The following is a 64,784-nucleotide window of genomic DNA, read 5'->3' as shown; positions in this document are numbered from 1 at the left end:
TTTGATTCACTGAGAAAATTAACCCCTCGATTTTAAATACCAGTCCCTGTGGAAGACCACTGGTGTTAGATAATGACTCACCACTTTTAGAAACCCTCTCAGACAGTTTTATAAACCCTCAGAATGATCCTGCATGGTAGTTTCAATGTATGAGACTGTTTGGCACTACAGCCACGCCATCGCTTAGAAGCAGCATTGCAATTCAGTGTCTCGGCCCGAGCATCGTGCTAGGAGCTGTCGTTACTCCTGCAAACTGAAACATGGGGCAGCAATGAGCCATCTGTGTAGGTATGGAGTATATAAGTGCGAATGTCAGGTACATTTTGCATTAAATGTAAGTTGCAGCCTATAAAGAGGCTTTATGTACATATGTAGGATGCTCAGCACCCCCACAAGAGCACAGTAAGTTCTTAAATACCTGATGGGGTTGAGTTTCAGTAACATGGGTGAGTCATTTAAAAGGCAAAGACAATAAAATATTCAGACTTGCAGTGCATAACTGGAAGGTGGGGTGTTTTTTCCCCTTTCCTTTTCTGTAACCTCCTATGTAACTGCCTCATCTGTGTTTGGATTTTTAAAAATTAATTTTTTTTAGTTTATATTTCCATTGACGTGCCTTACGTGAAACCTCTTCTCTAGGTACTGGAAAAGCTGCAGCTTTCCATGCCTCAACCCTGTTTTGCAAGCATCGCAGAAACAGAGCCACTGAGTTGTGCAAGACATCTTGGAAGCTGGTAACAGAAAATTCTGTCTTGAAGATGTAGCTTTGAGTGACCAGAGCTGCCAGGTATGATATGGCTATATAATCAGCATGCAGGTAAGTTTTGTAAAAGCTTCTTAAAACTCACAAGTTATCTCTACCTAATTGTCCAGTAATCTGTTAACACTGAGATCAACTGTTCTATTGTTGAAATTTATTTGAGCTATTCCTATCATTGATTTCTTGATCGAAATCCTTACCAGCTTTTACCTGGTCTCTGAGGACATACATGGTCTAGAGCTGTTTTTTGTGAATAGCTGTTCTGCGTTAATACCCTAATCAGTCTTTCTGAATTTTCCAAGCCTTGAAAATGTGATATAACTGGATATTAGGCCAAAAATAGCCCTTGTTAGAGAGGCCCTTAAAGACCACCTAGTGATTTGGTTTTGCTGATCTGAACACACTTCTGCCTTGCACATTATGTTCAGCTTATTTGTATATTAGAAAACACTGTCTTCTTTATGCAGTGTAGTGCATGCTCACACTTCTTTCCAAACATAAACCAGAGAAGTTTACTGAGTATTTCCATTGCACAATTATTAACAGTACTTTGTTATTAATAATGTAAGTAGTTTAAACATAATTTAAATATCTGACCTCCAAAATAGAGTGTTTTGAGGTTTCTGTTGTTGCTAATGTACTTCTATGGTTTCTAATAGGCATTTTGGGGTTTGGCTTTTTTTTTAATTTTTGGGTTATAAAAGAAAATAGCTGCCTCAGCCTGCTTGCCACACACAAAAGTGCAGAGTTACTCAAGTCTTGTAAGCAGAACTCTGAGTGTGAGGGTTTGGTTGGTATAGAATCATAGAATCATGGAATAGTTAGGGTTGGAAAGGACCTTAAAATCACCCAGTTCCAACCCCCCTGTCATGAGCAGGGACACCTCACACTAAACCATGTCACCCAGGGCCTCATCCAACCTGGCCTTGAACACCGCCAAGGATGGAGCATTCACAACTTCCTTGGGCAACCCATTCCAGTGCCTCACCACCCTCTCAGTAAAGAATTTCTTCCTTTTATCCAATCTAAACTTCCCCTGTTTAAGTTTGAACCCGTTACCCCTTGTCCTGTCACTACAGTCTCTGATGAAGAGTCCATCCCCAGCAATCTTGTAGGCCCCCTTCAGATACTGGAAGGCTGCTATGAGGTCTCCACGCAGCCTTCTCTTCTCCAGGCTGAACAGCCCCAACTTTCTCAGCCTGTCTCCATACGGGAGGTGCTCCAGTCCCCTGATCATCCTCGTGGCCCTCCTCTAGACTTGCTCCAGCAGCTCTATGTCCTTCTTATGTTGAGGACACCAGAACTGTACACAGTACTGCAAGTGGGGTCTCAAGAGAGAAGAGGGGCAGGATCACCTCCTTCGACCTGCTGGTCACGCTCCTTTTGATGCAGCCCAGGATACGGTTGGCTTTCTGGACTGCGAGCGCACACTGCCGGCTCATGTTCATTTTCTCATCAACCAACACCCCCAAGTCCTTCTCTGCAGGGCTGCTCTGAATCTCTTCTCTGCCCAACCGGTAGCTGTGCCTGGGATTGCTTTGACCCAGGTGTAGGACCTTGCACTTGGCATGGTTGAACTTCATCAGGTTGGCATCAGCCCACCTCACAAGCGTGTCGAGGTCCCTCTGGATGGCATCCCTTCCCTCCGGCGTATCAACCGAACCACACAGCTTGATGTCATCGGCAAACTTGCTGAGGGCGCGCTCAGTCCCACTGTCCATGTCACCCACAAAGGTGTTGAACAAGACAGGTCCCAACACCGATCCCTGAGGGACACCACTCGTTACCGGTCTCCAGCCGGACATCGAGCCATTGACCACAACTCTTTGCTTGTGGCCATCCAGCCAGTTCTTTATCCACCGAGTGATCCACCCATCAAATTGATGTCTCTCCAATTTAGAGACAAGGATGTCGTGTGGGACAGTGTTGAACGCTTTGCACAAGTCCAGGTAGATGACGTCAACTGCTCTGCCCCTGTCCATCAGTTTCATAGCCCCATCATAGAAGGCCATCAAATTGGTCAGGCAGGATTTCCCCTTAGTGAAGCCATGCTGGCTGTCACCAAGCACCTTGTTGTTTTTCATGTGCCTTAGCATGCCTTCCAGGAGAATCTGCTCCAAGAGTTTGCCAGGCACAGAGGTGAGACTGACTGATCTGTAATTCCCCGGGTTTTTTTCTCAAGATTTATTTATATACTTGCTGATGAATCATGGTTTGCTGAAAAAGACAAATTCAGGCAAGTCAAAAGTATGTGAACGTTTGAATCACATTCAGCAAGTTGTTTTGGCCAAAAGAATTGAGTGATATGTAATTATGTATGAATGTTATATATAGTTTGTATATATTTTTATATGTATTTGTCTATAAAAAAGTATTTTTTGGAAACGTCAATGAAATTTTCTTCAACATTACAGAATTATTTAGGCTGTTTGTGAACAAAATATAATCTATTATTCTGTGTCATATACAGACATAAGAAAGAGATAATCCAGTTTTGAAATCTGCTGACCAGGACATTATTTGGACAGGGAGCACTTGGGCTCTACTCCGTACTCTAATTAGTATTATTAGCTTACAAGGCCATACCTAGGAGCATGGTTATGCATATAGGCTGAGGATGCACTTGGGGTTAGGGTATTCTTCTGAGACTAAAGCAAATGCAAAACCTTTTTCCATGTTACAAGGAAATTTGGGCTTTGCATGTGATGATAGTCATCATCACTAACTATGGGAAAGTGGAGGAGGGATCGGATACAAAGGAAGTCATCGGTTTATTCCTCCTGCTCAGTTCTGCGAATGTGCCTAAAGTCTCTGAGAATCTAAGCAGTCTTTTGCAATCCCTTATTAAAAAGAAATTAGTGCATGCGAACTAAAAATGAAATATTAGATAGTATATGAAGTGCTTTGTTTTACACAAGATATATATATGCATGTGTTTTTACAAGTACTCATTCTCTTGATTTTTTAGGAGTGGGGAGTTAATAAGGAAATGTGATGCCATTCAGATCTAGTTGTGAGACTAATTTTGTATAGTGAATAATGATTTACTGCTTGCAGAGACTGAAAAAATAGATGATTTCTGAGCCTACTTGTATCTTTCAGTGATGTATTTTGGGAAAAATAATCTGAAGGGAAGCCAATGAGAATTGCTGCACTGCACAAAGGTTGTTTTTTTTTTGTCTGATCAGAAAGTTCTCCCAGAAAATGACAGTGTAAGTCTAAAATCACAGCATTAGCAGATTTGTTTACTTTGTGTATAAGGTGCAAGGGAAAGTGATGGAGAAAACAAGGAATATTTAGCCTGTGATGAATGTAGCCAACAAAAGTGATAAATCATGTGAATCTTTTGAATGCTAGGTCAGCTGCCTTTAGTTGCAGTTCATCTTGGAGCTCTGAGAGTGCTGCACATATTGCACATAATTCTAAAGTGGTGTGAAGTTGTAAACAAATTTATGATACCATTCCTGTCATTAGGAGGAGAGAAGCCAGAGGGATGGCACATCTGTGATCTTAAGTCTGAGCAGTGATCTTGGAGAGAGAAAACAACATACCATGAAGTCTCTGTACATCCAAATCTTGCAAAATCCTTAGAGTGAATTTGCATTTGTATTGAGATAACCCCAGAGCTAATGTGACATAATATGATAGGCATCTCCCAATGTTTTCTAGCAGTAAGAGAGTTGAAGGCTCCGGGAAGTGCTCTGAAGGTACCTTTGCACATGGTTGCATTCTTGTAACCCTGGAATTAAACTAGACAGAGAAGCGTCTGAACCCCATTGGCATTGAAAGATGTGAGAACTGGGTGAACTGACCTTTGATTATTGCTTCAAATAATGCAGTAAGTATTTATATATAGTAGTTGCATTTTCAGGTGTGAGTTGCATATGCTGGATGGGTTTCCAAGCTAGCTGGTATATCATGAAGTATCAATGAAGATGTTCTCTTATAAGACATTATTTTCATTATCTTATTGGTTGGAACCAGATAGCCCAGAATTTAGGAAAATATCCATATGATCACAAGGGATTATTAACAAATCTTCCTGAAAACTGATTCAGTATAAATTGTTGATGGACGGGGATATTATTATACAGGCTCACTCTTTTCAATTAGAAGAGTAGGGTAAAACTTGTATTAAATTATTGAGGACAAGAATCTATTTGTAGAATTATGACTTGAATGCGTGATTTCTAACTTTTCAAAATGTTGAACCTCTCAAAATTTTGCAGCAAGGCTTTGTGTTCTTTCAAAATAATGAAAACTACTGATCTGGAAGTTGCTTTTTAGCATTTAGCCTTGTTCTTTTATCAGGTGTCCTCTGTGGGCTGTTTCAACATAGTCTAAACACCTATGCCTATAAAAACAGGTTGAAAAAACAGATGGCTTCAGAAGTTCTCTGGTATCTGCGGTCTAGAAGAGACTGTGATTTATTAATGTATTGCAAATGGTTCCTTACATGAGCATTCATTCCCATCGAACATAGTGGGATGTGCTAAGTCAGTATTCTCAGTAACACTTAAGTCTTGCTTTATCCTTTGCTTTCTGTGATGCAGCAAAGCTACCTCACAGATGATGAGCAAAGCAACCTTATAGACGATTGTTTATAGTGTTCCCTGTGAGGCCAGATACATTGTGTTATTCTGCAGTGGTGCTGTTTGAGTCTTTCACGGAGCACTCAGGTTTGTGACAGTGGGTTAACTAGGTGAGACTGCCTGCATGCCCCGCATGACAGAAAAATAAAACGATGAGACGCGCTCCCGAATTCTTGCAATGCATTATTATGATGAGGACGGCTTCAGAGGCTTCTGTCCGCATCGTGCGGCTCCGGTACCGCGGGGCCGCGTCCACATCACCGCCCTCCGCGGGGAGCTGTCGCTATTCCCGCCGCGGAGAGGGGCGGAGCTGCCGGTCACTCCCTGTCCCTCCCCATCGCCTCCCCCCGCCCTCCGCTCCCTCCCTTTTTCCTTCCCTCCCTCCCGCCGGGACGGGCGGCAGCTGCGCGGCCGCGGGCAGCAGTGCGGGATGGCGGTGCGGGTGCAGGCACTGCTGCTGGCGCTCTGCGGGCTGCTGGCTGCCTGCCGGGCAGCAGAGCCATCGGACGGGGCGGGGGGCAGCAGCCGGCGGCGGCGGCTGAGCTCCGAGGAGGGCATCTCCTTCGAGTACCACCGGTACGCCGAGCTGCGGGAGGCGCTGGTGGCTGTGTGGCTGCAGTGCCCGGCCATCACCAGGATCTACACGGTGGGGCGCAGCGCCGAGGGCCGAGAGCTCCTGGTCATCGAGGTGTCCGACCGCCCAGGCGAGCATGAGCCCGGTAAGGAGGGGGGGGGAAGGACAGCGGCGGGCGGTCCGGCGATGCCCGCACCTGGCGGCGGGTAGCGGCGGGGCGGAGATGCGGGAGGCTGCCGCTTTGGTAACAGGTCCGGCGGCAGCGGGCAGGCGCTGTCCCTTAAACACGCGCTCCGGTAACGGTACCTGCCGTCAGCGACAGCCTGCGCTCAACGCAAAGCATCTCTGTGTCACTGCCGTTGGACTCAACGCCCTGTTAAAGAGAGAAACACGCTGAATTCCCTACGAAAGATGAGGAGATGCAGCAGTGCGGAACGAACGTGCTCCCGAGGTCACTTTGCAGGCGCGCACCTGGTGCAGCGGTGCTGGGAGGCCGCGGCCACGGCTTCCCGCTGTCCCGGCACGAACCAAGCCGCCGGGATTACGGCGGTATGCGTGAGTGTACCTGGGGGAGCCCTGTGGCATGGGCAGACCGCAGGCATTCGCACAGCCTCCTCGGGACGTGCAGTCATGTGTACCTGGGGTTCGGGGCGTTTTTGGTAAAAGGGGATGTGATTTGTGCTGTGCATTTGTTTCACACCTCTACGTGCACGTTCGTCATCTTTTCCAATCTCTTCAGTTGTTAGTATCACTTACATCTATATGTGAAAAGGCTTAATCTTGCAAGCTGCTCAGTACCAGAGGCCCAGCCGTAGGCCACATAGAGTTATGTTTTCACATTTCCCTTTATAGATTACATATCCGGACTGGAACACCGAGATTTTTAGGTGGAGATGTGGCTTCTGTGAGTCCTGGGTGTTTGGTCTATACGATTAGGGCTTAACATTCTGCTTCATGACCTGACTATAACCTTGCTTGCATTCTTAAGGGACTTACATTTTTTTACTCACTACATTAGGGCTACCAATAAAACATAGAGGTTATAGGATACTGGACATTAGGCAGAAGTGGAAGGCAGGGTAGCAAAGCATTGTCTGAAATAAAAAATGTAGGAATTACAGTGGAATTTGAAAAATTTCTTTGTGGTATGTTGCCATCTTGGTATGAGGGGTGATCCTGATGCTAAGAATTAACCTATTGCCACTATGTAATTTGCATGCTAGAATGATACACAATTATTAATGGAACTTTGCATTACTGTCAGGGGACAGTAGCTACAGCTCATTTATTTGGTACTTGTGTCAAGCCAGCTGAAACAAGGATAAAAGAACACCCTGTGCAGTATGAGATGGAGCCGTAGCTCTTCCTAGAGATGCGCTGCTTCTCCTAATTGTGTCAATGATTGTGAGAAAGTGTTTGTCATTGAGCCCAAGCAAAAGAGAATCCAACCATGTATTGATGAGTAATAACAAACTGCAGGAAAAAAATTCGTATGGATTGCATCCACATATAAGCCACAGTGAATGTCAGGCATTTCCTAGAACGTGCTTGGTCCCTCACAAAGGGAGCCCTATACATGAAAAGGCCACACGCTGTAACATCCAAATCACACGTCAGGGAATGTGATGTGTCCTGGTAATCTTTAGTGTTGGATGCTGAAAATGCTTTTTTTTTTTTTTTTTCCCTCCAAAGGATTAACCAGGGTTTGAACCAGAGAAAATTCATTGGTTTATTTCAGTCCTCAGTTTCATTCTGTGAGGTACTGAGTGTTTCTCACAAAGTGCAGAGCTACTGCAGCTTTTGCCATCTGCAGTGGCACATGAGAGAAACTCAGGATCTTTTTAGGAAGGGCAGGGAGCCAGATCCCACGCCTAGTTAACGTTTTGCTCCTTTGGAAGAATTGTAAGATAACATCCCTACTGCTTTGTTACAGAGCCTAAGCACATACATGTTTATCCTAACCATTGCATTAGAGGTGTTTTCTTCTTAGTAGCGTGCCCTTTATTCTATGGTGTAGTAAAAGGTAGCACTGTTTATTTTTCTATGTGAGCTCTTTGAGCTGCGCAGTAAAAGAAGTGGAGCCTTGTACCAGCACTGGCAGGAACTACAAGGCTGACTCTGCAGCTGAGGGGGGATCCTTGTTCACACTGAGCATCCAGAGCAACAATAAGAATCGTGACATTTTGTGTGATTAAAGCTTGCAGGATCAGGACCTGATTTACTATCACCTATTATTAAAAAGTGATAGAGATTCACAAACAAACACACACATATGCTTATTTTTTCTTTTTTTTTTTTCATGACTGGCTAAGGAGTTGTTATTCCTGAGCATAATCTGCCTACAAGCCACCCTGAGTGTCACAAAGTTTAAGCTTAAATATATATATATAAAAGTATAACCAAAATATATGCTGTGGCTAGTAGGTTTATGGTCTATAGCTAGCTCATGCTTCTAGAAGCCTGGTGAGTATGCAGGGATGATGACTGAATTATCTAGTGAGCCGCTGCGAAAGCAAAAAGAAGTTTCTGTTCACTTAGTGAGCAAGTTGATGACAAAATAAATCAGGAAAGTGTCAGCAGAGCATCAATAAAGACTCTTTGTGCTGAATAAAGAGGCTTTGTACTGAGTAAATCAAATACTGCACGTACATGCATACGTTGCATAATCATGCATATTGCATGGCTGTGCAGTGTTGTGTGAATGCATTTAGTCGTATGCAAGCATATGAACTTTAATTCTAGAGTATCAGCTATTTCTTTATTGAATTTGTAATATATGTGCAATATTTGGAAAAAAAACATGCATGAAAAATAGGAAAATTTGAGAAACGTGCTTTAGACTTCCAAAGCAACTGGAATAAATCCTTGGCAAGTGAAGCAATTGGAATGAATCATTAAGGCCTCATCTTTGGCTGCGGTAAATATACATTATGAGGATTTTTCTTTTTAAAGTCCTGATACCGTATTGGAAACCATAATGACTCTGTATGAGCCAGTCTGGTTTCTTGTATAAACATACAAAGACTCTTGGTAAATCTTGGAAACCTGGATCAGTAACTTGAAAGATGTGAACTGAGCCCTCACTGAGCATGTCCTTCCCAGGGACATGCTATAAGTGTGACTGCCTGAAGTTTCTGATCTTGCATGAAATATTCAGAGAATGTGCTGCCTTCTCTGCAAACTTAAACGCCATGCTACCTGTGCTTCCCTTGTGCTTCATCTCAAACAGTTTGGTCTAATATTTTGCAGTTTTGTTTTTTTTGTGGCAGCAATTTCTTTAGGCCAGTACTGCACCCAAATGGGAGATTAGAGCCTGCAACCACTGGTGGAAAAGAAGCCCTTTAATAAGGGGAAGCAAAACCCAGAGATGAAGACATTTGAACTTTGACAGTTTTATACTGAGGCAGCTGTTCCCTGCAGAAAAATCTCACTTTGACTCAGTGAGGACTAGATGATTAAGGCAGAGGAAGACTTGAATATCAGTGGCCAGGTGTAGAAGGTGTTGCATGAACCTAGACTGGAAGTGATCAAAATGTTTTGGAGTAGGTTTGACTACCTGAGAAAATACAGTTTTGTCCGTGTGCTTGGCAAAAATTAGCAAAGACGGTGGGTGGAAAGGTGAGATAAAGTGAGGAATTTGTGGGAAGTTGAAGATGAACCAAGGGAAAGCAGAGGACAGTTGATAGTGAAGCACAAATTATTTCTGGGACAAACTAAACAATATTTTGCCTTAAATCAGATGAGGAATACTGACTACTGAGAGAAGAAATAGCTCTTGCTTTGGATATGTCATGTTCTACTGAACAAACACCCAATGGATGCTGATCTCTAGAGGCTTCTTTCTTATTACCATAACTCAGCTCATTTTGAGCATAAGTTTGTATTCTTTAATAGTAATGATATATATTTAGAATTGATTAATGCCAAAAGCAGTTCCTCCACCGTTAGTGTTCAGCCATTTGTCTAGGCATGCTGCCACTTCTGACTCATTTGTACCATTGCTTTTGGTGGTGCAAGATTGGTAGCCTGTTACCGCTTCACTTTGAATGTGACAATGAAACATTCTGACACTTTCAAGATTCCTAGGTTGATTTTTTTTTCCTGTTTATGTGGAAAAAATGCAGATAGAAAATGTCTTTTAATTCCTACTTTTTTTTTTTTTTTTTTTTTTTTAACTTGCTGAGATTTTTATGGTGACTATTTTACATCTTTGGGTTTGTGAAGAAGTCCTCAGAGCAAGGCTTATTAATTGACTGGTTACGTATGTTACAGATATACGCCCTGAAAATTACTTTGGCATCAGATGAAGGGGAGAGAGGCTGGATGAAAATACAGATTTTGTGACAACAAAATGATCTGCAAATCTGTGAGATTTTCATCAGATTGTTCATGCTAGACAAAAGGAAACAGAAATGCTAAAAATATCAGAATAACGGCATTTTGGAACCAAAACATTTAATGTTTTTTTCAAAGCAGCATTGAATTTAGAAGTTCTTTTCAATGTTAATGATTTTATTGTTCATCCTTTTCCCCAAAAGCATCTTTAAAAATCCTTCAAACAGAAGAAGAAGCTTTATTTGCAGTTGAGTGAGACATCTGGTTGTCTAGGAAATGACATACTTTGGACTTTAGAGAATCAACCAAAAAAACAAGGCGTTGTGAGCCAGTGAAGCAGGAGCACGGTGCACATGGGGCAGGCAGCACAGCTGAGACTCAGAGTATTTAAAAGACCTCACGGGTGTGACTACAGTTGATTTTTACGAGGTGCAGCTCAGCTACATTAATCCTCGGACCCCTCACTTTATCAAAGACCCCACTTGGCACAGTGAGGAAATGGGCTGGGTGGGTCAGTGCTGGCACTGAGCCTAAATAAGCTGCTTGATTTCCCAAATTTCAGCTGCTGTACTGCCCCCCCCCCCCCCCCCCCCCCCCCAAGTCACCCAATGTTAGGCTCAGTTTCTCACACTCCAGCCCTGCAGTGCTGGAGCTGTTTCCTCCTGCAAAAGCATAATTAAAGGGTGACTGAAACAGAAGTGAAAATCATGCCCCTACTGTATATAAATGAATGGGGAAATCCAAGACCTGTCCACTAATACAGAAACCATACCTATTTTTTTTCCCTGTCGTTGAAGTGCTCCCTCACTCAGCAGTGACACCAGCCATGTGAGCCCATACTTTCTGTGATAAGAAATTCTGATGAGTAAAGCTGACAAAATCACAGGGGGAAAAGATTGTTGTTTGTAATGTTTGAATTTCACCATTGCACAAAACTGCAACAGCACTTGTCAGGCCACACCTGGAATACTGTGCTCAGTTTTGGCCCCTGCTGTACAGAAAAGATGTGGACAGGCTGGAAAGGGTGCAGAGAAAGCCACAAAGATGGTCAAAGGACTGGGAATCCTGCTGTATGAGCAAAGGCTGAGAGAGCTGGGATTGTTCAGCTTTGAGAAAAGAAAGCTCAGGGGAGACTTTATGACCATGTTCCAGTATTTAAAGGGTGGCTACAAAGAAGATGGAGACTCTCTTTTTACAAGGAGTCGCATGGAAAAGACAAGGGGTGATGAACACCACTTACTCTGTGAGAAATTCCAACTGGACACAAGAGGAAAATTTTTCACAGTGAGAGCAATCAGCCATTGGAATCATCTCCCCAGGGAAGTGGTGGATTCCCCAACACTGGGCACTTTTAAGATCTGTCTGGACAGGGTGCTGGGATATCTAGTCTAGGTCATGTTTTTTGCCAAGAAAGGTTGGACCAGATGATCCTTGAGGACCCTTCCCACCTGGCATTCTATGATTCTATGAAACATTTTTTAAGTCATTGTCATTTAAATGACTCTGCAGCCATTCCAGAGAGCTGTGAGCCAGTGCTGCTCTTTGAAAAAGAAACGACTGCAGCAAGAAGAGACAAACGTGTAGGAGGCTGCTGTGATTTCAGCTTGGCATGGGCAGGAATCTGCTGTGCTGCCTTAGTGTGGTAGTCCGGGATTGGAGGGACCACTCCGTATAACCTGTGGGTCATGTGGGCTGCCCTGCTTCAGAGGGGTGAATGCACCACTTGGGTCGGTGGCAGTGTGTTTCAGCAGGGGTGATGTCAGAAAGCACTAAGCTTGTCTCTTGATTAAGGTGATGTCAGCAGGTGCTGCTGTTCTAATTTTATCACAGTTAACTGCACTGGATTTTCTAGAGCTTCTTTTCCTTACACTTGGAATTCAGAAGTAGAAATCTTCTGAGCTCCTTAGGCCCTAATAATATTTCCCAGTTTTGCAGAGCATTGATGCAACTTGTATACATCAAAAGCTTGTTAATAAATCTGGATATTAGAGAGCAAACCTGATTTTGGTATGCTTGAGGTTTAAGCAAACACCAGTTTTTATCAATGGCTGCTTGTTTAGCATTCCCTTTCTGAAGGGAGGTGTTGAAGCATATGGGGCTGATCGCTGGTAAACGTGAGTGCACCAAGTTCGTATTTATCCAACTGCACTGCTTAAAGGTAGGGGCTATAAATGGATGGGTGTAAGCAAAACACGTTGTACCAGGAGATGCTGTGCTGATCACACTATGTCATTTTTCGGTCAGCTGTGGCTTAGCTTCTCTGCTCTCGTGGCTTACATTTGCAATCTTCTTTAGAGGTGAGCTGCTCTTTAGGTAGCAGAGTAACAAAAGCACCCACCACACCAAACTAAGAGAATGAGCAGGGCAGCAAAGGCATATATAAAATAAAAGGCAGAATAAACCGTGGTTGAACCTCTTATTGATGTAGCAGCCTGCATTTGCATTTTTTCTTTCCTTTGTGCATCAGGGACCAGATTTTCTTTCAGAGCTTGTGAGGACGTTCTGGCTTTCCCATCAAACACTGCAGGTGATACGCTACTGACTTGCCTTCTGGGAGGGCAAATCCGGGGCTGGTTATACCTCACTCATTCTGTAGAAGACTGAGAGGCTGTAATTAACTTTCCAGCCATATCCCTTGTGGGCTGTAGTGCCACTTAGGGTAGTCCCCCAGGAGTCCCCCAGCCAGGATTTGGCCTGGGGTAGCCTCTGGCAGGACGATTTTAATGCTGCCTGTGTATGGAGTGCATGTCCTCTGTCCTTCACAGATTGTGCAGGTCTCAGGAGGGCTGTAGGATCTGCTGGCAATAAGATGGCTGTCTTTATGTGCTGAGTGAGTTTTTTAAATGCATTTGTTTTTCGTTAAGAGCCTTGAATAACTTCATATTTTTTTAGAATGTAGCTCACAGGTTTTTGAAAAAAGATTTCTTTCTTAAATAAATATTTCCTTAATATTTCTGATTTCATCCTGTCTCAGTTTTAATGTTCAGCTAAAAATAGAGGTGTAGAATACCAAGAGAAAATGTGCTTGCAAAACTGGTGAAAATCAAGGAGAGGTAGACATGTTTATAGATCTCATTTGCAGCTAGTTGTTAATGCCATTCACGTTCCCATTGAAGTCAATGGAAATTCACAATCGGTGTGACTAGGCAGCTGTGCTAGGCAGTCTCTGCAGTGCTTCCCACCGATGTAATACCCTTACTCCAAATTGCTTCACTGGCTGAGGTATTTAAAGGCTTCCCTTTTTGTTTTTTAAGAGAGGGTGTGTGCTACCTGTGAAAACACTGTAGATCCCAGCTACTTTGTCTCAGAAGCGTCTCTTTTATTTGCTGGAGCGACACAAATTGTAAATAAGCTGTGGTGAAAAAGGTTGTAATCGTTAAGAATAAACGTGACTCCAGGAGGCAGTTGTTTTATTTTTCAGGCTTAAAATTAGTCTTGAGTATGCAGAACTCTCAGAGTTTGTTGATCTGACCCAGGCTGGCTTTGACAATCCCACTCTTTTTGAAAGAGTTGATTAATTTCTTTTCAAGAGAGGGGTTGTCATCACCTCCCACATCTGTAGAATGCCTTAACAGTTCCTAGTGAAAGCAGGAGGTGAGCCTGTTTTGTTGTTGGTTTGGATTAAAGGGATGTTTTATTATGGTGACATCTGTGTGAACTCCAGAGAATTAGTGAGAAGTCTGTAAAGCACAGGGATTTCCTAAGATTTTGTGAGACATTTTGTTAAAGGCACTAAATTGTGATTGCGATTTATCAAAAAGTGACCTCGTTATTATATTAATTCTTAATTTACTTTATTTATTTTCTTTTTCGGTAATTTAGTGATCAATATCTCAAGCGTTTAAATTGCACAGAGGGTGAAATGTGCAAGACAGGTCTTCGTATTTCAGAAGAAATGTGAGTTTTTGTAACAATGGAGGTGCTACTAGGCTCAGCCAATAATTTATTATTAAAACTAATTTAGAGTTAGTTCTGTTCTATTCCACCTAATTTTTGTTTTCAAAGGTGGTACATGATTTCGAAGCCTACGTGCCATGCATGCGTATTCATGATATAATCTTCCTTTGCTGGGTAGCAGGCAGATCTTCTGGTTGGGCTACAGTGCATTATGAATATGTCTGTTTTCTCTGCTCTCTAAAAGGAGCTGACATTGAGCAGGTTTCTGACTTAGAAACATGTGCAATAGCTTATGGTTAAGGCCTGATGAATCCCAGGCTTTGTATGTCATCATCTGAAGTACCTTGTTGCGCTTTTTGTGCTTACTTTGTGAAACGTACTACAAACATGCTTACAAACACTACCTGATCTTTTCTCAGCAAGTTAATTTATACTGTAAAGTTTTCATAATTATTTTAATTCATGTTCCTTCTAAAAAAACAAAGTCATGTGTCATTTCATTTTTTTGTCTATATTTTCTTTTTAAACAAAAGTCTCATGCATGTATTAACACTGACTCTTGCTTTTTTTTTTTTCCCATTGAGTTGGGAATTAAACTGAAAAGAAGGTTTATAGCTGAGCTCTCTTAACATTGTGTGAAATCAAGGAAAAGTGCAAACTGCAGTGTGTACCTTAAGGCTTCTGGGTCAGTTAATTGAAATGATAGGTAGAGTTACGAGCAGTAAAAGGGTCTTTATTTCATACACTTCGTTTTGGAGTAAGTTGCACATCAAAAGCCAGGGGTCAGTGAATTCAGTGGGATCAGGATTTGAAGCTTACTTTCTAGTATGCTGAGGCTAAATGAAGACACCAAAGGTCTTTGTAGTTAAAAGGCTGAAAAAAAAATATCCTTATCAGTAAAATGGTAGCAGAGTGGACAGGTTTGATTTGCCATGTGACATGAATCTGAGCTCTTTTGGCTGCCATAGATGTGCATGTATTATCTCAGGTTTAAGGCTGAAAGCTGGTGCTGCATTAGAGTGGCTTAGGAGTTCTGCAGAACAACAGTGCTGGAAAAAGCAGCTTGGCTTGCTATGATTTGGGATTTTGGAATTGGAGTTCTGCCATATATATGAAGAAACTACTGCATGTGCCGTGATGTGATAGCAACCCTGTGGCACTGAAGTTGTCACCTCACTTGCTGCTTTCAGGGGCACTGTTGGGGATGAGGACACTAGACTAAAAGCGTGGTCTTGGTCCATAGTGACGTTCCCTTTGCAGTGAAGGTTTCTTGCAGTGTGCTAACATTGTGCTGGTTAAATCAGCACCAGCCACATCTTCCCATGACACTACCAGGTAACAGTAGGGTTTGGGTCAATACAGAGGCACACATTAGAAGTGTGTCTGTGTAGTTACAATGGCCAGGTAAAGAGAAAACCTTGAATCATAAACCTGTGGTTGGCAGTTTGAAGGCAGTAAACATTTGTTTTTAATTCTTTGTCAGAAGTGAGACATTTATAACTGTATAAACTAGTAGCTGCTTCCTGATAATTGTTCATATTGAATTATGAGCAAAACCTGACATCCTCGTTCACTCACAAATTAAGTCCCGTGGAGCAACCTGAGATAGTCAGTCTTTGTATGGAGTTGTTTATGACTGTGGAGTGTGAACTGCTTGATTTACAACCAAAGAAAGGTACTGCCCTGGCTGCAGATCCTGCCTATGGCGAGAACAGACATCGTATACCATTTTGAATACTTATTCTTAGGTGTGGATCTGTCTTAAAGCTGAGTGGAAAGAATTGTTTAATCAGGTGGGACATCTGTCTGAATGAGCTGTTTTCTTAACAAAGACATCCTTGCTAGTATACCAGACTAATGATCTGGTACATTTTTTTGCTATCTAGAAAGTATGACCCTGACCTTTGCCATATGAGTTCTCCAAAGAAAAGAGAAATCATGCAGTACTGTCCTATGAGAAATACAAGTAATAGTGGAAAGATACAAAGAAAGTGGAAGTACAGTGAGACATTTTAAAGATCAAAACTTTTTGTGTAGTTGTGTTTCCTGTACCATTGCATTAGAGAAAACTAGATGACGTGTGTGAATTACTGCATGTTTTACCCCTGAGATTTCTAGCTATGAGACATGTCATTTGAATGTCCTTTATTTTTGTGTCCCTCAAAAGTAAAGGGAGCTCACAGTATGACTGTCCTTCAGTTGCACATTACTGTCCTTCAGTGTTACTGATGATGCGTTGCTTGCACAATTTTCAGTCAAAATTAACCTTTTTCCATATGTTAAACTAAAAGTTTTGTGGTTTTGGCTGGCTCTGAATTTTGCCTTATTGCACAAAAGCACAGTTCTAGAAATACAAGCAAAATTGGGATGAGTCTAAGACCTAAATATACGTTTTACACATGTAAAAAATCGTTACTTCAAAGGGAGCTTTATGACTATGGTAAGCTGACTCTCCATATCAGATCTTCACCTGATACAGACTAGACAATGCTTTTATTTCTCCTTCCATCGAACTGCTGAGCATCCACAAATCAAACTGAAGTCAGTGGGAGCTGCACATCTGAGTCTTCATTATAAGCAGGAGGTTTATAAATCCTAATGTTCAAGCCAACTTGTGGGTGTTCACTTAAGAAAGAAGGCTAAATGTGGTTTTGATTCTGTAATAGCCTGCACTTTAGGAATGAGGGTGAGGGATCAAAGTTTATGCCTTTCTGAGTGAAATGTCTTCTTTCTTTTTGTGACATCAGTATGCAGTGGAGTGGAGAGAAATAAAAATTCTGGGGTTCAAAGCTGGTCTATGATGTGTTTAAATGTCATTGTAGGAAGTTGTTTCACATAGAAGAAAAGTGGTTTTGTGATAAAGGATGTCTGGTTTCTTTCCTGGCTCTGCCATGTATTTTTTAATTTTTGGACAAGAACATTCTCTTCCCTGTGCCTAGGTTCTCATCTTCCATACTGTGGCTATGCCATGAACCCAGTATGTAAGTACTTAGTAGACAGTATGTAGATCAGCATTTGATATGCCTGTAAGATATGGTTCCTAACTGATTTCTGTCAAATATTTCCCACAGGCGAATATCCCTGGTATTTGTGCTGACTTAGCTATGGTAACAGACATGTGGTGGGGAGGCATCAAGAATTTCTCTCACTGTTTACCTACTGTACATGCAGTTTTTCTTTTTAATCTGCTTTGCTAGCAGAGGAGTGTGAAGACGGTGCCAATTCTTCCTTTCCTTCCAGAGCTGGTAGGTAGAGTCACAACAGACATATCTGTATTTGCAAGGTTTACGTGTGTTACAGTTAGGGGTACAGATCCATAGCGGAAATAAATAGTACAAATCTTTAGTGGAAACCTTGTATTACAAATATTTGTGGAAAAGTCTATAAATAAACAGAAACAGAGGAGCATCTGTTCCTTGGTACTCCATGGAGCAGCTGATAAGAATAAATTCTGTATTGTAACAGCAGCCAATACAAAGTGAAAAAGTACCTGACAAGGGAAGACCCCCTGAATTAGAGAAGTTAAGGGCCAACAAGCTCATCTGACTTGAAAATTGAAGAATTGTCTGAAATAGATGTTGCCATGGAGACAGAGAGGATTAGCAGCCTGAGACAGATTTCATTGGCCTGCTGCTAGCACAAGTTGCTTGTTTGAGTAGCATTAATATGTTGTCTCATGCTGCTTTATATGCTGAGACCATCTGGCATGAGTGGTATTTAAAGGTGCAGTTCTGTTATGGAAAGAGTTGGCCAATGTGGTTTGATTTATGCTTGTAAGATGGGTTATAAGAGTCAAGAAGTCTTTGAAAAGCTGCCTTGTGCTAAAAATATTCTGAGAAGTCACAGCCCATACAGAGATGAAGTGGGGCTTTGGGGAGTGGCACAGAATTTCAGAAGTTTGTTTTATGCTCACTCAGTGCACATTTAAAGCGCTTGCTGCACAAACGTGCACTTTTACACGTTTCTTCAGGTGTGTGTGTGGAGGCAGCCATGTTTCTCTTTTCAAAAATAAGCCTTTTCAGTGTATGCTGTGAAGCTGCTTGGGAGCTACAGCTCTACCTTCAACGAGCACGAGATCATAGGGCTCATCATAATTTGTATTAAGGGCAAGCATTTGCAGAGTTAAGTGAACAAAATAAGGTCTAACCAAACAGAGCCCTCTAGGTTACTTCAGAGTCCATGCTTTCAAGAAGGAACGTTTTATTTTAATTTGACCATATACCGTTGAAAACATATTTTGTAGCACAGTATTGGATAAGAAAAACAGTCTATAGAGACGAAGATAAACTTTATCTTAGATCTATTTATAGCTGTGAGTCCTCATCTGCTTTCCTTAATACCACTCTAGGGTGGGAATTATCTTCCAAAGGAGCTTATATGACAGTGCTGACATTGTTCAGATGTTTGTAAATTTTCACTATATTTTTTCTTTGATAACTATTATCATGATACTTAATTATTGTCAAGAGTTTTTCCCCAGACAGAGATGAATGGTTAAAGGGGGACCAAGTAATATCCATAAAATGTTCCTAAGTATAAGCTCATAATTCATACGAGTTCCAGTGGAGAGGTCTGCCTGTGGACTGAGCATCATAGGAAAAGTGGCTGGAGGGAGAACTAGCTGGAAGTATTGTTCTCCTGGACAGACTTAAAACCAAACTGGATTTGAAGTTAGATCTCGATAATAAACACTTTGAAAGTAAGAATGGAAAATTTTTTACATTATCAAGTTATTGATGTTCTGAAGTTACTGATGGAAAGCATTCATACGGTGTTCTGCAGCTGTGTCCACAGATATTGATGTGATATTCATTGGATATTGAGGTACTGCATAGTACAGTAATAAAATCAAACAAGGATTTGGGATCTATTTCACAAATCTTTAGGTTTTAAGCTTTTATTCTGGAGCCTTGAGTTCGATGCCAAAATAAATTCTTTGTATAATTTAATTTCAAATGCAAGATCCAAGAAATACATAGCTGTGGATGTCCTAGCCCCTTTAAATAGCTTTAGAATGATTACATTTGATGCTGAAAGTTTTTACAGCTTAGCTGTGTTTTAACTCTGTCAGAATGAATATAGGGCATATGAAAAAAGCCAGGTAACTTATCTCCCCAGCCCACTGCCAACCCCAATGCGGGAGTCAGTTTGCTCCCTGTTGGTTTTCTTTTTGTTTGTTTGCTTAAGCTGGTCATCTTGTTCTCTCTAAGACAAAACTTGGTTACAGTTTTGGGGATCAGTTCACCCCAAGACCCACCTCCTGGTGAGATGGACAGGGCTGCAGACTGCTTACTGCTGCTATCCTTGCTCAGTCTTCCAGTACCTTGTCATGTCTTGCAGCACTACATCTACCTACTCTCACAACACAGCCAGGGTATGCCACATGCTTTCACGGGGCTGTGCTATTAAAATCAGCCTGAGAGGCTGTGATGCAGCCCTCACATGATTGCAGACACCTTGAACTAGATAAACCCATAAGTAATTTCTTCTTAAAAACACCCTGTTGGAGCCCATCATAGCTTTGTCCAGCCTTGGGGATGAGCAGAAGGAACTATCTGCTAGAAGCAAGGGTGCAAGCCACCTACACCGGTTGGCATGAGGGGTCTCCTGAATGCCATTAGCAATGCAGGCATGGCCATAATTGTTAGTTTCCAGTTTTATAATCAGAAGTTACAGTTTCTTGAAAATTGTTTGTACTTAAAAGCTGAATTTGCAGCTGCTGATTTTGGCCAGATGCTCCTTCATTCCTTTAGAGTATTTGATTTGTTTCTGTTTCTCCAGATACTGAAATGTGACATACCAATATTTATAGTCTTGGAATTAACTTTTTTTTCTATCCCATTAATTTCCAAGGGTGGAATGCTGCTTCATTCTTGCTGCGTTCCTATAGCCTATTAAATGAGCCTACTGCAGCTGATTAAACTATTCACAGATTATTTCAGTGTAAGGAAAGATGATAAAATTGAGAAGCAGTAACATGCAGAATAGTGGCTGGGCTATGTAATGTTACACTGAGTTGCAAAGTATGGTGACTTGGGCTGTCTGAAGTATTCAACATAGTTCTTTAAATTTACCGTCAATGTAATGAGCATCGATGACTTTCCCATATATTTTGTATTCTATTTTACTAGTAGCCCTGAAACCTAATTACATGGAGATGTGCTTTTGAAACAACCAGCTAATTACAATAGCTAATGACGAATTCTTCTCACAATGCCATTTCAGTAGTTCTGTAGATCAAATAGATCTATTTTAATAGCACATTTTCCGTACTCAGTGGATTATTTTAATACAATTCCATATTATGGGGCAAGTTCAGAATCTTGTAGTTAGGAACAACTAAAGTGTCAGAAGGTAAAATGTCCCCTGTACAAAGAATTAATAAAAGGCTTCAGAAGTACTTTGTTTACATGTAAATAGGACTGTTATTAGATTTATGCTTCCTAAGCTTTGTTCCAGGTAAATTGCACCTTTGGATAGCATTACAGTGCTATTCCTGTAATCCCAGTGGAATTACTATATAAGGTCACTCAGGAGTGCTTACATATTACTCTAAGACTTGGCAAAGATTTAGTGCCCATCTATATCTCTGACTTCCTCTGCAGCTTTGAGAAGGGTATTTGTTCTGCCGGAACCTCAGTTCCCCCTCTGGAACCCTGGCGCAATAGCACTTGTGCAGCTTGCGGGACTGTGTGAGAGGGAATTCTCTGATGTCTGTGTTGCCCAAACACCACAAAACCTGGAGATCTTGGTTAGCACAGTCCAATCTATTTCTTGTTTTCTCTTTTAGAGGAACTGGAAGGATCAGGATAATCTAAACATACAAAGAACAATCCTATTATTTTGACATGCCCAGAGCAGGTGGAGTCTTCTGTTGCAGGTCCTGTTTAAGGGTTCTTTAGTGTTCTCTCAAATGACTAGTGGCATTCTTCTGCTGTTATTCATCTACTGTGTAAGGACTGGCTAACACAGAACATGGTGTTTCTATAAGTTCCCTATTCACTTGGTAGCAACATTTACGTTAAAATTTCTTTAAATACATATATCACAGATTTCATGGCTTTTTCCAGTGTAGATTGTTGTGAGGCAGGACCTTGAGAATCATGCTACTAACCAGAGTTAGGAAAAGAGTTATATTTTGCAAAGGACAGGCGATCATCCATAGCTGAAGAATTTACAATTTGCTTATTGCTGGTGCCTGTTGTCATGGAGCACTTCCCAGATTATTTCTCTTAAAATTAATTGTATGGACATTGAGTTCGATAAACCTTACCCTATTGCTTGTATAAAAACATGCAGGTTGAAACCTTCCTGAGCTCCCAGTTGTAATTTAAATTCATTGCACCCTGGAAAGCTGTGAATAGCTTTTTTGTTTGTTTTTATACAAGGATTCATTTAAAACATTTTTCTCTTTGCTTTTTGTCACCTTTCTTGTCACTATTGCTATTCTTTTTTACTTTTTTTTTTTTTATCACTGCAGTTGTCTGTTAAAAGCAGCCTCTCAAAGTGCAGCAAAGGTGAAATAGAGGAGGAAACAGAAAAGACTGAAGAAAATGTGGGTTTGCTACAGATTCTTTAGACTTCCAGTTTTCTCCAGCCTTAAGGCTGTATTATAGGGTATATGAAGATTGTACTATCTAAAAGAAAGCTGTAGCTGTAATTTGCAACAAGAACATGGCACGTTAGTCAGCAATCTGTTTATAAAGTTGTGGTTTAGAGCAGAACTTGCCCTTTCTGTAGGAGGATCTCCAGCAGAATCTCAGGAAAATTGAAGCAGCTGCAGCTGTAAAAGGAAATGTACATTGAAAATGCCAGGGAGAAACCACAGGCAGGGATCCTCCTCTGCCATTTATAGCTCTGCCATTAAATGTCCCTTTCAAAGCTTTGAACGAAGATAGAAATAATGTTTGCATTTAGGTACATAAAGGGAATAGGCAAATAATGACCTCAGTAGTTCAGCTAATGATGAGATGATTGCTGCAATCTGTAATAAACTAGGATATGTCATTGCAGTTAGTGTCTGAATGGAAACCTCTTGAAAATAAGAGCATGGAGTACAAGAGGCAGTAAGTGTACAGCGTTTTACCTAGTGCGTAGGAGTGGAAGCAAGCAAGCAAAGTGTTGTGGTAATTTCACCATTAGTGTTTTTACAGAAAAATGCAGATTTGATTATTGAGATTTTCATGAGCAGAGTCAACAGGAGTGTAGATCCAACTGTTCGCTCCGATTGCTTTAGGTGAGGGATAGCTTGAGTTCATGGCAGGCATCCTTCTTTTCTGTTACTTTGCCTTTGGTTGCTGTTGTGTTACTCTCTGTTGTTATAAATATATTGAAATTAATGCAGCATAATTTCTCTTTGTGTTTACTTGGCAAATTGGGTAATGCATGTTTAATTTTTGAAACAGTTTATCAGAAGTGCACTACAAGCATTTCAAGAAGTTTATGTTGAGAGTTATTTCTTTCAGCTTGCCCATTAACTGATTTACAGTGATGAATGTATCTTCCAGGAAAGCAGTCAAAATTAAAGAGCATGAAAATCTATATGGGTTTCAGTTCTGCACATAATGAAGTCCACTGAAGCTTTGCCAGCAATATCAAAGGATTCAGAGTTTAATGTATTACCTTCACTGTTAAGTACTATGGAAGTGTGACCGGAGACTATATGTGTCTTCATAAGCCATTACTAATAATATGACGTAACTTATAATAGGTTAAAATCATACGTGATAGCATGTGCATATTCATGTGTATGTGTACATTGTATATCAAAAGCCTTCCAAACGGTCCTTATAGAAAGGGAAAATCAAATGCCTCAAACATTAGCTGCATGGAGGATCCATGTTTTGGAGCTGTAGCAGAAGCTTATCCATGTGGAACTGAAGGTGCACCGATCGGTGGGGTAATTGCTGAGCTGATCTTTAAAGCTCACTGGATACTCAAGAGGAGAAAGTAAATTTAAAAGACTGGAAAAACTTTACACTGGTCATTACCTTAGATGGGAGTCCACATTAAAAACTAGATACTTGGTAAACTTTCTAGCCCTTCATATTCATGCTGCAGTTACCTTCCATAAAATGATTATATGAAAATGCAGAAAGAAGCATGGCAAATGTTCTATTTTAACGTTATTAAAATAACACCGATAGCACGCATTGCCCATGGCAGGGAAATCTCATAAAGTCTTCTGAATTATGGGCAGAGCAAGCCCAGAAGCAACCAGTGGTTTTGAGATTTTGTTAATTCTGTCTGGTAAATGAATGAATCCCAGATCACCTGAAGATAATATACAGATGCAAACCAGCACACAATTACGCCTGATCTTGTGTTGTAAATTGGTTTATATTGTTAACAGTGTGCGCAAAGGTTTAACAATGGATGCAATACATGAAGCTATGTGTTGCCCTCATTTCTACCTGTTCTATAGCTAATCTGTAACATTCTGCCTTTCCCGGTGTTTTTGAGAAAGCTTTCATCGTCATCAGTGTGTACAAAATTGATATTCTGATTGATTTTCTTTCCTGTTTGCTTAGCTATCTGTAGCAGCAATTATAGATCCAGACTACTTCAAGAAACAGTCTTTTTTTGCTAAGCTCTTTGGGGAATTAAAAAACCCAAAAAACAACAAAAGACAAAAAGACAAGCACCAAAACCAAACAAACAAGAACCTCTTTCCAGAACTGCTTTTTACGTTTAAAAGCCTTACAAAACAGAAATGTATTATTATTTTTTTTTATTATTCCTTTGGGTTTTGCTCTGTGAAAAATTGCCAGAAAAGAGGAATAATATTATTCTTATTAAAATCATGACACTCTTGTGGGTTAAAAAAAAAAAAACAACAAAACACACCCCCCCCAAAAAAAGCCCAAAAACATTTTGGACTTCAGAATGTCAAAAGTCACGAATCTTTTGTCTTTGAATTCCTTGATTTCCTGGATCAGTCAAGACTCTGTGGAGTAGTTTTTCCTGCAGTGGTCATAATTCTCCAGTAGCAAGGTTTCATTTTGAAGAAAGTGTTTGTTTGCTTGTTTGTTTGTTTTACCAAAAATGAATACAAATGTATAATTACCCAACTATGAATCAGAGTTTGGAGCATGAAAGTATGGTTGGAATTCAGGTCTTAGTTTGCCATTCTTGAATGGTGCATCAAAATTCTCCATTTGTTTATTAAATCTTTCTACATGTAATTTCCTGGCCTATGTTGACCCATCTTTCAAAACTTCAAGCATTATTGCATGTTATAGAAAAAGATCTTTTGAACTTTGTGGAAACTCCATAAAAGTTACAGTGCATTTGGGGGGGGTTCTAAGGTCATCCTGTTTGTGCAACTTGCAGGAGGCCGTTATCTGTTGCACTGCAGACACAGTGGTCTTGTCTCACCATAGGATGAACGCAAACTGAAATAGCATTTGTAGGTGGCAGAATGAAAGGTACCCCTAGAAAACGGAATTTCAAATGTTCCCGTTGGCCTCAAAAGCCTTTAAGATCCATTATGCCTAAACTGTGTTCAAGTCAAGAGCTTGCTTTGTTTGCAATTCAGTAGCTTCAAAGGGGAAAACCACAAATAACTTTAAAAAGGAAGTGGTCTTAGAGAATGGGAACAAAAATATCAAAGGTAACTTTCTGAAACTTTCTCATGTGTGTGGAAGGGGTAAGAGCAGTAGGTTGGAGGAATATGGCACATCTTGAATTGCTGTTTTATTTATTTCTGTACAAGTAGAGAAAAGAAATGAAAGAATCTACCTAATGTCAAAAGTCTGTGAAAGCTCTTTAGATAAAAGAAACAAAATTCTCTCAAGAGTGTTAGTGTGTTGCTATGTGAACAATTATAATGCAGTGGTAGAAAATGTTTACTGAGTGCCTGCTGTTTTAGGGAGGATTTTCTGTAGGCTGCATGAAAAGGGAAAGAAACGTTTTGATGCCAGTTAAAAAGATCTGTCCATGTCGTGAGATCTGTTCAGTTATGTTTACTCTGAAGAATCATGGCAAGCCTATTTACCAAGACTCAGTCTGTAAAATTCACAGAAGAGTTAATAAAACATTCAAGGATAATTTCATAATTTTTTACTTACGGATATATGGGTAATATATACGTGTAGAGGACAAATTTATTCAGGAGAGAGATGCACAAACCCATCCCTTTATAAGGAGTCTACCAAATAACTAAGAGAGCAGTTGTACCAGAAAGTATACTTATAATTTGTCTAGTCAAGTGGCTGAATCCAATGGTGTGATGAAAATAAGTTAATAGAGGTTTTCCTGTATGTTAATAGAATTTTTCCTGAGGGTGTTTTGAGCTGTCTGGGGTTTCTGAGAGCTTATTAGCTTATTAGCTACTAGCCTGTGCTTAAACTTGCATCTTCATCACTGTTGTCACCGATGTAGGTAGATGAAACTTGTTCATGCTGCTGTCATACCTCCATTTACAAGATTTCCTCATGCACTAGGATTGTTAAAATTGAAATCTGGAGAGAGGACCAGGATAAACAACCCATTCATTAAGAAGTGTCACAGAATTTTTAACAAGGACAGACAGGAATTTATAATGTTTCCTAATAATCTGGAGCTGGACACCCTCAGAAAGTGATGAACTTGAAAAATGCGAGGCATTCATTTCTGATGGGATTGAAGGAACTGTAATATCCAAGTATTATGTGAAAATAGACAAGGAGAGAAATCTTTGTTCAAACATGTTGCTTTGTCAATGCTGATGGTATTACTGTTTTTACATATTCCTTAATATTTTTGTGTGAGATAATGTCCCTAACTGATATCACAAACATGGTGATAAATATTCTCATCATCTTGTTGACTCCACTGTGTTACTTTTTAACATTTTTTTTAAATGGATATTTTTCACGTTTCCCTAATTAAAATAAACACTAAAGTAGTCAAACTGAATATAATTATACTTACTATTATTTAGTTCATGCTTTCTTTCTTCAAGGAAAACTTTAGAAATTAGTATAAAACTTCACTACAATTTTAAAGGTTTTTCTTTCTTCCTTCCTTCATTCGTTACATTGTCATTATGTTATTTTTCTTAATCAGAACTCTCGAAGGAAATCCCTGACCTTTTGGTTTTCCCATGTAAGTGCTGAACTGCATTTGATATGTCAACTCATAAAGTTGTCATGATGTCATGACTATGGTTTCAAACCTGTGTCTCTGTGGGGTTTCCTCAGGAACCTGGAATTATAAGCAGTGTTTGTAGATAGATTAAATGGAATTACATTTCACTGATAAGTGGAATGTAAACAATGAATTAAGAAGTATTTTTAGTTAATTATGGGGGGGTGGAACTAGATGATCTTAAGGTCCTTTCCAACCTTAACTATTCTATAATTCTGTGATTATAATTTTTAGAATGATCAAAAGAGAAAGAACTGGGCAAAAGTCTTCATAATTCTAGTAAGAGTGATATCACGGTTTATTTTTTTTATTAACTTGACTTTTGAGAGTGATCTGTAACTGCAAAATAACTTTAGTCCCTATTATGGACCAAAACATAACTATTTAGAATACTGTTTCCTTAATTCGAGTTTATTCTATTTATAACAAATATGAATGCATTGTTCTTGGGTAGTAAAATCAACACAACAGTGGAAAAATGAGCTGGCTTTTGTACAAACAGTCATTCACTGTACAGATACTTAAGTACAAGTGGTGATTGGTTGCAAGATTCTTTTCAGGGTAAGAATACTGTGATAGTGGACATAATGTGAAAATGAAAGACAGGGAGGTTACGAATGGTTCACAAAAAGCAGTGTGTGATTTTAAAGCACCAAGCTTGTAGAGGTAGCGGCTAGAAGAATTTCACCTTTTGACACATGCACTGGGACACTGCGTGTCCCATCATTGTCCCAATGCATGTGATATTCCATCAGTTCTCAGCACTTGAAAGCAAACCCAGAACAACCGTGGTCCTCTGTGAGGCAAACCACATATTTTACTTTACCACTTTGTCAAACCCATAAATAGAAAAAAATGCAAATACATAAGTTTGGCAGTAATTTGGGAGACAGCTGCTGCTGTCTTGGGTGTCCTACAGGTCTCCAGTGAATAGATGATAATTACTGTGCCAAATGGAATATTTTTCAGGGTGGATGAACAGAAACCAAAGGCTAAAAATCAGGATTAAGCTGTGGTGAGGTCACATACAGAAACTACTTGTCAGTGTGGAATACTTCATCAGAAAGAAAGTAATAAACTGTGTAAACTTAGTGGGGAGATGGTTTATTGGGAAAAAGGTGAAAACATGAAATAATAAAATAGTCTGGTAAAAAAGATGAAAAAAATCTAGTAATATTCATGTTAGGAAATTAAATTATGGGAGCTAACATAAGCAAATTCCCAGAAGTGTTCTCTCCCTGCTTGTTCTTAGGCCAGTGCTGTTGGTCTTGTTAGGTCTATGGCATGAGAAGCCACAATGTCACTGGGCCTGAGTGTGGCACTTGGACAGGCCCAGCCAGCGTCCCATCTCCAGGAACATGCAACACTGAGGCACTGCTTGTTAGAGGTCCATGTGTCTGAGTTGCTCAGCACCTAGCATCTCTGTTTCTCTGGCTCTGGAAGAGAGCCTTGTTTGGGCACTTGCTGCTGGGTTTGCACCTTCTGCCTTTTGTACTAACTCTTTTTTGGGTCCCATGTGGTGTAACTTCCTTCTCTGCCTCCTCTACTTTAGAAGACCTTCAATTTCTTCGAAGCATTTCTTTGCTGTTCCCAACATCAGCTTGAATAATGGAATAGCCTTCTGCATAGGTGACTGAACTTCAAAGTGCTGTTTTCCTGCTGCTGTGATGTTGTGAGACTACCCCCTTTGTTCACTTACACGCCTTGCGGCAGAACTGAACTCATGCCTTTCAGAGGCTGACATGATGTGTTATTTCTTATTTCATTTAATTGTTTGCCTGGGGTAGCTTATCTTGGTCTTGTATTCTTCTCCATAATTGCCTTTATTAATCGACCTCTTATGGCAGCTTAGCTTAACTCTTCCTGAAATCTGCAATAACTTCTGAAATATTTTGACTTAGTGGAAAAAGTCCAATGTGATTATCTTCTGCATTGTATTTTAAACTCAGGAAATCCCAGCCTTCCATTCCCCAAAATGAAAGACATGTAATTACTACAGGAGCACAGCAGCATTTGTATTTCCACAGTGATTTCCAGGGGAAAATCTTAGCATGTATTACTTATTTTCTTCATTTTAAGAACTTTTTAGAAGTGTTTTCTTACTTCTCCTCCAAGTTAGTAGTTTAAATATGCCTCTCTTTGCCTTCCATTTCTAACATTCTGTAAAAGGTAAGATAGAAACTACAAGTGTTTCTGAAGGTAGATAAGTGGTTGGAAGTTCTTGGAAGAAATATACTTTGTCTTAATGGAATTTTCTATATATGTATTTCATATATATCCGAAATGGTTGATGAAAATAATTGTAATACCATAGCCTTACAATTTTTAAAGGAGGAAAAACCATATTTTTCTCTACCTACTTCAAGCCCATTATGATGTGATATTAAATTTGTGTGCACTGTGATGTAAAGTAGGATATATAGCCATAGGTTTAAACCTTGACAGGATGCTCTTGGCTTGCTGAACTGTCTCATACTTGCTTCATTGCTTTGTGGATAGTTTCTGCAATGTACAGATCCTGTGGAGAGAATTGAGGGCAAATTAGACATAGTACATTAAGCATGGTAATAACAAGTCATAGATTCTTTTCCTAGTGTCCAAATCTTTGTTTTCTAGTAGACAACCATATATACCGTATATTCTGTCTTCTAACTGCTGCATTTCAGTGTTCATTAGTCTAAAAAATGAAGGTATAGTACAATTCCTTTTGAAGGCAATTGAAGTGCCCCATGTAACCTGGAATAGAATAGATCCCAAATCCTATACCTAGCAGGGGTACACAGTTGTCAGGATCGTTAAATGCCTGTTGCTAGTATGACAGTGTAACAACTTGAATTGAACAGGCCCTCTTAAAAAGAAATGGAGTTTAGCCTGGTCTGCTACCAAGTATTCTGTTTCTAGAATAATTCTGTGAAATTACCTACACAGCGTTTGTGTAAGGAAAAAGTAGCATTAGCAATTTGTGCCAGCAAAATGTGGCAGGTTCAGTATCCACTATTCTCAGGCATAGAATATTGATGCCAAAGTAAAATCTGAATCTCCTGTATTTGATAAAAGAATACATCTAGCATAGAAAATGCACTCTGAGAGGTATCTGTCTTGCCTCTTCAGTGCTGTGAAATGTAGTGTCATTGAAAACAGTGTATCTTCAGAGTGAATTATTTATGGAAGGCACATATGTGTTACATGGGTGCTCATTAGACCAGTAGGGTACTGCTTCTGGGGCTTGCTGCCACTCACACTCAGCTGTGTCCATCATTTTTACACCTATTATTCCTTTATAGCTAATAACAAATTGCAGCCAGATCTTGGAGTAATAGAGCAATCCTATATCACAAAACAGAAAGTGAAAACACCAAACTAAACCATAACAAAAACTGCAGCTTGGCAAACTTCTGAAGAGCAAAATCCTCTTTCTATAGGAAATAATACAGCTAGCACCACATGTAATGAGGAAAAAAAAAAAAAGTAAGTGAAAGGTTTTGGTTGGAAAGGACCTTAAAGATCATCTAGGTCCAACCCCCTGCCATGGGCAGGGACACCTTCCGCTAGATCAGGTTGATCAAAGCCTCATCCAGCCTGGCCTTGAACACTTCCAGTGATGGGGCAGCCACAGCTTCTCTGGGCAACCTGTTCTGGTGTTCCATCACCCTCACAGTGAAGAACTTCTTCCTTACATCAAACCTAAACCTGCCCTCTTTCAGCTTAAATCCAGTCCCCCTTGTCCTATTGCTACTTGCTCTTACAAAAAAATCAGTTATGTATGTCAAGTTATGGAATATTCATGGGATTTAAGTGAAACTTCACATGAAGCGCATGATGAAAACACAATCTCTTCTCTAGTTTTGTCTAATTTACCTGAAAAAATGTTATATTCACTAGGCATGGCATTATTTTTCACAAAACTTGTGTTTTTCTTAGTAGATGGATTTGTGTGGGCGTAATCCTGATTCAGCAATCCTAAAATAAAGCAATAAAATAGCAGTTTTTCTTCCTTCATTTAACTAGAAGCATATAGCTATAAAGCCCAATGATAACCAAATAGCAGTTGAACATCACATGTCATCCTGCTTTCTTTCATGAGCATCGATGTGATATGGAAATGACAGTTTTGCAGTGAAAATCCATGAGAAAAGAGCTCTTCAGTACAGCTGCCCAGTCTTGCAAAAAATGTTATAACACCACTCTCAAATTTTTATTTAGTGGAAACATATTAACAATTGCAGTGTAATGGCAAGTGAGTGCTATGTATTTTTTCCTTCTGTCAATATTCACTTGCTTTTATACTAGTTGTGCAGCGAGCTGACTTTCATTTTGTACAGTCTCGCTTTTCTTACACAAACCTGTCAGTTTCTTCATTTTTTTATTACATAGGGAAATGAACTTTTCTGTAAGAAAAAATGTACTCATATTTAGTTTTCTATTTGAGCTAAATGTTGCTTATTCTGCCTATTTTGTAGGTTTCTTTGAGTCCAGACCCTTGGAGCATCATTTAGGACTGGTACTCTATTTTGCTGGTGTTAAGACATTGACTGCTAAAATATTAGTAAATGTTAAAATATTAATTTGTACTTCTGAGTCATTAACGGTCACTTCTACTGCCCCCTTAGCAAACCTTCAAACTACCTTCTTTGCATTTGCTCCTATGGTGACATCCGCTGTAGCAAAAAAATTTCCCGCAACAGTGTCAGAGGCCATGATTTGATGACCTTTTTCAGATCTCTCCATAATATTTACTTTTGTCACCACAGTTTCTAATGGTAAAGGAGGAAAAGGGGTTAATGAGGTCTATGGTAAGCTCATCACCTTCCATATGCTTCTATTCTCTTTCCTTTTGCTTAGCTTGCAGCTTCTTGTGGAGCATTTGCTATCTTTGCTTGTTCAGTGACAGCACAGTTGTGTTTGTTCTGTCATGGAGACTGTTCAGGATTAGTGATGATAGCATTAATCCTCATATGGAAAGTCTCGCACTGCTGGAGTGGCAGCTTTGAGTAACCCTTGCTTGAGATCCCTTGCATAGCTTCCTGCATTGTGATTATCCCTTGTAATTGTGCTTGTGTGTATGGTGGGAAAGAGGGCTGATGGCTCTGACAGTTTTATAAAAATACTTGTTGTTTAGTGATCAGTTCAGTAAACTGTACAGATTTATTCATATTTCTGTATAAGACTCAAGCCACTCAACATTGACAAGCAATATAAAGTAGGAATCTGTCTTTTTCTGGGGAAAAAAGGGTCAGACTATTTTTTCCTGATTGAAAAGAGCTGTAAGCTAAAGCATGAACTGCTCATAACTGGTGTGAATAATGCGTAACTCAGAAAGCCTGATAAATTGTGATACGCAGTGTTATGTTTTAGCTTGATAGTGCATAAGTTATGACAGAACATCATCTTGATGGAAGTCTAGAAGCTGTTCCTAATAAAGAAACTTACGGTTCCTGAAATTACAGTTTTTTTCTTTTGGTTTGGGTGTTTGTTGGTTTGTTTCTTTTCTTCTTGTCATAAAAGACTTGGGTTTGCCCTCATATCCTGCTTTGCTTGACATGCTGAGTTGATTATTTGGATCTATCAGGGGGCTTCTGAATAGTGTGGGACGTGATAACAGCATTGTTCCCAGTGTGAAATATTTTACGAACAAACCTCAGTTTTGAGTTTGTTGCAGCAGTAAGCTACTGTGTCTAGTGGGGGAAATCAAGATTACCCAGACAGCCTAGCACGCATTTCTTCCCAGCATAGCCTTATTGCCAAGGGCTGTTTTGTTTTCCCTCTGTAAAAAAAATGTCATTCTCTTACACCAAAGAATTTTGAAATAGTTGTCTTAGCATAACAGAAATATAATATAGATACAATTTTACTTTCTATCTGCCTTTTTAAGCAAAATAAGAGAAAAAAGGCTTAATGTTGTACTAACCTCGGTGTGCTTTTCTACAGTCAGTTACCAGATAGAAGTCTGCACAGTAGACAGTTAAGCACCAACACCTTACTACAACGGTACTTTATACGCACCTTTTCTAATAGCTTGTCAGATAGTGTCATGATTCTAAATTTCATACTGCCTGCTGCAAGATGGTATTTTCGAGCTTGTATAAATCTGTTAATACATACCTACTTTGAAGAGAAGGCCTCAGTGAAAACAAGCCACCTGGAGAATTTTGACATGAAAACTTCATTTGTTTTCTAGGTTCCACAACTGCAAAGAAAATATCTTTGCAAAGAAAATATCTTTGCAAAAAAAATGTCTTAAGAGCACCTATATTTTTTTAACCCCCAGATAATTTATTAATAGGTGAAAAGTTTTTGCTTTAAAAAAAAGAAGGAAAGAAAAAAAGCTAAATGTGGACAGAAAACAAATATGGAAAAATTGCATCTACAAAGAAATTTTTCCTTTTTCCTTATTCTGGCAAACTCTTGAGCATGTCCTTTCCAGACTAATGCCTCTGATGCTAATATGCTGTAAGTAGGCACATACTTAATATATAGTTGAAGTACTAAATAAAGGGAAAAGATGATAAAATTGAGCTCTTGATGGTGGTAGGTTTTGCTACTGGTGAAGTTAAAAAGGAAGATTTCTTTATTTTATAAATATAGAAATCCTTATGGTTGGAAGAGCCATATCACATCAAGTATCATTGGGATGTTTTTGGGAGAAAAGTATTGTTCCTACCTGATGGTTTAGTATCATGTCTTGGTGAGTATTATCTGCTGGCTGCTCTCTCTCAGATGTGTTGCCTTTCATTAGGTACAGTCTTAAATAGGCAATATGATTTGCTTTCCTATTTCTGTGTTCCTATAATCTGAACATAGTTTTTAGATTATTTTACATTTTGTAATTAACTTTTCTTTCTTTATAACTTAACAGACCGCTGGAAGAAATATACTGAAACATGCTTTTGACAGTCATCACACTGCAATCACGAAAGTTAAACAGATAAATACATGTAAAATGCATATAAATAAAGAACTAGAAATACATATATAATGAAGAAGTAGAAAATATGGCAAAGACTGGATAGCTAATATTTTATGAAACATTCCAAACAGCTTTAAGTTTGTATTTAAATGTGAAAATATAATAATTTGATAAGAAAGGTTTTTCCTTCAGATTGTTTGATTAAGTAAGAAAACTACTGAATCATAAGGTGGAAGACGGCTAATGTAGACAGGGAATTCCGGGTCACTTTCTAAAGGGTTCAGTTTCTTTCTCCCTTGAAGTCACATGGGTTTGATTTTGTTTGTGAACTGTGCCAAATCTGTCTTCTCATCTGATTTTGAATATCTGCCAGTGCAATTTCTTTAATTAAAGTTAGAAGCGTGCTTTAGATCTAAGAAGATGTCAGCAAACAGAAATGTGAAAAATATTTTCATGCCCTGGGGATGACCTCCTTGGTGTCCGAATCTCTTAATGAGGGATGTTGGTTTGGGTCTGTAGGATGTACATGTCCTCATGCACACATAGTAGTAGAAAAGTACTTATATACATTCAGAAAAGATTTTGCATCTGCACTGCTTAGTACTGTTCCTTTGAATTAAGAGCTCATCAAATGCATATTGGATCAGGCACCACATCATTTCCTATTCAATTGGAATAATTATTTCCTAGATTCCCTTTCATCTTCATTAGAGAATTTTTTCTTTCCAAAAAGCCTCAGATGCCTGAAACTTCAAAGAGAAAATATTGTTGTAGGGCTTCTCAGGAGATGCCTTTTGGCTGCATTATGCTCTCCTCTGTGGGCTGGCTAGTTAGCTACTTCATGGAGTCTCTAGCCATGAAGAATAACAGTATGTATGAAAAAAGTAATTTCAATCATTTGTTAATAAAGGTACAAAATGCATGAAGTAAGCTTTTTTTTAAAGTGCCAGACTTTATTATACCTCTTCATTGTACCTCGTCAGCCTTCTACACCTGCATAAAATGGAGATAAAAGGCAACAAATCTGGAAGATAGGGCACAGTTTTTCTCTCCCTTTCACTGCTTTAATATTGGTCTGAATTACAGAAGTATGGCAAAATACTTCAGCTCCCAGTATTTTATTACACATAATGAAAAATATAAATGACTACACAGGATTCATGGTGAATACACTCAAACTGATGCCAGATACCACTGGTACGAGTAACAAAAGACCTTTGGACTCTTATTGGAGGAATCCAAGGAATTCACTCTTGGATAACATATACATTTTCACTAACATGATGTTTCCTCCTGCACTGATGGGAAGGAGCTTGTCTGATACGCTGCTAGTAGCATGAGAGAGAAATAAGCTTCAAGTGAGATGAAAGGGATCACAAAAGATAGATTTGCTGTAACTTTTTGCATTGCTCAGAGGAAGCGATAATTAGACAGTGCTGGGAAGAGCTACTTGCTTTCTGATCATGCTGGTCATTGCACTTTAATGGGGCATACTAGAAGCATGGTGAGTGTAATTGCAGAAAATGGCTATTTTTCACCCTTTTGTGAGGAACGTGCCTTGTTGCTTTGAACTAACTTTCCTGCTTGCACTTAGAATGAACCCTAGGTAGGTTCATTATATATCAAATAGCGCAAAGCTCTATTGCTATACATAGTGCTCATTATAAAATAAATACTTAGTTGCTCAGCCGTTGGTTCACTGTTTGCTCTTATAGATGATGTTCAAGGACAGGATTGCAATTTCTGTTGTCTTGGACTGTAGACCGCATGGACAACAGGTACCTCTCTCCTTTCTACTAAAGCAGAGATTCCTATTATACTCTTCAGAGAGAAAATGCAGTGGAAGGTCTGAGGAAAGCTGAGAAGATACCAAGCTTTTATATGTGTTCCCTTTTATATGAGGAAATAATCTGTCTGGTTTTAGGACGCTAGGATATGAGGTCCTGAGTAAACCGAAAAGCCATTACAGATTGTTAAACATTTGTTTCTATCTTATAAAGGCTGTTCTGTGTCTCACAGCTATACAGCTATGCTGTGGCTTGCAGGGTTGGGGTCAGTATGCATCTGGGATTTTTTGTGTGGAGCTGCCTCATCTAAAGGCAAAACATCTCTTGAATGCCTTCTGGATCCACTCCCGTCTGCTGTTGAGACAAAGGATTCGTCTGGTTCAGTCATTTCCATCGTTATTCTTGAGTCAACATGCTGTTAAATGATTCAGTTCTTCCTCTTACGCACCAAGCTTGATTTTATTAGCCTCTGCACCAGTTTAGCTTCCTCTCCTTATACTGTGTTGCTAGGAATCATCAACTTATTTATTTTAAATGTTTAAGATGATGTGGGGGGCAATTTTCTAAAGGGTATCTATGTTTCAAACATATGTGAATGTGAAGGGATAGACCCCCTCCAAGCACCCAGGCTTGCATTTCTACCTAACGGACTATAAATAAATCATTGTGGTATAATACCAAATTTAAATAAAATTTTACATATCACTGAAAAATTCTGAAGCTAAGTGTTGCAGTGCTTGAGGGTGTAGTGTTGCACTACCAATCTTGATAGTTCTCTACCCACTTTCACTGTTTTCTTCTGCATCATGCTTACCTGATTTAACCATTGCTGTCTCAAGAACAAGTACAATCAAGATGTACTGCTGGTTATCACATAGCATTTATATCTTAAATGCAGAAACTTGAGAGAGTATTAACTGCTAAAATCAGGCTGGAGGTGTGAAGCACAACAGAAGAACAAATCTCAATAAGCTATTTTTTCATCAGGGTTTCACAAAGTTTTCCAGGCTTTTAAGCCTGCAATGCAGCTGCAGTTTTTTCTGCAACCCCCTAACTTCTAAATGATGAAATTCTGTTTTTTGGTTGATTTTTTTTTTTTTTTTTTTTTTTTTTTTTTTTTTTTTTTTTTTTTAAATTATATATACCAAAAGGCTGATGCTGGTATAGTATTGGGGCTAAAAGAAGCTATTTGGGTATTTGTCAGTTTCTGAGGATATTGACATAAACCAGGTCATTTATGTTCTGACGTAAATGGTGTCCTTTGTTAGTCATCATAAGTCAATATTCGTTTTGGGGGTTTTTTTACACAAAGGAGCAAGATAACAGCTTAATTGCTTAATTAGCTTTTGCACTTTGTCTATGTTTTTCTTATGTAATTTATTTTAAAAGGGCATTTTATAACACTTCGAAATCCATGGCAAATAATCGTAGACACTAAGATCAATAAATATTACGGCTCATCTAAGTAAAAGAGCCTAAATAAATATGCGAGTGCAAAAGAAATTCTGTAACATGCTGTCTACACAAGGGACTTGTTACAGATGTACATTTATAGGGAGATTTTATCCATCTCCATCTGTTAGCAATGACCAATATACTTCAGCGTCATGTCTGAATCACAGATCTGCAGCCCACAGTGTTTTTTCATACAGTGTGAGATTGTGACTAAACAGCGGTGGAATAAAACAATGCTCCAGTTACCAATAAAGAAGGAGCATGCAGTATGTGTAGCTTTGGTGGAGTAACAAGTGCCATTGCAATGCCTCAGAAAGACTCCTGGAAATTGAGGGAGGAAGTCTGGGGGCTTATTACTAGTTATTCCCAGACCCTTAAGTACAGGAAGTGTATTTCCCAAGAAGCCAGAACATCCTTGTTGATGGGAATTGTAATCCCTTTCATTCAAGTAGCTCTCCTCTATGGAGGCAAAAATGCAGAGTTTTGCTAGGCGAAGATGAGCTCTGTGAGTGCGCTTCCCTTGCACACACTGGTGCAGCCTAGGGCCCAAGGTGGTGCAGCCCCAAAAGCTACCCTAGCTTGCTTTCCTCTTGAAACATGGCCTCGCAGTGAGTACTGGTGCATGATGCTACAGAGTAGAAACTGTAGCCTGACTTCACTCCCTCAGCCTTTTTCATATCTGCTTTGTGCTCTGGGCACTGCTGGGAAAATCACAGCACACATCATTTCCAGCCTGGAAATAGTCCCTGAGCAAGCTCATGTCTGTGCTCTTGTGCTCTTGGCCACCCATTTAGCAGAGGGAAGCCACATGACAGTGTCAAATTCGGTATGTATAACTTTTTGGAAAAGAATTAGCTTTTCATTGGCTTTTTGTTTGTTTCCAGTGAAAAGAAAGAGCTTACTTCTCTTTTTTCACCTTATTTGGCCAGCATTTCTGCCTACCCTGTTTGACTTTAGAGTCTTGGATCTGGATGTAAATGGGTTACTTCTGACTTTTATTTCTTCTCTTCAAGAAATTAGTATGAGGAAAAGCAGAACACAAATGTGTCTCCTGCTGGCAGCAGGCATTTGAACTAGTTTAGTTTGAAATTTTCCATATAATTGTTGCATGCAAAAGGAATAAGATAGATGAGCTTAGTCCTTTTGAAGTGCTCTGATGGTTGGCAAGAACTTCCATAGTTGAAGTGAAAAAGCTGATTCTAGAGTTTGCTGAAAAGAGAAAGCTTGTTAAGTGAACTTGATGACGAACCATCATAAATACGTATCTAAATTATGTATCAGCTTTCCTTTCATTAGAAGGTCTATTTGATATATTGAAGGATTAAAGAAGAAATAGCTTTGCTCTATGTGCCAATGAAAACTTGAGTGATACAGTGATTGCCTTTGAAATGAAAATTCACTTGGTTGCACAGAGTTATAAATGGAAAATCTCCCCCTCTTACTGAGCATAGTAGAAAAAATGAATTAAATTACAGCGGACATAGAGTTACTCATGACATCTCTGTACTGTCAGTGTCATTCACAAAGAACCCCAGGGTATGTTTTAGTCTGGTTTTCTTTTCCTAGCAGTGAGAGCAAAAATTGGGAGGTGAAAAAACTGTACCTGTCTTGTACTCTGCCACAGGCTGGTAAGGGTGGTTGTGGTGTGTTGACCCTGGCTGGACACAAAGTGCCCACCAAAGCCACTGTCACTCCCCTGCTCAGTAGGACAAGGGAGAGAAAATATAATGAAAGGCTCGTGAGTGGAGGTAAGGACAGGGAGAGATCACTCACCAGTTACTATCACAGGCAAAACAGGCTCGATTTGGGGTAATTATTTTATTACTAATAATGAGAAATAAAACCAAATCTTAAAAACACCTTCACCCCCACCCCTCCCTTCTTCCCAGGATCAACTTCACTTCTGATTTTCTCTACCTCCTACTCGCCAACAGTGCAGTGAAACAGGGAATGGTGGTTGTGGTCAGTTCATCACACATTGTCTCTGCTAATCCTTCTTCCACAGGGGGAGGACTCCTCACACTCTTCCACTGCTCCAGCATGGGTCCCTTCCACAGAGTGCAGTCCTTCAGGAACAGACCCTGTGGGGTCACAAGTCCTGCAGTAAACCTGCGTCAGTGTGTGCCCCTCTCTCCATGGGGTCATTGGTCCTACCAGGGCCCTGCTCCACTGTGGAATTCCCACAGGGTCACAGCCTCCTTTGGGGCTCTTTTTCCTGCTCTGGCTTTGGATCCCCCATGGGCTGCAGGTGGATATCTGCTCCACAGTGGACCTCCGTGGGCTGCAGAGGCACAGCCTGCCCCACCATGGCCTTCATCACAGGAGAATTTCTGCTCTGGCACCTGAAGCACCTCGTCCCCTCCTTCTGCACTGATCTTGCTGTCTGCAGAGCTGTTTCTCTCACATATTCTCACTCCTCTCTCCAGCTGCAATTGCTCTTGCTGAGTAACTTCTCCCCCCTTCTTAAATATGTTAGTCTTACTGCCATTGCTGATGGGCTTGACCAAAACCTTGCCATGCAAACCCAATACATTGGTTCAGGACAGTTCATTTTATGTTTGGTTTCTTAGTATAGCTGAGCTATACTTGTTGCTGTAATTCTGTAATGAATTCTGTCAATGCAAAGTCTTATTTGGTTTTCCTAGAACCTGAAAAATGCAACTGATAGTAAAACTAATCTAGTTAATCCAGTTGTATATACAGATGGTTATTTGTTACTTTGAAAATTCTAATGATTTTTTAAATCTGCCTTGACCTTCAGAGAGGTTTTTTTAACACATTTACACAAAATGAGAGTTTTGTGCATATTACATTTCAGTGATTCTTAATAAGTTAAAGGTTTTGATTAAATAACTAAACTTGTTTTGCTTTACAAATGATGTGTTATGATTTAAAGCATCATCATCAATTCGACTGGATAACACCATCAGTTTATGTGCAGTAACACAAATCCAGAGGCAAAACCTGTTCTACTCTCTGGTTGAGCAAGTGGGCTTTAGCTGAAATACTGATCTCTGTGCCACATTGTGCCACACTTCAGTGCGATCACAGGGTATTGTGGAAAGATCAACATAGAGATGTGCCAACAAAGTGTTGTAGGTGGGAATGCAGGAGATGAGCAGATGCTTTGCCCACTTCTCGTAGGAGGCTGTGCCAAGATCTGTCAGTGCAGGGGTGAGAGTGGGCTGTTGGAAACATGAAGAAAGCATCGAGTCACGCAGAACTTTTTGGTGGAAATAACTGTCTTGAGCATGAGCTTATCTGTCTGGAGAATTGAATTTCCAACATAAAGACATGTAAGTTCCTAGTTTGAAGCCCAGCTGACAGACTTTGTACTCAGTAGCATGGAGATCGCATCTTTGTACGTGTCAAGCCCAGAAGAAACGTAGCTGTTCTTTGTGAGCCTTCACTACAAGTTTAATATGCTGTACAGACTTTGTTGTTAACTTTATTTTTAAGCAGTACTGCATAAATAATTATGAAAATTTCCAGAAAGAGCTTGAGACCACTCTTGAATCATGGCTGTTCAAAAATGCATGCATTTTTTTTGAAGCAGGAGATTGCTGAAAGATCCTTGATTTTCTTCTCTTCGTTTTCTTCTTAGTGTATTTTCTACCAGTTGATAGCAAGAAAGATTGGATTTTTCAAAGGCCTTCAGTGTTGACCTGTTTCTGCTTTTACGTAAGCCACCTGTGAAACTTCCAGTAGTTTTTCTTTCAGCTAGGTTAGACCAGTGATACATCTTGGTAATGTCACCCCAAAATTATATAAGGCCTATACAGTGATTTGGAAACTAACACTGTACATTGTGGTTCTATGCTTCAATGCCATTTTCACACAAGTTATAGAGATCAAAGTTTCTGTTGAAATGCTGTTGAGGCAGATTGCAGACGTTTAGTTTACAGGGTGTTAAAATGTGTTTTCATTTCTTCACTTTCCCAGCTCACCTCCTCATGTATTTTATTCTTTTCCTCTTTCTTCTTGTGTATTCAAAGGAGAAACTCATTTTCTTTGGTTTTCCACGTAGTTGATCTCCAGAGAATTTCTTTCTTTTTAAACTACTAACAAAAATGTGAAGCATTAGAAAGCCTTCAGTCACATTTAATGAATGAATTTCTTGCCAGCAGGGGTTCTGTTCTGAGATTTTCCATGCCATTTATCTACAAGAAAAATTTACTGATTGCCATGAAAAATAGCAAGCAACTGTAAGTAGTCAAAACCACTTAGTCTATTCCTTCAGGAACATTGTTGGCTTTTCCTTAAAGAAACACAGGAAAGCAGAAGATGGACTCTAGTTTTTAAGGGTATTTGATCCTGATTTGCAGAACAGTCCATTAAGCACTTAAACTTCCCAGTAGTTAATTTTTTTTCTTTCATACAACTTGCACTTTCATGAATGAAATACCGTGCATTTTAAGGTTAACTGCTTGACATTGGACCATGAAAAGTAGCATGACATTACCTTGACTCCTAGTATATATGATTAGTAGGTGCTAAAGTTTCGGCCCTATGTTTTAGGAAATTACTGTCTTTACCGCATAAACACAGCCTGACCTGAAAATGGCAGTGGTTTGTCATCTTTAATTGGATGATCTGTCTAGTATTAGTGGTGTACATACTGTTCCTAAGAAACTGCAGAAGACCTTAGCTGACAGTAACTACAGAAGCAAATGGTGACATTTCACAGTGTTTGTCAGGAACCAGAAAGGCATGACATTTTAAAGTACTTTTTCCTCAGTCGTTCATCAAGTTGTAATGAACCACACAGTCCATCTAAGGGCAATGTAAAAGCCTTCTAAAAGACATAATGATGCGATGGGTTAGGTTTCACCAGAGTTACTCCAGTATTTATAAACTTGGTTGCTGCGTTTCATTTCTTATGTCTTGCCCTGAAAGGTGGCAGTTTCCACTATTCGTTTGTTATCACAAGCCTCTGTATCTGAACTGAAATTACGTGTAAGCATTTATAAATATCATACATTATTACACTAGACATACTTTTGCTGTTGTGAATGAGATTATCATTTGTCAGGATATATTGTCAGAAAATTAATAAAACTCATTAAATAAGAATTTTAAATATTCAACCAACAGAAATGTTCCTTTGTGTTTATCATGTCTTGGACCATGGGAATCCATTGAAACAATTTTCCTTTTTTGTGTGTAGGTCAATTAAATGAGAAAAGCCAGTTACATTTCTTCAGTTCTGCAGTGGTACAGAAGTGTTTCTACTGGTTTGAAGAAACTGTTTAAAAGTTCTTCATCAAATTGACATTTACAGAGTCTTTTTAATAATAAAAAAAATAAATGTGAGGCAATTACAGTGTCAAAATCCTATGAAGGGTGATTAATGTCTGCATTAAATGGCTCATGTAGGATTAATGGGAAGAGCTGCTCTTCCTCTTGCTAAGTAGTGTGCTAGCAACAGGTGGCCAAAGGCTGTTTTTCCAATGAAGTGGGCCATTTGCCAGAGAAGCTGGAAGCTTGTAGAAACAGTGTGGCAGGATGTATTTAGTGAATAGACCAGGGAACCCAGGAAGTGTTAAGACTTAAGGACCAGGTGGCTGACATCCTCTGTGTTTGAAGTACCTTTGCTAGCGATGCAGTGGAGTAGGAGTCAGTTCCATCAGGAGCCAGAGTTGGCCTGTGATGCAAGGCTGCACTGCAGTTATTCACTGAAGCTCAAGCAGCTGGGCTGGCTTAACTTGGCCAGCAGAGCAATGGGCGTTTTTTTAGTGGCTTCAGCTAGCAGTCTGCCCTCCAGTTTTGGACATTGTCCTGCAGAAAGAGATGATTAGGAAAGAAGTTAGGTAAAAGTGACTCAGAAAAAAAAAAGGTTTCCAGAAGGTATACCCTGAGTTGCAGCCTTTACAAGAAAGGCAGAAATAAGGCTTCATTAAGTGCAAAGTCATACCAGCAGATAGTAGCCTGTGGAATATTCCTCAGCTTTTTGGGCACAGTGTTGATAACTAATGACTCTGGCAGAATTATCCCTTTTTCCAGAATGGATTCTCTAACTTTGCCCATGATGAGCAAGAGCATCTAATGAGCGAACTGCTAGCTCCTTCACAGCCAGCTTGTAACTGCTGAAATAAACTGTAAAAGTGGAGTTGTTTCTCTTGAAGAAGCTGCAAAGCTTAGATATAAGAAAGACCCATTTTTCCATTGTTCCTTTAGATGTAAATCACACTGATGAAACGATGAAGAGTTTTCTTAAAATTGTCAGATACAGTCTGAAATTCAATATCTTCTGATACTGAGCGGAAATGCAGTATTTCTTTGATTACTGTGCCCACAAGTAAGAAAATGGGCAGGGCTGGGTGAGGGCTGGCAGAGAATAGTTCTCACGTGTATGGACTGCACAGCCTTGTTCTTTGCAGCCTTAGTATTATTAGGAGATGCAGTTCTTTGCTTCAGAGAAAAGTGTAAGAAAATGCGTAGGGGAGCTAAAACATGAATACAGAGTCAAGTTTTGAAGCAGGGCTGTTACTTGGCTCTCCCTTTCCCTTTTCATTGGTCTGCATTTGCATTTAGACCAGTATTTTAGCTTTTGGCTTGCTAGCAGAACTTGGAGTTCTGCTGACACCTTGCTGCCAACTGGATTCTTTGAATACTGGTTTCACATTTTGTGTTATAAGTAACGTTATTTTTCTTTATCAGTCTAAAAATTGTCATTGCTCCCTTTCACTGAAAATCACTATCTCTTTTTTTGTGGTGTAAGGAAATGCTGCTTTCCAGTCCAATTCCTTTGTGCCATAATGGTTGATGTATTTGACTGTCATTTATTATTCTTCCTAAGGAAAATGGGGCTGATATCTTCAATCACTTTTCATAGGAAAGACTTTCTATATTTCCAGTGACTCTTTTTTTTGCATCTTCCTAAACCCCTTTTATCTTTTAATGCTCATTTGAGATGCATCATTAACACTGAAGATATGCTGTAGATGAAGCTGTACTCTTGGTTCACTGTAGAAACCTTCCGTAATTGTTTCCATGAACCCTTCTAAACACTCTTAACGATTCTTTGGTGAGGGGTCTAAGCAATACCCTGTGTCAAACATATGTTTCTATTTCTTCATTTGAACCAGGCCCCAAAAATTAAAGTGGGAGAGAAAAATAGGTGATTAATGCTGGGAATTAGGAGAAATTATTTCTCTTTCAGGCTTCCTTAGTGATGTCCTAGGGAAAACCACAAATACAAAATGCAACCGTGTTCATATTTGCCACAATAGCAAATTTACCTGTTAGCTTGTGAGCACTTTTCCCATAAGTAACATGCCAATATACATATGCATGAGTATTCTAATTATGAATATATGTGATGCATGGTGCTGCATATTTTATTAAGTAAGATCTATCTATTTTAATGGGATCAGGTTGATTGCATGGTCTGATCACTCTTGATGATTAGACATCTTGCATTGCATGGTATTAACAGACAAGAAGCAGCAGTAAATAGGAACTCAATGCCAAAAGAGGAAATGGAGGTTTTCAGTCACAGTGATGGCATTGTGTCTATCAGATAAAATGAAGCTATTTCACTGAAGCCAGAAAACTTCTCAACCTATCTGGCAAAAAATTTCAAGGATGAATCTATATGTACAAAACCATCTGAGCTGGAAGGAAAGAAGTTACAGTATTAATAGCACTCTGCTAGCATCTTACCAGTGGATTAAGGTTAACAAGCACAGATTGAAGAGTTGTAAGTAGATATGACTCTGTGCTTGATTAGCAGTTATTTAGGTCTCATTTGTGTAACACTCTTCCTGGCTTCAATTTGTCCCTGCGATAGTGCTAAAGGCTATCATAAAGTGTGTTTAAAACCTAGTCAGAGAATATTATCAGCAGAATGTTTGATTAAAGCTGTAACCACAGAACAACTGCATTTAAGAAGGAAAAGGATAAAGAACAACTCAGAAAACAACATATTCTTTATTGTAGTTCCAGGACACTCTTTTTAATCTTATTCAAGTATTTACATGTATCCTAAAACTTCTCTGGAATCAGGGCTCAAAATGTAATCTTCTGAAAGGTAAATCCTTCACAGCTCTAGAAGACATATTTTATGTAGTTTTTATGTCCATGGTCATGAGAATGAGACTAATGAGCAATTGGGAAAATTGGTTAGCATATTTATATATGTTCTCTCAATATAGAATGTATATTATACATTGAATATTATATATTACTAATACAATAGAAGAGTATAGAATAGTAGAAGAGTATAGAATAGTAGAGTCCTGCATCTGGGCAGGAACAACCCCAGGTTCCAGTATAGGTTGGGGAACGACCTGTTAGAGAGTAGTGTAGGGGAGAGGGACCTGGGGGTCCTAGTGGACAGCAGGATGACCATGAGCCAACACTGTGCCCTTGTGGCCAAGAAGGCCAATGGCATCCTGGGGTGTATTAGAAGGGGGGTGGTCAGTAGGTCGAGAGAGGTCCTCCTTCCCCTCTACTCTGCCCTGGTGAGACCGCATCTGGAATATTGTGTCCAGTTCTGGGCCCCTCAGTTCAAGAAGGACAGGGAACTGCTGGAGAGAGTCCAGCGCAGGGCGACAAAGATGATTAAGGGAGTGGAGCATCTCCCTTATCAGGAAAGGCTGAGGGAGCTGGGTCTCTATAGTTTGGAGAAGAGGAGACTGCGGGGGGACCTTATTAGTGTATATAAATATATAAAGGGGGAGTGTCACGAGGATGGAGCCAGGCTCTTCTCAATGGCAAACAATGATAAGACAAGGGGTAATGGGTATAAACTGGAACACAAGAGGTTCCACTTAAACTTGAGAAGAAACTTCTTCTCAGTGAGGGTGACAGAACACTGGAACAGGCTGCCCAGGGAGGTTGTGGAGTCTCCTTCTCTGGAGACATTCAAAACCCACCTGGACACATTCCTGTGTAACCTTATTCAGGTGTTCCTGCTCTGGCAGGGGGATTGGACTAGATGATCTTTTGAGGTCCCTTCCAATCTCTAACATACTGTGATACTGTGATACTGTGATACAATATATATTAAATCAACATTAAATATATGCATAAATATTCAATATATGCCATTAATATACTGGGATATTTACGCATATATTTAATACTGGACTGTTTATTGGAGTATTAAATGGGAATCATTAATTGTATGAGTTAAGTTATTGCACTTGCTTCGCAAATTCTGAGCTGTATCTGCAAAGTATTTGCTGAATAAGATTGTTCAGATCACTAGGATCAACAGCTGTTTACTGACAGTTTCAGAATTGCAGTTTAATGTAAGTGTAGTGCAATAAGCTTAACCTTATATTGAAGGCAACATTAAAGATAAGAAGTTCTGTTAGCTTATATATTTGAAACCTACCTAATGGAGACACACTTTTGCAGTGTTGAGACATCAATTGCATAAGATCTCAACTACTCAATAGTAGTGTTAATAGCAGTGTTAAGCATTTTTTTCGGCATTCTGGTATACTTTCTCTGCCTTTGCCAAACAGATGAATATAAATTACTATTTGTTTAGCCAGAGTTTATTAAAGGACTAAATTTGCTTTTCTGAAGGAGGTTTGTATCTTCCTGGGGATCCTGTGGCCAGTTGTAGTAATAGTGATACTCACATCTTGGGTGTGCTGTGTGATCCAGTCGATGGGTGATTTTTATATGTTCTTCTAAGACATATTCTTCCTTCTTCTTGCAGGAGAACCAGAATTTAAATATGTTGGGAATATGCACGGAAATGAAGCTGTCGGGAGGGAGTTGCTCATCTTCCTGGCTCAGTACTTGTGCAATGAATACCAGAAAGGAAATGAAACTATTATCAACTTGATCCATAGTACTCGTATCCATATCATGCCATCTTTGAACCCAGATGGCTTTGAGAAGGCAGCATCCCAGGTTTGTAAGGCTACATATATAAGAATAGTTATAAACATTTGCACCAACCTTAGAACATATTAATGACAACTTAGATTAGCAGTTTTACAGGTACATGAAGTCTTGGTGATGTTGAATGGAACAACATAACTGAAGTATTTGCTAATAGTAGAGTAGGCTTGTTCTGTTTAACAAGGAGGATTTTATGCTTGGGTTTTCAACAAATACCTGACTCTCTTGTGAGTTTAGTGTATTTTGAAATATATGATGTTTATGTTTCATGCATATTCTTTCATTGACTGAATTTCTATTCAGTTCATTAACTGAACTGCTTCCTAAACAACTAACTTCTAGTAATACATGATGCTTCAAAAGTGGTAAAAAAGGGAAAGTTGATCTTTCCTTTAAAAAATTCCTCATGTAAATGCATATGCATGGATTATTCACACTCATCAGAGCTTGATCGCAAACCAAGTAAACTTTGAGAACCATCTTTTCAACATGAATAGCTTTGATTCTAAATTTCAGGCAGGAGGTACTTTAATTAAGATATTTGTCAAGAAAATTAGCATGTATTTTAGGATGATGACTCAGTCAGGAAACATGCAGTGTGTTTAGTGTATACTTAGCAAATAGAGGGCAAATAGGACCCTGTTATATACAGCTTTTAGTGTGTATTATGTTCTAAACAAAAATAAGATGTTTCTTGTTTTACAAGGTGTATTTATTTTTTAAAATAATATAGAAATGTTGGATCTTTTTATATGACTACTTATTTATGATTAAATAAGTAAAATCTTATTAAGAACTTTATCAAACTGATTCTTGTGAAGTCTTAAAAAAACCCACAAAACCACAGACCTCTTTTAAGCCATATTTGGTCGTATGTCTCCCTCTCGTGGCAACGAAGCAGAAGCTGTCATGAAGTTGGTTCATTATTTTACTTCGAAATCTGTCTCTGTAGAGATTCTGGTTTGAAACTTTTGCTCCTTAGTCAAAGTACACTTGTTTTTACATGGTTGCTTTACAAGTTGCATATTGTTTATAATACAATTTAGTTTAGTGCCACTGTTATTCTAACTTATAACTATCTTGATCCTGTACCCAGTGTGTGGCAGTAGACTCAGTATACCCCAAGATTAAAACCAGTAACCAAACTAAACCTACTTTAAAGTGTACTGAAAGCTTACAGAGACAAGCTAGGGAAAGCTATGTTCTCTGAAGGCATTTCCTTAATGCAACCCGAAGCCATTTTAGAAAATCAACTTAAAGAAAATACTTTGCAAAAATCATCATTGCATCTTTATTCAGTGCTACAATTTCAGTGAACATAGCTGATATTCACCATAAGAATAAAAATCTCTAGTAAATAAAGATTAAAGTACTTCTTTACCCTGAAGCCATTTAGAGAAACTTTGAAATGAGTGAAAATGGTCCTTGTGGCTGCCTGATAAATCTGCAGCTGTTCTGAGGCTCACTAAAATGAAGTCTCTAATTCACGACCATAGGCATGATGCAATGGGGAAAAACCAGCTCTCGGGAAAAACTCAGCAGACACTGAAAAATCTGATGTTGCTGGTAATTTTGCCCATCTTTAGTCCAGATCTGTCACTACGTGAATGATCCTCTCCTCCAAGACCCTCAGTGAAACAAAGGTTTGTTTTGTTCCCACAGAGCTCTAGGAAGGAATAGGGGTGACTCAGCTCTTGGTGCTTCAGAAGTTTTTACTGTCACACGATCCCTTCTAATTCTTGAGAACATGGGAAGTAAACCCATGATTCAAATTTATATGGAAAATACACCCATACAAGGCTTGATATGTAATCTCCTGAATGTACTCATCTCCCTTCTCTTTTCTTCCTTTTCCTTATTCAGCCTGGTGAGCTTAAAGACTGGTTTGTTGGTCGAAGCAATGCCCAAGGGATAGATCTAAACCGAAATTTCCCTGATCTTGATAGAATAGTCTATGTTAATGAGAAAGAAGGAGGCCCAAACAACCATCTACTGAAAAACATGAAAAAAGCTGTGGACCAGAATCCTAAAGTAAGTAGGAGCTAAATAGTGGATCACTTACATGTCCATCTCTTATGCAAGTAGACATGTAGCCACCTCTAAGAGTTGTGTCTTTATGATTCAAGCTCTAAATACTTTGTTCATTTTGTTAAATTTATCCGTCTGATGCTTCTGAAAGGTTTTGTCAAAATGAATTACTGTAGTAAAATCTTTTGGTCCATATTGCTTAATCCTTAGAAAATTCCTCACTTAAACCATGTTTTATTTTAAGGCCAGAGATTGTGCAGCCTTCTCCCTTGATTTGGAGCAACTCTTTCAGATATTCTGCATTTTTACCATTCCCAGAAACTCTTGTGTATTGTGCTTAATTACATTGCTGGCTATGTGGCTCACATACAGCACATGCATTTTTGTTAAGCTTAAGCCTTAAATATGCAAGTGTGTTTCTGGAGGGATTTTTGTCTTAATGTATTTACCCTCAGAGGGGGTCCTAGAAAATACAGTGTTGTGACTGCAGTACCATAGGTTTGTGGCCTTAATAGCCATATTCTTTCTTCAAATTATTAAGTGAAAGTAATTTTACTTTCTGTGCAGAGAACACACTGCATCCTACCAACATTTGTTTTGAATTAGTTTATTTTCCTTGGTTCAAAATTTGGTAGGGTTTTTTTTTTTTTTTTTTTTTTAGTAGAAGATTGAGATTGCTTTATTTGTGCTCTCATTCTAAACTGATTTGCACCAATTTTAGACTTATATTAATCTACTTAAATAATTATAAACCTGATGTAAAAGACTGTCAGTTCTCTCTGAAGCCAAAATAAAACTGCTGTTCATTTAAATGTCTTCAAAATATATGTGATAATAATTAAGGCCACAGTACATAATTGAGTAAATTTCTGTGTTGAATTGCCAATTTATAACTGCTGGCAATGCTATATCGTTGTAGCTTGCTCCTGAAACAAAAGGTGTCATTCACTGGATTATGGATATTCCCTTCGTGCTCTCTGCCAATCTTCATGGAGGAGATCTCGTTGCAAACTATCCTTATGATGAGACTCGGAGTGGTATGTAATAGAAGTTAACATGAAATAGTACAAGATAGAAATGACATTTTACGCTTATTTCACTGCTACCTAAGGTCTCCTTCATAAATATCGTGTCATTGCATTGTAATGACTTATTTTAACATAGTAATCACGTTTGCAGCTAGTCACTGTATGAGCGTGTTTTCTAGTTGTGAAGATTATAGTTTGCTTTGGTAGAGCTACACCACAAAAATGATGTAATACCTGAGGGAATCATAGTCCCTCAGATATTTTAATCAAGGCAACTTACCTCTTAAATTAGCTGGGGCTGTTCATACCCGGCTAACTGAAGTGAGAGAGCTGTGGCTAGGCTGCCTGTATGACCTAAGGTTTCTCTACTTGCACCTTTAAGAGGTGGTTTTCTGGAAGCAGTAGTGTGTTAATAGAAACAACTACTGTTGTCTCAGCTTTCTCAGTATTGATCCCATATTAGAAGGATGACATTGTGGATGAGATGTTCTCATTTAGCACACAGCAATATTAATTTGCTTTTTCTTCTACTAGAGAATGTGCACATGATTGAAATGGTCATGATATGATGGTATTGTTTGTGATTGTCTTCCTTCAATCTACTTTCTCACAGTTTAATTGCAAATGTTTTTAATATCAGACTGTAAAACTCTTTAGGGAGAGACCTTTGTCTACATACTGTGTTTTTCTTATTAAGAAAATATCTAAAGCCTAAAATAGCTTAGATTTTTTGGTGCATTTTTAAATTAATATTTTCAGAAATATTGACCGATACTAATGGTCACCTTAGTAATGGGGCAGCCTGCTACAGGCAGTTGATGAAATATTGGGGAAATGTTAACATTATTAAGATAATGTTATATTAGTTTGTGATGCTGTAGGACAATTACCCCTGTACGGAGAATTTCCAGGAACAGTCATGCTGTGCAGAATTGGTAATCTAGGTTGTGAGACCAGTTGGTATGACTGCCCTTTTAATAATCCCCATTCCTAAACTTTCTTTCTTCCCTAGGCAGTGCTCATGAATACAGCTCCTGCCCTGATGATGCTATTTTCCAAAGCCTGGCTCGCAGTTATTCTTCTTTTAATCCCGCTATGTCTGATCCAAACAGACCACCGTGTCGTAAAAATGACGATGATAGCAGCTTTGTGGATGGAACAACTAATGGTGGTGCATGGTACAGCGTCCCAGGAGGTGAGTCCCACTTCGTGGGGGCTCTGTGTCACTGGTGGTTATTTTAAGCTTGAATTTTCACTGGTTTAATTGTAGTTTAGAATACCACCACCTTATCTGAAACTTTTTGTCTCGTTAATGCTAAATATAAGGCAGATCACTCACCACACTACATCTGTAAAATCCCATAAAGCTCATTGTGATGTCTGTTTTGTGATGTCTGTTAAAATATTCCTCTTTCATTGCTTTTTCTACAGTGTTTTGTGCAGTTAGGGTTCAGGTTATTGCAAATTTAATAGTTCTACAGTGGGCAAGTGATTGCTATGCTATCACACAAGCTTAAGGTTTGTGTGTGGGGTTTTATTGCCTTTTTAAAAAAAAAAAAAAAAAAAGATTAAAAACTCCCCTAACAAACCCTTATCAGAGAGAGCAGGCTACTGAATATTCATTTTAACCTCAATAATGAAAGCATCCAACACTGGAGGAAGTGGTGAGGGCTGGTTTTGCAGCATTATTGACAGCGGCTTTTGATTTCCATGAGAACAAAACCAGATGTGAAGATATTTGCATCTCCATACTTTGTGGCTTAATTAGTGCCTGACTCCTGCCCAGATTGTTTTCTGCTAGACTTTGGTAGAGCCTTCTGTGCTAAGAGGAACAACAAAGCTACTATGGCCATTTCAAGATTAATTTTCTGGGAGAAGTATAGAAGGCCAGCCTGAAATGAGACATTTAATTCATAGAATCATAGAATAGTTAGGGTTGGAAAGGACCTTAAGATCATCTAGTTCCAACCCCCCTGCCATGGGCGGGGACACCTTCCTTTTTACTAAGCATTTTTATATGCCACTTTCTTTGTAAACCGAGGCAAAAAGGTGTTGGGCTCTCTAAATCTTTGAGTCCTCTGTGTCTGCTAAACTCAGATAAAACTTTTGGGGATTTCTGAGCTAGAAACAAAGTTTGTATTGGAATGATTTGCCTGTGCATTGGCTTCATTGATTTGTACCAGATAACTCTCAACATACATACCAGTCTTACTGTTTGCATTCCTCCTAATATTCAATTACAGTCTCTGAATGAATTTTAAGTTTTTAGCTGGAATGAACAGAAATCTCCCAAAGTATTACACAGCCTGGGTGGTAGCCTAATTCTGCTCCTGTTGCACTAAAGAGGGTACTAGACCAGGAAAATAATTAAGCTCATGTAAAGAAATTAAAAATCAAACAACAACTGGTAGGGCTCACACAGCCAAAGATCACCTGCTTTTTCTTAAAGCTGTCATTCCCAATCTTCATGGCGGCAGCATGTTTCCTCTGCTGTGGTACCACAATTATAGGGACTGCATGTAAGGTAAAATGTTGACATTTCTCAATATACTGAAAAGCAAAAATTTCCCTTTGTGTGAAACTTTCCACAGACTTTGAATTGGAAGCATTAAAATGCCTTTGATAAAACAGAGTTTGCATAAGTAAAAAAAAGAATACTGAGAGGTTTAATACTTAAAATTTGTTTCAATTCAGTTAAAAGTCACCTTAATGAAATATTGGGTATTAACTATAAAAGCATGGACATATTTAACTTCAGCTTCTTTTTCTGTAGGAAAATGCATTGAAAAAACAGTATTTCCATTGTTTTGATGAAATGCTTTGATTTTGCTAAACTGCACATGCCAAAGGCACATTTTTCCATTGGAAAAACTTTTTTGGAAAGTTGGAATTATTTCCTCCTTTCGGATCTTATTTTAAGTTAGACTGTAAATTCCCTGGAACCTTTCTTTTTCTAGTTCTAACCAGGATCTATGATCCTAATATGGTGCAGCTAATAAAAAATAGAGAGATGGCATATAGTTTGAACCATAAGGCATGAATCTGTTTGTTGGGGTTTTTATTTTTTTTCCCAAGTGTAGAAATCAGCTGTCAAGCTGTGACTTTGAATGAAACCTCCATGGTGATGTTTGCCACAGGCTGACTTAAGAAAACAAAACTAATTCAACAAAACCAGTTCTGTTATATCCATGTCTAGTGCTAAGGAAAATAACTAAACATTGCTTAGTTCAAGTGAAAATTTTTCTTGGAAGCTTTAGTCTGAAAACTTTTCAGAAGCAACATATATGAACTGTGGACCAGACCAGGAGGTGGAAAAGAAACTATAAGATGTAGATATTGTGCACAAAACTAGGAAATATATTGCTTCTGTATTCTGTTCTTGAGAAACTAGGGCATCCCTCTCTTTGGGAAAGGGAAGGGGGGAACTTGCTGAGAATTGGGGCAATATGGTCAAGAGTTGCTAACACCACAGTAGAGTTACATTGTGCCCTTCGGCTCCCAGTTCTCCTCTTCACAGAGTCTTCCTTTCTTGTAGAAGAGAGGCAAAAATCAAGAAAAACAATATTTTCAAATGCCTAGAACAGATGCCTGGCAGTCAGCACTCCTGTCAGGATTTTACTTACAACTCTGCTGCTCTATCGGTGTGTACTGCTGAATGGTCCATTTTGCATTCTGCCTGTTGGAATGTCAAAGCTGTCCCTCTCAGGAGCAGCTTTGCCCTCTATATCTTCATTTTTTAGCCATCTAAGAAAGGTTTAGAAACAAAAAGGTTCTTTTAGGAATCTGAAAAATCCCTGTTCTTACCAGTCTGGTTGGCAGAAAATAGATTCTTCACCCTAGTGTGCTGGCAAAATCCCACCTGACTCAACCTGTTTGTTGCCCTCACGCTTCTCTTTTGGATATGACATCAGCTCTCTGGATGTTTCTGGACTGGTAAATAACACTGGTGCTTCAGTAAAAATTAGGTCTTTTGTGTAGCTCTCATGGGGGAATATAGGGCTGAATGAATTAGCTGTGGTTGAATCACTTTTAAATCCCCCATTGACCTCCATGGGGATGCTCAAAATGCTTGATAGCCTTTTTCTTTTCAGTCCTGCGTTTGAGAATCCAATTACTCTGCTAGCCAGATAGGCTGGGAAGGCAAGAGCTAATTCTACACCAGCTTCTGCAAGAAATATATTTATAACTCTTCTGGGGACAGCTACAGTCCCTCCCTAGCTGGTTTATCCAGTTACAATGGTAGAAACTCCTTTGGTTACCAGTTCACTGATTTGAGAAAATAGCAATATTTCCATGTAGTAAGAGAAGGGACACAGAAATGTAAAAGAGTGTATCTTTCCCATCAATTTTTATTTCTAGTGATGATGCTATCATATATATATATTTAAATTCCTATGATTAAAGTTGCATTAACAGTAATGCTTCTTTTTTCTTCTTGATTGAAGGCTATCCAGTACTGATTTTGTAGCAGCATTGAATGGGTGGGAAATACTCCTACCAATGATAAAAAATCCATGTAAATAAAGTTTATAGGAAGTTTGCTTTTAGGTTTTTGTTTGTTCGTTTGTTTTTTGTTTGTGTTTTTTTTTTTTTTTTTTTGAAAATGTGTGGAATCTATGCAGAAAAGCTAGAAAAAGAATATTACTTAACAAGTGGATGTTTTTAGTGTAAAATGTAACTAAGTTGGAACTTGATATTTTCAGAAAAAAAACCCCAAACCAACATGTTTTTATCCCATCTTTATAAATCCCTTTTTCAAAGTCACTTTATCATGTTTCATTTGCTTTATAATTCATTGACATTCTTCTTGGCTTACAAAGGTGATCATCTTTTACTGTCATATGGAAATATTTTAGGCAAAATTGGAAATAATTTTCTATTCCTGAAGAGATTAAAAATAATTTGTCAGCAATCCAAAACCATGTGTCAGGCAGAAGTATACTGGCCAGGTGCAGCATCAGGTAGAAGTATACAGACAAGGTGTCAAGTCTTTTCCAAACTTTACCTGGGAAGAAAATTTTTGGGGACTTAATTGTCTGTCTGATTTCTCCAGTTTAAAGCTTCTGAATTGAGAACTGCACCAACTGTATTTATACCTATTCTTTTCTTAATAGGTGTATTAAGCATCTCATGTGTTCCCCTTTATATATTCCAGAAGAACACAAAATGCATCACTAATTCTCTTTTTTTTTTTTTTTTTTTGGCGTTGCAGGGATGCAGGATTTCAACTACCTCAGCAGCAACTGCTTTGAAATCACAGTAGAGCTTAGCTGTGAAAAGTTCCCACCTGAAGAAACTCTGAAGGGCTACTGGGAGGACAACAAGAACTCTCTTATCAATTACATTGAACAGGTAACAGAAAAGAGGATGGCGAAACTCTAGTTATTGTGCATAAAATTTATAAACTTTGTGTTGTGTGAACATCTAATTCAAAATTTCATATTAATCCAACTGGTGCTCCATAGTTCTTGTATGTCTCTAGGGTGGTAAATCCTATGTTAATCTTTCTAATTATGTGGAAGAAGAGGGGAAAGGAGAGAAGATGTTATGGTACATCTTAACACCTTATTTAAGCTCCTGCAGACATTTAATTTAAATGATTTGTATTAGCTTCCTCAAAAAAAAGAAATACACATCACCAGAGAGTATAATTCATTCTGCCAGCACTAGTGTGTATACTAAGAGAGATGGATTGCCCTCTACAGATATGAAAACGTGTGTACAGACGTGGGATGGATCACTGTGGGTGCATAGGGAGCCTAGACAGCTGGATTAGACTTCAGCTGCCTGGCAATTCAGTGTAATGTCAGGGGACGCCTCTAATCCTGGTTTTCTGGATATTCTGCTGCTCTCTGATTTAGATAATATTGCGCTAATGGGTTGTTAGGTGTTAAGACTCTAAAATAAACTTGGGGGGATTTGTGTATGTTGTTGTTTTTTTCTGTTGGTTTGTTTCTGTTTTTAATCATTTCATGCCAATGTAAGAGGCTGCACGGAAATGATGCTTTCAAGCAGTGTGGGAGTATCGAATTCCTGAAACCTGGATATTGTAGTTAAAGAACACAAATATATCTGATATCATTAATGGCTGCACATGTGGGATTGTGAAATCAGAAGCATACTTTTTTAGTAGTGCCAGACACTTCATACGTTAATTTCTTTTAGAACTTATTTGTGCAAAAATGCTTTAGCTAGCCAGAAATCTGAAGTATTTGAGTATTTTGAAGTATTTGAGTCATATCATTCTGCTAGTGATTCGTATGTGGGCTGAGGAAAAGGCTCTACCCACCCTGCAGGTTTTTACCCATTTGTTATGGGGTACATCTCAAATTGTTCAGTTCCTTTTCATGTGGATTAATTTTCTGACTCATGGAAAACTATGGTGTCACTGCATTTTAAAAATTACAAATGTGTAAGAGATTATTCTGCCAACTTCCTTTGCTCCTGTGGAGCTGCTGGCTTTATCCTTGAAGTTCAGATGGTCTATCTGGCATTGCTTTTTATCCTCTTACAGGGTAAGAAGTGCATCTCTGTGCTTCAGCTCCCCTGTGATTGTTGAGGATGGTGCTTTTCTAAGCTGATCTGTATCAGGCTTCTGATGGGGTAAATTAGAGGATTCTGGTGAATTAAATTATGGCAGCTGAATACACTATATAGGTTCATAAAGGGGAATATCAAAATCTCAAAATAAACTTTGTTATCCACAAATTTTTTCAAATATCACAGAATCAGAGAAGCCTAACTCCACAGTACTTCTGCATTTAGTTTCCAGGCTCCCAATGAGATGCATCTCTGCACAGGTTCAAATTGTCCCATTCTCTGGGGCAGAGAGCTCCCTACCTCAGGTTGTGAAAAAGTAGTTGAACTCAGCTTCTTGCCTCTGAGGAGCTCTGCTTTCAGATTATCCTTAAAGAATATGAGCAGAACCGGTCACGGCAATTAAATCAGTGCTTTAAATTCATATGTGGTGAGAACAGGAAGGTTAGGTACTGCTGGTGCTGTTACCTCGTGTATGTTGTCTAAGATGCAAGAAGAAACTAGGACATGATGCACCATCACTTTTCTGTCACAGGCCTTGTAGGGAGTGTTGTGACTCTATGAGGCCCCAGCTCAAAGATCTGGATGTTTTGGGTGCACAATAGAGAGCTCAAGCATCTCACACAGGGATTGCCCATCAAAGTCCAAGTGGCCTCATTTAACCTTGTTAATGTTTCCTTTTTAAGAAGTGATGTCCATTATTACCCTAAATTCTTCTTTCTGATGAAACTTAAAAAAAAAAAAAAAAGTTGGTTGTTTTTCTATTAGGCTGTCTTTCAAAGCACAGTGGTTAATCCGCAGTGACAATGACTTTCAAGTCATTGTTCATATATATTATTTGCTGCCTATTTCTGAGAAATGCTTTCATTGCACAGAGGAATTAGTACAATTACCAGCTGAATTATTTTTCCTCTTCACTATTTGTCCTATTATGATGTTTAGTAATTATCCTTGGTAGGTGTCAGCATGTAGACCATGGGACTTGTAACATGCATCAGTAGATATCTCGCTGATGAAAAGGCCATCTTTCTGAATGAAATTTCCTGTGATTTTCCATGTATTTCTGACTTTATTTATTCATTTTAGATTCATCGAGGAGTGAAGGGATTTGTTAAAGACCTTCAGGGCAATCCAATAGCAAATGCTACGATTTCTGTGGAGGGGATAAGCCATGACATTACATCAGGTGAGCCTCAGCAAAACAAGAAGTGATAGAATATACTGCTCCTCCCTCTGCTTGGCAACATGGAACCATTTCAGATTCTGCTATCTGAAGCTTTAAGGAAGCAAAATTTTGATGCCAGGCAAGCATGTTGTGCCTCAAGCAGCTTGCTGCCTGCAGGATTTCATTTTTTTTTCTCTTGTATTTTGTTCTCAGACCAGCTGAAACTGGTTGTTGGGATTTCATGGATCTCTGGAGTGAATTGGTTCTGGTGGCTGCTGGTTATTTGTGCTGAGTTTGTTTTCTGATTTGTGGTGCAAGTAGTGTTTCACAGCTCTGTCAGGATCTGAAGTCCTATACGGCAGTGCCATTTTGAGTTTGAAGGCTAAATTGTAGTCCAGAAGTGTTATATTACTTACAATGCAGTCATACACTTTGGTATGCAAATTCTTGTCAGATTTTCAGTTTGCATAACTTACTTCTGCAAAGATAAATTCTCTCTGCTGTTTACAATTATGTGACCTTGTTTTAGAAGGACAGTTCTAAAAGAAGAAATTATTGTGCTGGTGTTTGTAGAAAATTATGTGTCACCTCTTTGGTGGTGGTCCTTTGTTCTAGGAATGAATTCAAAGGTAGCTCACACGGTGTAAACTTGCAGTCTTCCTTGTAGACCTATGTTTTCTTATTCTGAATGACCATTTTGTCTTGTTTGCATAATACTCCTGGGAGTACTGGTAGATGACAAGTTGACTATGAGCCGGTAGTGTGCCTTTGTGGCCAGGAGGGCCAATAGTATCCTGGGGTGTACCAGTAGGAGTGTGGTGAGCAGGTCGAGGGAGGTAATCCTCCCCGTCTACTGGACCCTAGTGAGGCCACATGTGGAGTGCTGTGTCTAGTTCTGGCCTCCTCAGGACAAGAAAGACAAGGAGCTACTGGAAAGGGTCCAGCAGAGGGCCACAAGGATGATCAGGGATTGGGAGCATCTTTTGTATGGGGAGAGACTCTGGGAGCTCTGCCTGTTTAGTCTAGAGAAGAGAAAACTGAGAGGGGATCTCATTAATGCATATAAATATCTCAAAGGCTGGTGCCAGGAGGATGGTGCCAGACTCTTTTCAGTTGTGCCTGTGATAGGACAAGGAGCAATGGCCATAAGCTAAACCACAAGAAGTTTCACCTCAACATGAGGAAGAACTTCTTTACGTTGATGGTGGCAGAACACTGGAATGGGCTGCCCAGGGAGGTTGTGGAATGGAGACGTTAAAAACCCACCTGAACACGTTTGTGTGCAACCTGCCTTGACGGGGGTTTAGACTAGATGATCCACAGAGGTCCCTTCCAACCCTAATGATTCTGTGATTCTATGAAGATGCTAATTAGAGAAACAATAATAAAATTTTACTGCTTTATGTATGAGCTTTCATTATGGTCATTTTCTCAACATTATGTACTGTTAGAGATGCATAATACCATGAAACAGGACTGGTAGACCCTTCAGTTGGCTTCAATTTGTGTTTTTTCTCTTACCGCCTGCAAAGAGGCCAGCATTTCTGCCAACCAGGAGAACAGTCTGTGATAACATTAGCCACCTTCTTTCACTATGTATAAGAAGGCAAAAAGTATAGAGGCTTGAAATCAATTTTCAGGAGTAATAAAAAGAGAATAAGCTGTGCAAGGAGGTATTTTGAGGTATAAGGGAGTAATGGATACAGTACTACAGCTCATGCTGTGGTACAGAAAAGCATCTAACCATGAATCCTCTCACATCACTGTGTGTGTATAAGCCTGGAAGTCATGTATTGTCAAATCACTGAGGAAAACAAGTACTTGAGTTTTAGCATATTCAAAAAGAAGGGCAAATATTCTTTGGCTTTTTTTTTTTTTTCCCCACTCTTTGTTCATGAGTTAAAATTCAGCTTTGTTCCAGTGCCAGGAATCATTAGATCATTATCATAGCTCCACAGCAGTACTTTTTTCCCTTCTGTTTTATGAAAAGTCTGGGAACAATTGGACTGACTACTGACGTTTTTAACTGTGTGAATTGCAGACATTTAAGTAATGTTTCCCTCTGTGAGCTGTGTAGATGTAGTTGTGCTGAAAAAGCATTTAAGCAACTGGCAGTAAGAGCATGGCCAAGTCTTTTAAACGGCGTTTAGAACGGCTTTGCAACATTTTCTGGAGATAGAGAAATTCAGAGTATTAGCCTGTGAGAAATTAGGTAATTGCCCACTGCTGGTACAGGGAGGATCAGAGTCTTTGTGAAAATGGGAGAAGGTCATTTCTAGACAAGAGGAGGATGTGTTTTTAATGACTGAAAAAGATGATCACAGAATGGTTTGGGTTGGAAGGGACTTTAAAGACCATTTAGTTCCAGTCTGCTTCCTGCCACAGGCAGAGATACCTTCCAGTAGACCAGGTTGCTCAAAGCCCCATCCTACTTGGCCTTAAAACACTGCCAGGGATGCGGCACCCACAACTTCTCTGGGCAACCTGTGCCAGCATCTCACCATTCTCACAGTGAAGAATTTCTTCCTAATGTCTAATCTAAATCTCCCCTCTGTCAGTTTAAAACCATTCCCAACTGTCCTGTCACTACACACCCTTGTAAATAGCCTCTCTTCAGATTTCTTGCAGGTCCCCTTTAGGCACTGGAGCTGCTCTAAGCTCTCCCCAAAGACTTCTCTTCTCCAGGCTGAACAAGCCCAGCTCTCTCAGCCTGTCTTCGCAGGAGAGGTGCTCCAGCCCTTTGGTCGTCTTTATGGCCCTGTGGACTTGCTCGAGTATGTCCAAACCCTCTTGTGTTGGGGGCCCTAAAGCTGAATGCAGTACTGCAGGTGGGGTCTCATGAGAGCAGAGGGGCAGAATCACCTCCCTCGACCTGCTGGTCATACTCCTTTCAATTGAGCCCACCATGCAATTGGCTTTCTGGGCTGCAAGCACACACTGCTGGATCATGTTAAGCTTCTTGGCAACCAACACCCCGAAATGTTCCTTAGGGCTGGTTTCAATCCAGTTTAAGCCCAGTGTCCTTCTGTGCTTGGGTTTGCCCTGACCCAAGTGCAGGAACTTGCACTTGACCTTGTTGAACTTCATGAGGTTCTCACTGAGGTTTGTCCCATGTTACTCTTTTCTTCAGTGTGCTGGAGAACTTTCAGACTCAGTGGGCAAAATCTTTCATGTAGGCTACGGCACAGCTTCAGAATTTAAATCTGTGTTTTGTTTACCTGAAAAGAAGAAAATCTGTAATGACATGTTTTTGGAGCTCTTACAGAAGAATACTTTTAGACAGGCAAAAGGAAAGGGCTCTGATAAGATATACAGTCCCTCTCCAGTAATTAATTTTAATAATTTTAATAATTAATTTTATACCTATTTATTTGGATTTTTTTTTTCTTCTTGTTCTTTACAGCCAAGGATGGTGATTACTGGAGATTGCTTGTACCTGGAAATTACAAACTTACAGCTTCAGCACCAGGCTATCTAGCAATAACTAAAAAAGTTGCTGTGCCCTTTAGCCCTGCAGTTGTGGTAAGTGCTCACATGTGTGTTGCTTTATTGTCTATTATATATGAAAAAGTCTCTTTTTGGGGGGGGAAATTTTGCTCACCTACATGCATTTTCACATAAGTTTATTGTACTGATACACTAGTATTGCACATATTAAATCAGCCTTGAGACACTTTGGAATAAACCGAGCCCAAAATGGAAGGTATCTCCCTAAGCCCCATGTCTGTGTTAAACAACTTATAATAAATAACTCTTACAATAAATGCCTTATAATAAATGACTCTTAAAAGCCTACACTCCTTTCTTTCTACAAGTCTTACCAATGTTTTTCATTGTTTCTCTTAGGTTGATTTTGAACTGGAGTCATTGTCTGAAAGAAAAGAAGAGGAGAAAGAAGAGTTGATGGAATGGTGGAAGATGATGTCAGAAACACTAAATTTTTAAATTAAGATTTTGGCTTTACAGCTTTTAACTATTCTATGTTGATTTAGTATAGTGTACTGTGGAAAATCCCTATATTCTAGATTTTGTGCACTTAATTATTAACTTTGAATTTTTCAATTATCTTTTGATTAATATGATTACAAATAACTACTAGCCTCTTAGCTAGTAAATAAGCTATTAATTTTAATTCATATTGTTACAGAAAATTTACTCTTATATACAAATAATAAAAAAAAAAGAGTGAATGTTTCTGCAGCCTATATGGAAGTACAATCTCTTGTGTATTATTTGCAAGTTCAGAATACGTAGGTTAACTCTTGATTTTAAAAAATAAATATGCTGTAGTCAATTCCCAATACTGCCAGAAATATTTGACAGTGCATAGTAGTAGAAAGTGCTCTTTACTGAGTCCTATAATGGGTGTTATTGAAAAGATTTATGGTAAGTGTGTTATGTAATCATGCTTTACAAGGATTAAAATTCAGTATAACATTTCATATGTGTCTGGTGTTGGGGCTATTTAAATATGTAAGAAACATATACTGGTTTAATTTTAGTAAGGAGAAGAAATCTGCATAAGCTCTTTTATTAAAAATGGCATGGAGTGAATTCAGGAAATAACAGAGCTTTATTCCTTAAACTGTTAATGATATTTCAGGGTCCGGTTTTAGTTATTTCTCATTACTTACTTATTAACCAAATAAAAACTTCTGAATGGGTGAAGAAGAAGAGCTTGTGCATCTTGTCAATATACTGCTTGTGGCTGTTTTACAGCAAGAAAAAAATTTGTTTCAGGTGATGTCCATTTTAGATAGATAATTGTCTTTTCCAGTGATCTTTCCATGTGTCAATGGTGTCTAGATGATCAGCTGAAAGTTTGTAACTTCACTGAAAGCTACCAAAACATTACAGTTTAGACAATGGACTGGAAGTCTTCTGAGGACATGCATTTAGCCAAGAATTGTTTTGATTCCAACTTTGTTTCTTCTGCTGATTAGTCTTATCTAAAACTAGAAGCATGATGGATAAGTAAATTTTTTTTCAGTGTAGTGGATTTTTTCTAAAATGCTTGAAGAGGATACAAAAAAGTAACTTTGATTTAAAAAGGTCCCCTTCCCCCCATTTTCTTTAGTATGTTTGAATTAACTTGCTTCAGTATTTTTGCCTAAAATGAGTGAATTTTGTGGAATCAGAGAATACATGTGAACCGTAGTGGGTGCAAGTTTGATATAATTCTCCCGAAACCACTGCTGGTATGCTACTTGATAACAGCTAAACATCTCATCTGTTTGAAAGATTACACATTATTGCTGGTCTATTTTAATTCAAGATCAGATATTTGATATAATTTTCCTTCCTCTGTTTCTTTAGTATCACTGTCTGTGTTTTAATTAACATATTATTTTAGTTGATGCTGTAGGAGTTCAGTACCATTCAGAACCAACCAACAATGCACTGTCATGCTCCTACCATAAGTGAAAAATCACATGTTTAGGAGTAGGATCCAAATTTACCTCCTTTGGGTATTTAAAAATCTACTGAAATTAATGTTTTCTGAGAATTTGAAATAAAAATTGCATTTGATCCTTCAAAGTAACAGACTTAAGGTTTTACATACAGAGATAAACTGAACAACAATAGAGCAAAGTTTCTGTCTCTGATCAGGAGTTTGCTATGTGACCTGTAGCTCATTTGGGTAGTAGATATTTAACTCCAGACTTCGGGGAACTTCACTTGCAGTAAGTTGTTATGCAGTGATGAAATTCAAATTTCCATTGCAATGAGGAACCCCTTTGCAGATGAAAAATCTTATCTGAACATGTCTTGATAACAACTTGTGGCTAGCTGTGCTAACTTGTAGCTAGGAACGTGCACAGGGGATACTCAGTTACACCAACACAGGTGTTTATGACAATTTGAAAGGCTAAGACACATAGCACAGAACACACTCTGTCTGGAAGTAACAATACTGTTTTCAGCTGAACCATGTAAAATTGAAGCAAACCATCTAAAAGCAAATTGTAACAGGAGACTGCTGGCATGTGGGCAAATGGCTACAGGAGTGTTTCTGACCTGTAAACTACTGTAATAAGGCAAGTGTATATTTGTACAGAATGCCCTCCTCTGCCCCTTTCAAACCTAAGAATTTCAATCCAAATAATGTTACTACATGGTGAAATGCCTGTCATGCATCCAGTCTTCCTGTGTGATGGATTGTGTGGCATAGTTAGTGTAGACGTTAAATCAAAGTGATCTCATAACAGATTTCTAATCTGTACTTGTATACATGTGTGAGATCCTCTGGTCTACTGTTTCATGCATTTGTGATCAAATGTGGTGTCCCCTAAATGATCTCTTGTTTCGCTCGATGACTTCTTGCTATTGCTGTGCTGAGAACAAGTGAAAGTAATTAAATATTACAACACCAGAACCACTGCCACTGTTCTTGCTGTAAGTAAACATCCTTAAGAACACTGTAGCCAGGACTCTCAATAAATCAATTCATTATGTAGTTTTCCTAGCTGAACTGAGCTGTGTTGTAGGACTGTGTATGTTTAAATGGAAGATTAAAGTGTTGTGTGATGCTGAGCTTTTGGTTAAAAAGGCACATGCTGTACTATTGTACAATAAAACTACAGGTTTATTTAAAGTGAAAAATGTGTGAGTAACTTACAGGTTCAAAACATGACTTCTTTGGCTGTGTATGACTGCAAAATATGCCATAAACATCCTCAGTGAGGTGCTGTGTGCCAATCAATTTGCTGTTTTGAGCAGAGAAATGAGACTGGATTTAGTGCTGATATCCCATTGAAAGCCATCCATAGCCCCATAATTTTGTGCCAGCACATACTTGTTTTGGAGTATACGGCTTTCTGAGCACTTTTCCCATGCAGGCTTTCAAGTAAAATAATGGATAAAAATGAGAGGCTCTGCATTCATACATACGGGTCGGTGGGGACAAGGCATACACTTTTTCATGTCTCTCATGTCCACAGCATTTATAAGTCTACTCTTTTTCCATATCAGTCCTTAGGATTAGGTGTGTAGGAATGCTTGGTTCTATGCATTCCTTATAACTACAGTGGTCAGGATTATAATACCAAAGTCAGGCGAATAAAATCACTGTGTCTGAATTACATTTCCCTTTTCCTAAGTTTGGGTGTTCATGTCAATATATGTGAATTCACATATAGCCCTAGCTGTTCCTGAGCTGATAATAACATACATTAAAGTGTAAATTAAAACTGAGATGGTATATAGGAAAGAATTGCTACCAAGTTTCTTTCTCTGAGTTTTAACTGATCTAACAGGTGTAGTAGTAGGAACACTTAGTAAGCAGCCCATGAAAGGAAGAGGATTTAGAGAAGGGTGGTTTTAGAGGAGCTGAAATTTGAAGGTAAAAGGTACAGTTCTCATATCTGAGCTTAGTTTGACTCAGGCCTGTGAAGGCTGTAGAATAGCAGCAGTTTAATGGCTGCCTCTCCTAGAAGTTAGAGCAGCCATCTGGTGATTCTCAGTAAATCTGCTCCACTGGAAGAGTGCTTTGTGCTTTGTTTCTTACTTGTAATTAGCGCTGGAAATACAGAACCCAGATATATCAATGCAACGCATGCTTTCTATTTCCTGAATCTTGTGACGAGCTCGTTCCTCATTCTGATCATCTCCTTGTAGATATTCTGTCCCCCCTGTATGTTTCTTTTTACACAGAGCTAACATTTGTTGTGAATGATTTGCTGCTTGTTAATTCGACTCATAAGTTTGGTCATTGACACAGCTTCTG

The 64,784-nt window shown here is 39.1% G+C and overlaps 1 protein-coding gene across 1 annotated transcript; it reads left to right on the top strand.

The window, feature by feature from the left end:
* Nucleotides 1-5,782: 5,782 nt before the first annotated feature.
* Nucleotides 5,783-61,003, top strand: CPE (carboxypeptidase E; the record flags this gene model as incomplete). The annotated part of the gene is made up of 9 exons (XM_080636532.1): nt 5,783-6,071; nt 46,113-46,309; nt 48,164-48,331; nt 49,248-49,369; nt 50,373-50,551; nt 54,569-54,708; nt 56,980-57,079; nt 60,462-60,580; nt 60,905-61,003. 9 exons carry the CDS (start codon nt 5,783-5,785, stop codon nt 61,001-61,003), a joined length of 1,413 nt encoding a protein of 470 aa, XP_080492658.1.
* Between the last annotated feature and the right edge of the window lie 3,781 nt (nt 61,004-64,784).

This window comes from Psittacula echo, assembly GCF_963264785.1.
Source record: "Psittacula echo genome assembly, chromosome: 1".
Lineage (NCBI taxonomy): Eukaryota > Metazoa > Chordata > Aves > Psittaciformes > Psittacidae > Psittacula > Psittacula echo.
Note: the sequence above shows the minus strand (reverse complement) of the source record. Positions and strands in the feature narration are given on the sequence as shown.